The sequence below is a fragment of the Lytechinus variegatus genome, chromosome 1, assembly GCF_018143015.1.
Source record: "Lytechinus variegatus isolate NC3 chromosome 1, Lvar_3.0, whole genome shotgun sequence".
NCBI classification, from domain to species: domain Eukaryota; kingdom Metazoa; phylum Echinodermata; class Echinoidea; order Temnopleuroida; family Toxopneustidae; genus Lytechinus; species Lytechinus variegatus.
In genome coordinates this window covers 87,289,860-87,350,807 of record NC_054740.1, presented here as the reverse complement: position 1 = coordinate 87,350,807, position 60,948 = coordinate 87,289,860, and the positions used below count along the sequence as shown (strand labels likewise).

At 35.6% G+C, this 60,948-nt stretch overlaps 2 protein-coding genes across 3 annotated transcripts; one reads left to right on the top strand and one right to left on the bottom strand.

The window, feature by feature from the left end:
- Positions 1–236: 236 nt before the first annotated feature.
- LOC121426684 (vacuolar protein 8-like) lies at positions 237–28,217 on the top strand. Its single transcript, XM_041623061.1, has 14 exons — positions 237–325; positions 9,463–9,703; positions 11,587–11,709; positions 12,359–12,478; positions 13,256–13,378; positions 14,406–14,528; positions 16,865–17,073; positions 17,979–18,024; positions 20,278–20,411; positions 20,866–20,991; positions 21,455–21,569; positions 22,132–22,266; positions 22,725–22,850; positions 23,509–28,217. The coding sequence occupies exons 2-14, from the start codon at positions 9,553–9,555 to the stop codon at positions 23,631–23,633; spliced, it is 1,656 nt and encodes a 551-aa protein (XP_041478995.1). The 5' UTR covers positions 237–325; positions 9,463–9,552; the 3' UTR covers positions 23,634–28,217.
- A 10,452-nt stretch (positions 28,218–38,669) lies between these two features.
- On the bottom strand, positions 38,670–50,363 carry LOC121426671 (zinc finger protein 800-like). Of its 2 annotated transcripts, none has more exons than XM_041623045.1 (2): positions 49,940–50,363; positions 38,670–41,600 (listed from the first exon to the last, which is right to left on the bottom strand). In XM_041623045.1, the coding sequence occupies exon 2, from the start codon at positions 41,597–41,599 to the stop codon at positions 38,849–38,851; it is 2,751 nt and encodes a 916-aa protein (XP_041478979.1). In that variant the 5' UTR covers position 41,600; positions 49,940–50,363; the 3' UTR covers positions 38,670–38,848. The 2 variants fall into 2 exon arrangements, with proteins under 2 accessions (XP_041478979.1, XP_041478986.1); XM_041623052.1 differs by lacking the exon at positions 49,940–50,363 and adding an exon at positions 49,382–49,890.
- Positions 50,364–60,948: the final 10,585 nt, after the last annotated feature.

The following is a 60,948-nucleotide window of genomic DNA, read 5'->3' as shown; positions in this document are numbered from 1 at the left end:
AGATGGTGCTCTGAAGCCCGTGAAATCTTCAAAAAAGCATTAAGATGGTCAACTCTGATGACAATGGACTGAATATCATGAAATGGTCACTTCCTTGCTCTAACAGAGCAGTCTGGATGGTGTGAACTAAACTATCCTCTGGATAGTAGCCTGCCTACCTTGCTCTTCATCAGAAGTTGGTGTCTGGAGTTTTCACCTTCCTGGTTTGTGCAGAAAACTGGGTTGCCACATTTGCTTCAGGATACAGTTCAACCTGACTTTAAAGCAGAAAGACCTTTTCTTCCCAGCTCGGTACCGTCTGCCAGCTGGGGATCAGGGAAAGATAGTGAGTACTTTTATATTACTTTGAAAATGTATTACATGCACATTGCACATGGACATTGATTTAACAGAATGATATATTTTCAAAAAATAAATCAAAGCAGGTTCTCTGGAAAAAGATGGGATTTATATGTAATTGAAATTCTTGAAATTCCTGTCATTCTCAGCTTTTTCACAGTAAAATGTGCTTTGTTATGTCAGTCTATTTTTCAAAAATAGATTTAATAATCTGTTAATAGTATTTTCAATACCTGTAAATATATAATTTGACTTGTTTTATTGCTACCGACTGATCAACATATACTTTTTTTCGTCTTTCTTAAAGGTCAAGTCCACCCCAGAAAATTGTTGATTTGAATCGATAAAGAAAAATCAAACAAACATTCAAACAAACGCTGCAAATTTCATTGAAATTGGATTTAAAATAAGAAAGTTATGACATTTTAAAGTTTTGCTTATTTTTCTAAAAACAGTGATATGCACAACTCAGTGATATGCAAATGGGAGAGTCGATGATGTCCATCAATCACTATTTCTTTTGCTTTTTATTGTTTGAATAATACAATATTTCAATTTTTACAAATTTGACAATATTGACCAACTTAACTCAACCTTAAACTGTTAAAGTAATGATAATTCCACATGTTCATGGAGAAATCAAACTTTGTTTCACTTGACAAGGAGGAAAACATTAGAATATTTCATATGATAAAATACAAAAGAAATAGTGAGTGGGTGACGTCATCAGTCTGCCAATTTGCATACCGACCATGATGTGCTTTGTGAAATTAAGCAAAACTTTAAAATGTCATAACTTATTTTACATCTGATTTTGATGAAATTTTCAGTGTTTTGCTTGTTGGATTTTTCTCCTTTTTTTCAAATCAACTTTTTGTTGGGGTGGACTTGTCCTTTAAATTACTCTATCCCTCAGAATGATTTGAAAACCTGTCATGCACGTAAGATTCATGTAGTCTGTGCAGTATTTTCACAGTAATTATTAACCCTTCACTCATTGACCCTTCTGCACCCAATATGCGGTAAAAAATGACATATTTACAAAGATGTTTGCATAACCATGTACATGTAGGCCTATGTGTCGTATGTAATTATAAAGAAATGTGAGCATTTGCTTAATACTTATGAGTGCTGAACATGTATCACATCACTTTGGTCACAAATATCTATTCTGTCATTTCCATTCACCACACTGAATGCAGACCGTGCATATCTTAGGGAGCATGTTGGAGTGTGCTCCCCCTTGGCGGGCCCCTTGGATGTCAGAATTTGGAAAGAAATTGCAATTTAGGAATATATTTGAAATGAAATCAGTGAATGTACGCATGAGTATATCGTAAACTGGTGCTACATTTTTGAAAGATTAAACTGATATTCTGATATTGATATTTGAAAATCATTCTCTTTATTGACCCTTAAAAGCTTTACACATTCTTGAACTATTCAGCCAACGTGAAATTTCCATGCACAGTGATCGCAACTTCTTTTTTTTTACATTTTTTATAATTTGTTTAACTTTCACCAATGTATTTTCTTTTAGAAACAAAATGCCATTTTGGTTAAATCCCTTTTATGTGGTTCTCACATTTCCATTAGCAGATGCAATTAATCTCACATTTTCCATCTTTATCTAACACCAAAAATCAATATCTTTCCAGATCTGGTTTCAAAGAGAGAGAAATCTATTACACTCATCTTTGCCTTTTTGTGCAACATTTGGCTTTTGTTTTCAAATGATAACAGATGGACAGATTCAATTTAACATGTGCTGAGTTTTGTAATCGTGGTTTTGTAATCAATGTATTTTGTAAGCTCTAAATACATGTTTGTTGTTGTCGCTTTTGCTCACATTTCATAACTTGAAATTACATATATTCTACCCATAAATTCAACCTTGAAGTATCGGGTGTAATAGGGAAAACATGTCAGAGTTTCATAATATAGTTTGTTAGATTATATTGTTAAATTACTAGAGTTATGGGAAAGAAAAAAAAAATTGTTTTAAATGGCCAAGTCATCTCCAAAAATTGATTAAAACATATATGAATTAATAGAAAAAATAGCATAAATGTAGCTCTCTAATATTCAGTTTAATTTTAATTAAATTTTCAGTAGTATTAGGCCTTTTTTTATTTGTGTCTTTTCAAGTAAACATTTGTTGGTGTTGATTTGCACTTTAATTTTTAAAAAATATAAATTTTCATAGGTTTATCTCACATAATCTGCCAAGATATTATTTGGCCAACAGTATTGCCATGCCAGAAAATGACTTATTAACTTGAAAAACTATTCCCACATCAACTGCCATGAACAGCTTTGAAAAACATGTTAATTTGAAAGGTTTCCCATAAATTATGCTGATTTTCTATCTCGCCTACTGTTGATGTACTTGAGGCTAATGAAATATGTCTCATGCACTCTACATGTACATGTATTTACCAAAAGATCAAAAGATTTAATGGTGAAAGGGAAATAAGCTGCTTTGGCTGGGTTCAATCGACCTATTTTTTAAACCCCAGGATATCTTAGTTTTCACTCAAAGTTATTTCATTTTTATAAATGTACATGGAGCTGTATAGTCATTCCATGGTTCAAGCACTTCATTGTTGTCTGAAAAATATATGCCTTTCAGTCACATAGAAATGCTGGAAAGAGTGGGTTTTGATCCTGGAAATTATTGAACATGTCTCATTTATACCCTGTTTTGATAGCTCTGTGCCTCTCTAGGGTCTCACTAGACAAACGTCTGGAAACAACGAACATGGCATGAAATTCTTTTTCAAAATACAAGGTACACTTGCGAGGGCCATTTAGGATGTTTTTCGAGACCCCATGGTCGCGCATGGTATCCACTTGTCAATGGAAGAGGCCATGTACATTAGAACATACGTCTGCGGTAATCACAAGATGCGCTGCGATCGTACCCATTCCAATGAGGGAAAACGCGCTCAATCAAGTCTGAAACATTTCGATACTTTCATCTTTTCCAACAGATGTAAGGTGGTTTCAGACCGCCTCGAAGTTCGTCAGTTCCAGGTATTCTCTGATCGGGAAATTTACCCCGTTCAGAAAATACCAGGTATTTTGGTAATGTGAAAGCAAACTACGCGTAATCTCCCCGAAAGAAAATACCGGCTAAATAGTAGGTACTTGGCGAAATTACGAGAACTTTCGCAGGGATTTTTCCAAGGTCGCAGGTATTTTGGCGATGTGAAAGCAAATTACGGGAACTTTTAGCCCAGCGTGTCGTTGGGCGCGGGAGCTGTGGGTGGCTGCTGGGCTAGTGATTTTGAATCTCGCACCTTGCCTGCTCATCAGACCATACTATGCGCATGCTCGTAACTTCAGGAACTTATCCCGAAGGGTATGTTTCGGGGCGGTGTGAATGCAGGAATAATTAATGGGTATTTTTTAGCCGAAAACAGTTCCCGTAATTTAACAGGGATTCTTGTGATCGAGGCGGTTTGAAACCACCTGTATTTTCATTTTTATCTTCTTTTTTTTCTTTAAATATTTATGTATCTCCTTGTTTTAATATTTTCATCTAACTTAATTCTTGTACTATTTTGTCCTCTCCTTCCATTTTCTTAATTATGATTTCTTACATATTTCTATATTATGTTTTGATTCTTCTTCTTTCGTTCTCTTTTCCTATCAAATCTTATGTATATTTATTTTTCAATTCTCTTCTCTTTTCTTCGATCAATCATGTACTTCATTTTCAGGGGTTTTCTATCATATTTCGTTCTTTCAATTCTTATGTATTTCTTTTTTAATATTTTTATTTCATATTTTCTTCTATCAATTCTATACGTATCTCTATGTTTCAATTTTCTTGCATCTTTTTCTATCAATTCTTGACTTAGATATTATTATGTTATGTTATTATGCATTTCTTTTGGGGGGTTTCTTTCATATTTTCTTCTATCAATTTTAATTTTTTTCTATGTTTTAATTTTCTTGCATCTTTTTCTATCAATTCTTAGATATTACTGTGTTTAAACTCTTCTTTCATCTTTTCTTCTATCAATTATTATTCTTTGGGTTTTTTCCTTCATATTTTCTTTTATGATCAATTTTTATATATTTATTTCTTTGTTTTATTTTTCTTTCATCTTTTCTTTTATCGATTCTTATGTGTTGCTTTGTTTTAATTTTTCTTTCATATTTTCTTCTATCAATTCTTCTTGTTTTAATTCTTTCATCATCTATCAATTCTCATGTACCATATTTTGTTCTCTCCTTCCATTTTTATTTTGATTTCTCATGTAATTCTGTGTTTTAATTTTTTCATTCTCTTTTCTTAAATCTTATGTATTACTTTGTTTATTTTTTTTCTTCAGTCAGTTCTGTTTGTTTTAATGTAAACTCTTCTTTTATCTTTTGTTCTATTAATTCTTCTTTGTTTTATGATTTTTTTTTCTGTTTGAATTTTTCTTCCTTTTTTGTACAAAATGTATTTCTTTTTTTTTTCTCTTCCTGTTTCAGGCATGTCGACCATTTTTTGTGTGTATTTGTTACTCTTTTTTACTATGAATACGCCAATATGGTTTTCATATGATTTGTTATGTTTTTTTTTTATTTCCAATCATGAAGAATCATATTATACATGAATAATTATAGAAGAGAAAAACAGTATTTTCTCTGAACTATAATTTATCATGTATTGATTTGTTTTATTTCTCTCAGCTCTTTAATCAATTTTCTTCTGTATTTCTTTGTTTATAATTACATTACGTCTTGATTCATCTGTCATTTTTCTTCTCTTCTTTCTTTTTTTTCCTTTGGTCAGTGTCAGTCAAGGGAGAAAGCGCGTGTTGCATAACGATCAAGACCATGTGCTCAGATAAAAGACTTTCGTTTTCTATGCCACGTTTATGCCGCAACCATTTAGATCTACAGTCCAACAGTGGATCACACTACATGTAGGTGGTTTCACACCGCCTCGAAGTTCGCCAGTTCCAGGTATTCTCTGATCGGGAAATATACCCCGGTCAGAAAAGACCAGGTATTTTGGTAATGTGAAAGCAAACTACGCGTAATTTCCCCGGAAAAAAATACCCGCTAAATAGTAGGTACTTGGCAAAACTTTCGTGTGGATTTTTCCAAGGTCGCAGGTATTTTGGCAATGTGAAAGCAAATTGCGGGAACTTTTATCCCAGCGTGTCGTTGGGCGCGGCGGCGTGGGTGACTGCTGGGCTAGTGATTTTGAAACTCGCGCCTTGCCTGCTTATCAGACCATACTGCGCATGCTCGTAACTTCGGGATCTTATCCCGAAGGATGTGTTTCAGGGCGGTGTGAATGCAGTAATAATTAACGGGTATTTTTTAGCCTTAAAAAGTTCTCGTAATTTAACGGGGATTCTTGTGATCGAGGCGGTTTGAAACCACCTACTGTGTAATCTCATGATTCTGCTAGACTGTCTATAGAGTGTATTTCCCCTCACAATTCACTTTAGATTTTTTGTAGATCTAATAAACAGGGTATTAGTCTGACCCTTGTTGTCATGATGTCACTTTAGTGACCTGCTTTTAGGCTTGTCAACAGTACTGGATGCAATGTAGGCCTGGATCAAACTGCACAGACTATTATATAGTATTTACAGTAATATAATTGGTTTTTTTAAATCATTGTTATCTTGTCATTTTGTTGCTATGATGTACATGTAGATCTACTTGAAGTTGAGTATTCAAGTTATCCCAATTGTCCATTGGGGTCGGCAGCAAGCCATTCGATCAATCGATTTTACTCCCAGGCCTGGTGGTGGCTAAGCTTGAAATAAGACAAAATTGCAGAATAAGGCTTGATGAAAATTTATTGAAATTTGAATGCTTTCCCCTCGTGTAGAGGTTTTACATTTTAGATATGTAATTCACACTATGATGTAGGAAATTCTCACTTGAAGAAAACTGCTTGAATGCTGTCTCACTGTACCTTTGTTTTGTGTTTTTGATACATGTATGTGATTCATATTTGAGCCCTGCCTTTGAAGCTTGATACATTTACACGTAAGTGTAGGTGCCAAGTTTTGACAAATTTGTGCCAATAACACTCTAACAGTATTTGATTCTAGACTTCCAAGCCTGTTCAAGACATTCCACATCATTATCAGTCATTTATATTGAAAGAGGCAGAAACTGAACTGATGAAAAAAAGCAATACTCAAAATGTTGACAGGTTTTGACATTATTTCAAATATTGCAAGCTTATCATCCTCAGATACATGTACGTGCGTACATGTACGCTGCCCATTTCAGAATAAACCTGCAAATATTCTATTCAATTTTATATTGAACCAAAATAATATCGCAACAAGAGAAATAATGATAAGAAATTCTACAAATTTACATGTAGTTTGTATCTTTAACAAGTAGGATGTTCATGTATTGACATGGGCATCAATGCAAAGGCATTTGGAGTGTTGACGTACTGTACAATGTACCAAAATATTAAAGATCACTCATTCCCTGTACAGCACTCGGCAGCTGAAGAAAAAAAAAAGACAGAGCGTACATGTAGTACTGTGATACTGTGTATGATAATGTAGGTTGCTGTGTGCACATCACCAAGCTTTGCGCAAGTGTTTTTTATTGAATTATGAATTGAGATGAGCTGCGTGTGACAAAGAAAGGCTCTTCACGAAGGAAAGGAGGAAGTTAGGAGGAAGTAAAGGGGGAGATACATAAAAGCTGCTTGGAGGAGTGAGGTTCTCATTTCATGTATATGTACACATACTTGGATGCATCTTGTAAGACTTCAAGATAGTATGTATCTTCACCAATAATGCAGATATTCTGTTCATTGCAGTAGTAGGCCTTAATACCATCAAGTTAATTCTTGAATTGCATTATTTGGATTTTAACTGTCATCTTTAAAGGTCAAATCCACCCCAGGATAAAGTTGATTTGAATTCTTAGAGAAAAATCAAACTTGCATAATGCTGAAAATTTCATCAAAATTGGATGTTTTTAGTAAAATAAGAAAGTTGGTAATGACATTTTAAAGTTTCGCTTTATGTTTTTTTTACAAAACAGTGATATGCACAACTCGGTGATGTGCAACTGAGACAGCCAATAATGTCTATCACTCACTATTTCTTCTTTCTTATTTTACATGTACATCTGATTATGATGAAATTTTCAGTGTCATGTTTGTCGGATTTTTCTCTTTTTATTCAAATAAACTTTTTGTTAGAGTGGACTTGTCCTTTGAATGCCTTGATCACTACAGGTTGGTGTAGAACATCATTGGTAATAACATGTGGGCTTTAATGATCTACATGTATGTACTCGCATTGACAAAAACTAATGGAGCTTGAGGTAGTAATTATGTTGCTTTGTGTGTATGATTGATATTGATCGGATCATTTCATCCGGGAATAATGTCTCTTGTTTTTGCATGCAGATTGAGTCTGAACAACATACATGTATGCCTTGATAAAAGTGAAGCATATCATTGTGCGATATGTTCCCTTTTCTATAGATCCGCTCCGTACATTCCAGTTCATTAACTGCAAATATCGCAGATGCATATAACTCTAAAGTACATGTACATGAAAGAGAGAGAGAGAGATAGTGGGTGGGGAAGGGTACATTTTCCTTATAATTAAAACTGTTTTTGGAGCAATTTTACTTATTTTAGTGATATCAAGTTATTGATCATTGAACAAAAAAACTTCAACTGTAGATAACATATTTGTTCTTGTACCTGCTTGGCAGAATTTATTCCCTTCATGAGATGGATGTACATGTATAAAGTACTGTTCTGCATGTCTTCATGTACTTATAATTATGCTTTCACAGACCGGTTGCTCTGTTTGAGAATAATGTATTTTTGTCTCCTTGACTTTCCTTGAACTACATTGTACTTTGTACATGTACTCGTGCAAATAACATACACTCTGTTTGTTGTAATGTATGGGGGGTAATAAAATTGTCTTTTTTTGTTCTTGTTTTGACTTTCAATGCACAAGACAAAAGGTTTTATATATAATGCTCACTATGCTATTCAAAACCTGCTTTTGTGAATTCAATTATTGTGGTTTGTTTATAATACAGAGAAATGAAAAACAGTACATCAACTTTGCTTGTAACAATTGCATTATTTCTTCCAATTACAATATCATTGTTGAAACTCATTGTAAACGAGAGAACAAGCTTTTATTGATCTGCTTCTGGTATGGAATAATTGAAGCATTTTTCTTTGTCATTTTTGTAAAAGCACATGCGTGGAACCACATCCATGTGACAGAAACTACAAAATGTAGTAATTGATCAAAAATTTGAAAGTTAAATATCCACTTTCTTCTCTGTTCTTTTGATTTTATCTTCTCCTCTCCCTTTCTACATTGTGTTCTTCTTCTTCTATTCTTTGTTATCATTATCTTTGTCATTTTTCCCCCTATTTTTTTATTTTATTTATTTTTTCTTCTTTGTTTCTTTTTTATTTGTCTTTTTTCCCTCCTTCATTCCCACCCTTCATTCTTTTCTTCGTTTTATATTGCCTTGCACGGTTGCACCATTTCCCACTCCTTTTCCTCTTTTACCAGACTCTCAATTTTCCCTTCATAAACCATTTGCTCATTCCTGAACCCTGGCCATAATCCAAGCCATGTAAAATCTGATGATTATTAATTAGCTTGCCAGTGGTTCACTTTGTTGTGTGTTTTTGCCTTACATCACAGTCTATTCTTGATTGTGAGCTGGAGATGTGATCTACTTCTGTATAAAGCATCAGGTTGGAAGTAGTTTATTGATTCAATTAAAATGCATTAGTGGGATGAAATTGCAAGTAGGCTGTAGGCTGTAGCCCGAGAGCTGCATAGACCACACAGCACTACACTGCTGTGTGTCAAGATGTTCTTGATAGTCTCACCATAGTAGTCCATGGTCTCACAAATGTCAATCTAAGAATTACCCCCATGGTTCATTAGTTTTCTATCATTTTTTGTTGTTGCAATTTTATGCCTCAAATGAGAACTTTCATAATGTTCAAAATGGTATTAAAGTAAATATAGACATTCTTTATCTTTTATTTTCCAAACATATTTCTTACCTTTGATATTCATTTTTCGAAAATAATCATACCTATTTTTCAATTTTCTCTATTAATCTCATCTGCAGGCTTCCTCAACATCATTTCCTACTCTCTCTTTCTCTCTCTCTCTCTTTCTTTGACTCATCGGGGCTGAGAAGCATCCCTCTGTAAACGAGATGGATTCTTGCTTGGATTACCTCTTCTCCCTCTGTTGCTGCTGTGGATGTTACAGTAGATACCGTCACTATGACGATGACCTCTATGAACCCTTGCTGCTGGATACTGAGAGGGAGGCAGTCAAAGATCTGTTACATTATCTCAATAGAGGTAAGTTTTGTTCTTCTATTGTTTCAGACTGTGCTAATTGGATGTGAAAAAAAAAGTTTGATGGCATAGGCTGTGATTTTGGTCCCATTAAAGAAATGTTACATTTATGAGGAATTTGCCATCTAGTGCTAACTTTCATGAAATACTTAATAATTCATTTTGATTGTTCCCATAGTAGTTATCATCGGATTGCAAAGTTATTGTAATCTTATTTATTTATGCAATGAGGCCTTGATGTTAGATATTGTATAACGGGTAAAATGATCAAGACTAGTTGTTTGCTTTTGAAAATTGTTACATGACTTGTTGATATTATTAGGATAACAATCGCTGGCCAGACTTAATTGATCTCGTAAATGCAGTTCGCAAAATCCTGTCCCATGAAACAGCCTCTAGCGTGCTCATTTTTTCATTTTTCCATGGCATTCACCAATACTTTTATGCACTTTTGGTATTTGTTCATGGTCTTTTTAGTGCCTAGTAATCTTTATATGAATAATTCAAGGTATAAAAAAGCCAATAAATCTCTTTGACAAGCTGTATAGACCTATATAATATCTTTTTTGATGAACAAGTTGTTCTATTCTCAATGAAGGGACTTGTACACCATTCAGTTGAACCAGAACTACATGTACATGTAGTCTCCTGGATCAGACCTTATGTTGACTCCATACATACAGAAGATTTTATACATGGATTGTATGGATTATGCATTATGTGGATTACATTTATTATGTAGCTGAACAATACATGAAATAGGTGGCCTCATGTAGCTTGCTGATAAAATTATCAAGTTGACTTGTGATTTCAATCTTGATATTGAATGGAAAAATATTCTTATCTTCATTACAAAGCAAATTGAGATTGTTTTAATAGTTTGTTGGATCACAAATAGAGGATAATCATAAAACTAAGGCTAATACCCTTTTCATAAACATATCCTCCAATTAGCCGCCTAAGAGTAATGCGGATAATTCAATAAAAATTGTGTTCACAAACTCCGAAAATAAGCCGCATTATTTTTACGAGCGCTCGTCCTGAAAAAGGCGGATAATCGTCATGACAACTGGACACGCCCCCTCCGATGCGGTTGTGTTGGGAAAGGGTGACCTTGTGACCGCACCATGGCAATTATCCGCATTATTTGGAAATGCGTTCATAAACTCAAAATCTTGTCCCGATGCTGCTATTATGCGGATAATAGCAGCATCAAAATAGTGCGGATTACTCTTGTCCTCCTCCAATTTTACAACCAAATTATGCTGCTATTAGCCGCATAATTGGGTTTATGAAAGGGGTATAAGTGCAGATGAATTTACACATGTACATGTAGGTCAGGTGACTGACTTCTGTTTGTTTGCAGAAATTTGAATTGGGTGAGGATGGTATCTGTGAGTATGATATTTTCTGGTCATTATCTGTCAATTTAATTTGTACATGTATATGTCCCGATGCAATGTGTCATTTAACTATAATCAAATAAAGGTACTTTGCATGCATGATTTCATAAATTACCAGGCATGGTTCCAATTGTAAATTCTGACAAGAATACTGTCTGGTAATTTGCTTTTTCCAAATAATATGTAAAATAAGCAACCGTTAACAAACAACAAATAAATTCACTCTAGAAGCTTTACCTTGCCAATATACATGTAGGTTGTATCTAATTCAAAATAAAGATACTGATTATTATTCTAACTTGTATTATCGTTACTACTATTACATTATATACCGTGCCTTTCCCATTAGGCCTGAAGTTTTTACTAAAAGTATAGAAATGAAATTGTGTGCAAAATCTTAAAACTGCGAATGGGCTTTTAATGCTTTTGAGATTTGGTATCTATTACTTGTACTCTCAGTATGTATCTTCTTTTTTTTTCTAGAATATGAAGAGAAGCCAACTATTTCTGAGGAGCGTTTGGAAGCGCTGTGTACATTGACTTATTCAGAGAATGCAGATTTACAGAGGTCAGCTGCATTATGCCTAGCAGAAATCAGCGAGAGATGTAAGATTCAGACCTTTATTTTCAAGTCTACAAATTGCTCCCTTTGGCAGCAATTTGAGCAGTAAACCTATTGTTTGGGGTAATGACCTGTTGTGACCCCTCCCCCTTGGAATAGAGTGATGTAATGTGTCCCTGCCTGTGATTACACCTGTGTGACCTGACACCCCTAAACCAACAATAAGTCAAAGAAACTATTGTATCATGTCTTTTATTCAATATTACAACTTCAAATTTTAACACAATAAAGAATAAGAATGACTTTTTTAAGCAAAAGTTTTCATTATTACTATTTGAAAATCAAATTGTTATTTTGGCTATTTACAGAAAACCTTCCCTGGTGACTTGTTCATTTTGGGTAGGCTGGTCACATTATTGTATTCAGTACTTGTACAGGTCACATTTAATTCAACTTATTATCACTGTTGTATGTCTTGAGGCCAGTTTGAAAGTCCTTGGCCTCAGAAGTAACACTGGTCGATATTTGTATCTTTTTTTTAATTAGAATTATCAAAATACATTTTTGTTGTCAGTCTCATTAGTAGTGCCTTGGATCGGGCAACTAGATAATGCTGTACATATTAATGGATAGGACTATTGTTGTCACCTATGTCATCATCATCATTCTAATCGTCATCCTTCTTTTTTTCAGTAATGCAGCCGATATCATCCAAGGTAATGGAGCCTATTCTTGTGTTGATGGAATCCCATGATGTTGAGACTCAGAAAGCAGCATCTCTTGCACTCAGTAACTTCGCGCTTTGTGGGCACGGTAAGGTCGTCATAGCCCATTTCATTGATGTGTCATGTCATTAAATAGCACAATCAGTATACTTACCAATTTTAATATATTTGAATAAGTTAATTTTTGTTCCCAATGCACGTGTCTTTAGAATTATATGTCACTTAATGATACATCGATATTTTCAGTACATTGTCAGTAAAATTATCCTTGGAAATTAATCTTTAAAAGGAATGCATGATCTTTTGTTTCTGTTTGTAAATTTTAAAGAAGAGGAAGTATCAAAAGTTCAACAAAATGATCTTTATGGTTAAGTTTATTCGCCTTTCATTTTCCAATTTCATTATGTGCTATCTTTTTGTGTTTTTCCATTGTTCAATTGTTGATTGCTTAATCTTCTTAAATATAATATGTATTTCTGGTTATGAATTTGAAAGATAGAGATAACCATATCAAGTGACTGTGAAAGGCTGTTTATAATGCACCTAATTTGATTGCTGAACTGGAATCAATGTATGATAACAAATTAGTTTCCCCAAAGGCAACATGCACTGCATGCAGATAAGCATTTACATGTATGGGATTATAGCTTGGTTGTCATCCCCACATTGTCAAATATTATTTGTTATGTATTAATGTGAGATTGGAAGAACAATTCTGTGCATTGGAGCATTGTTGTTATGATACTTTTCCTGAATATCATGAAATGAATTTTACATCTAACAATGGTTTATTTCTGTCTTTACCCGCAATGTTTATTTACCTTGATGTCTGTCTATCTTTTGTTTGCATTTCATTTTGAAACAGAGAGCAACAAGAGTGTGATTGTGAAGTGTGGTGCTCTGCCCGTGCTGATCAAGCTACTGTCTTCAAACAATGTAGAGATCCAGTGCAATGCTTGTGGTTGCATCACTACGCTTGCTACCTCAAGTAAGTTTGTTTTATCCAACTATTTGTTGGGTTCATGTGATTCCTTGTAGAAAATGAAACATCGTTGATTCAATTAATTATGATTTAGTGAAAATCAATAGATTCATGAAGGTGAAATATGTTATATAGAACAAGAAATAGAGAGTGATACGTAATACTCATTTGTATACTGACCTGTAAGTTGGTTTTTACATAAATCTGTGTCTGCATTTTAACTTAAGCCGATCCTTTATAATGATCAAATTTATAAAACATCCCATCCTGTCTACCATATGGTGTTTAAGCTTTTCTGACCACAATGTATACATCCGTTTATATGAAACAAACCAGAGACTGTGTGTGTAATAGCATTGCTCTGATTTTGTTTATTCACTTTGATAGAAGTCAATGTACTACCATTCCCTTAAGCTCACTCAGCCATGTCTGGGCTTCATTACATGCCGCTATGATTACGACCCTTTGCATGATTGATTGTGTTACTTTACAGTAGCACTATATTGGGTTTTGTTTCGTCAAAGTGCTATAGGGTGTGATATAAATTACTTTGTAAATTGGTGTAAATTTGAAATTATTTTTAGAATTCATTATTATTATTTATATTATTATTTATCATTATTATAATTATTGTTATTATTATTATTATTATTATTATTATCGTCAATTTTGTTAGTATTATTGATATTGTTTTGATATTTTTACTATAGTTAAAAATGGCCTTGATGATCATTGTAATTTTGATTATTATCCTCGTCACCATCATAGTCCCTCTCATCACTGTGGTAGGGAAAGCCTGTGGGCCATGGCCTATTCCCCTCCCAGGCTACCTGATCATATGAGCAAGGGTCTAAAAAAATATTTGTATTTTTGTACTATTTTTATTATTGCATTGTACATGCTGTCTTTCTGAAAGCATAATGATGATAATGATAATAATGATAATAATCATTTGTGATAAAGCTATATAATTCTTAACTTAAATTGTGTCTCTGTAATACATTTCTCTCTCTTCATCTCATTGTCTGACCAGATACCAACAAAATGGCCATAGTTTCATGTAATGGAGTTCCTCCTCTGATTGCTTTGACTACATCACCTGATATCAGAGTTCAGCGCAATGCTGCTGGAGCATTACTTAATCTCACTCACATAGGTAATTACTCTCAACTCTCATCTATAGGCTATATAAAATCATCTAGACTACTTTGCTTGTAAATAGCATGGATGGTTAATTCACCATTGTTCTACACATTTTATAGCCACATTGTCTGATAGCCGATCGTCTAAACCCTTACTACTTTGCTTTTTGCATGGGGCTCCAGAGTTCCATGATATTGGTCTAATCACTTATGTTTGCGACAAAAATTGGCATGTCCTTCACTCTACGATCCACAAAACTGTGGTCAATAACCCCCCCCCCCCCAAAAAAAAAAAGTCACAGTGACTGTATGACATTAGTAGGAGAGGAGGTTTTAGAGCTCAGTTGGTAAAGCAGGGGTTTTGTATTCCAACAATCCAGATTTAATTCCTGCTTGGTGCGTTAGTGCCTTCAGTAAGGCATTTAAATCCTCATTACCAGGTCCCTCAGAGAGGATGGTCCAGGCTGGAAAAATTTATATATCAATGAAAAAAGAGTGAAATTCACAGAGCAAAATGCTGAAAATTTGATCAAAATCTTGTAAGAAAGTTATTGAATTTTAAAAAATTATCAGCATTTTGCTCTTAGAATTTTACTCTATTTATTTAGATATAAATATTTTCAGCACGGACCATCCCTTAATAACCCATAGGTCCTCTGGCTGCTTGCTTACATGTACAAGCATTCATGCTTTCTTAACAATACTAAAGAAGATTGTCCAGATATTTTTTATTACCTGCTGTTTATATTTATGGAATGATAGGGAGTGTCCTTGAAGATCTAAAACCATAGACTCTTCTTTTTATTCATTATAGTGAATGCTCCTAACATGTCCCATATTTTCTGTTAGACTTCGAAGTATTGTAGAATGAAGGGATGATACATATTCAAAAGTTTTATTAACTCTCAGCTAGATGCAGTCATCAGTTCATAATAGTAAGAAACGATATTAGTTTCAACCCTTTGTGCCATGGACAATAAACATAGGCTGCATGCTTGAATAGATCCACTCTTAAGGGTCTCATTTTCCCATTCTAAATCTAAAGCCCTGTTTAGACGAGCAAAGTTTTTCATAGTGTTTCATAATAGCATGTGATATGACAAAGCCAGGTACAAAGTTGCATGATAAAATATCATTTAGACTATGATGGTATGGCTTGTGGCATATGAGTTTATAATGATTTAATTATATGTTTGTCAGTTAGTGGTGTTAATTTTTTTTCTGTGAAATGCTTAGCACAAAATTTACCTACATTGTGCTGCACTCAACCCAGGTGAGATAAGTGGGTACTGGCAGGAAGTAATTCCTCAAAAAGCTGTGCGCACAGGAATCAGTAGACTAGCTTAGCCGGGGTAAAATAGGAGCCCCTTGAGCACCTCAGAAGGTGTATACGTGCATTATACAAATCTTATATTATTTTATTATTAACACACTTTTTTCATACCAGTTATTTTTGCATTTGTTCTTAATTTAACTATTTGCAATAAAGAATGAGATTCGACTAGTTAGCTCATCCGGTCCAAAGGGCAAGATGATTCCTCAACAAGCACAGAAAATGCCTCTTCTTTATTTGTTGACAGATTTTGATATTTTTTCTTCCATCCGGTAGAACTTCATGAGGCCCACCAAACTTCTACACAGAATTTTGAAAATTTTCAGTAGAAATTTATTTATGCTAATTTATGCAAAATGTATTCATAAATCACAGAAAATTCCTCTTTTTCTTAATTTGTTGACAGATTTTGATTTTTTTTTCTTCCATCTGGTAGAGCTGCATGAGGTTCACCAAACTTGTACACAAAATTTTGAAATTTTGTCTGGAAAATTATTTATTTTAATTTATGCAAAATTTATTCATAAATCACAAAAAAAAAATTCTTCTTCATTTGTTGATCAATTTCAGTTTTGTTTGCTTTATATGATAGCTTGAGGTGGTGATACAAAATTTAAACATAGAATTTTGAAACTCATTGAATCTGCTATTCATATATTTTCAAAACTCACAAAAATTGCTTACTTATTTGTTGATTTATTTTGGTTATTTTTGTTCCATCTGAGAGCTACATTAGGTTCACCAAGGTCACACAGAGTTAAGAAACTTTGACTAGATAATAATTAATACTTAGTTCATATGAAATTTATTCATAGATCACAAAAAATGCTTCTATGTCATTTCTTCATCAATTTCAATTCTATATCCTCAATTTATGTCACCAATATAATTCACTACAGTGTCAACTGGGCTGAAATTAAAATTGTGTTAAATGTATTGCGAGATGCCAGATGAGCTCCACATCATTGATGTGCTAGTTTTTGCTTTGTTTACCATATTTCTTCTCTGTTCCCTTAGATTCTAACAGGACGGTGTTAGTAAACCTGGGTGCAGTCACAACTTTCCTGACATTGCTGCAGTCACAAGACACTGACATCCAATACTACTGTGCAGCGGCACTAAGTAACCTTGCTGTGGATGAGAAGCACCGTGTTTCGGTGGTGAAGGAAGGTAATCATCAAGTCATCAAGATGCTCATCAGTCTCTTAGACTCCCCGGCTGATAAGGTAGGTAACCAAGAATATATATGGATGGGTTGTTTGTCCAATGAAGTTTGCAATTTCAAGAACTTTTAGCAATCAATTTTTTTTTTAATTATCCTAGTGGAAGCATTGTGGTGTAGCGGTTCTTTACTCTCGCCTTGCAATCAGAGGGTCATGTATTTGAATCCCACCACGTAATCCACACTTTACCACTCTCCACCTAGGTGTTAAATGGGTACCTGGTTGGATGCGAAAGCCTGTGTAGTATGCCTAGCAATTGAGTCTTGGAACATTTTTTTGCAATGCTCCTCGGGGAGTGGAGAAAGTGCATACATCGTGTGCGGGTATGCAAGGATCCGATGACCAGGATAATAATAATTGCAATGTAAAGTGCTTAGAAACAAAGTGTAATAAGCGCTATATAGATGTAACTATTATTATTATTATCTTGTCACAAACTTTCACAATTGTTTGTGCCAATTGATGCATGCATTTTTAGGAAACCGAGAGCAAAAGATGTTTTTATCTGCTTTGGACATCAAACCTATCCTTTGTGACCAAGTTTATGACCAAATAGCTGTTATGTAAGTGATCTCCTCTGGCATTGTATATGATGTATATGGGGATAGACTGGGATACAGGCGTAAGAAGGATATTTTGGGGTATGAGCAAGATACCCAAAGGTGACAGTCTCACGCCTGAAGCGTGAGACTTGGTATGTTTTACATTGGTAGATTTGGCAGGGACCAATGATTTTGCTTCTGTTTGTATCATTCCAGATTCTATTGGTAAATACATGTACATCATTTGGGAAAAGGCTGAATAAGACCCATCTATGTTAGACTAAATTTTTAATTTAGTCTAATTTAGACTAGACTTTTAATTATGATTATAACTCACACTATGTTATCTATAACTTGCCTTTACAGGTGAAATGTCAAGCTTGCTTTGCTCTCAGAAACCTAGCCTCCGATGGTAAGTATCAAAGCTCATTTATGAATTTGGTAGAAGAAAATTATAATGAAAATGTTTGAATATAACTTTGTTACCCACCATGCACTTTAAAAATCTACTGGGATGAAACCATTATGTGCTATTCTATTTAGGTTTCAACTTTTGAGAAAAATATCATAGAAGCATTTCTGTCCTGGTTATTAGCTGAAAGGAAGAAAATATGAAAAATGTTTATTGTTTTGAGCTTAAGAAACATTTCCTCCTACCTGGTATTTGCTATCTCCAAAACTCGTGAACTTTAACCAAAATAAAGAAGAAGAAGTTGTCTTAACAAATTTGCCCTTATCGTATCCTGTAATACATAGCTTATGTTATTGTAACATTCATGTCATAAAATGATTGTCATGAATTTATTCAAGGGCCAGGGAGATACTTCACAATAGTTCATGTGTGATTTATTTGAATGCTACTAAGTGATAGGTATTGTATCTTTTATTGCGAATGAACTATAGAAAGTAGCCTTGGACATCATACAATGGTAATTATGAAATGATTGTCCCGGCATTCAACCTATCAAGTAGAAATTGTCTGATATTTGATTTTTATTCAGTTTTAAATCTGCTTTATTAAATATGCAATACCTTTGCCCTTGACAATAAAGTAGTCATTATCACACTAAGCTCTGGATTCCTAAAAGCTAAGCTTTATTAATTTTTTTAATCACAGTCTTCACAGATGGTATATGTATTGTGATATCAGGAGACTAAATGTTAGATTTCAGTGAATGACCAAGGGTATGATATTTAAATGACAGGTTCAATTCAATTCAATTCAATTGAAATGTTTTTCCACAAATTGAGTAAAATACAGACATCAGTATAGTAAAAATACACATTTTAAATACATACAAAATGCATATGAACAGTTACAATATTTTATACATGAATACAGAAGAAATTCAAAATGTGAAACGTGATAATAAGTTTTCCACAAGTAAGGTCACTTGATTCCCTTGATTAAGAATAGTTCAGAAACTAATGAATTAATGATTATGAAGTCACCAATTTTTCTGTTGAATTTTTCTTCTTACAATTCATATTCATGATATGATAGGACAAACTAATAATACAGAGGCAATTTACACATATATGTTGCTATCTTTCTATAGTGAAGCCAAAGAGAGATATTATACAGATATGCTAGGCTTTGGGTAAGTATAGCAGGAATTATTTGTAACAACCTCAGACGAATAATTCGCTCTATACTTACAAAAGGCCTGGGCCCTGTTGCATAAAAGTTACCATTATGAAACCTTTGCCATCCAATTGTAATTTGCATGGAATCCTTGATTCTGATTGGCTGTTGATCATCATTCCAACGGTAGTTAACATTGGATGGCAAAGTTATCATAATTGTAACTTTTCTGCAACGGGGCCCTGGTATATTTGTTTCATATCCTACATGTAGTAAGTAAAAACAATAGATCTTGATTATCTAGTTCTTACTTGTAGTTTATCCTTAACGCACTGAGCTGGCTGACCTACTTTTCCTAAAGCCACACGCTCGGTGGAACACAGATTTGCACCCTCCACCCAGTAGATACATCTCGCTGACTGATGAGTCCGAGAGATTGCATGATCTGTGATGTCAATGATGGAATAGTTCACTATTCCATCATTGACGTCATGTGATGGTAAATTTTCTTCGGTGGGCGTTTCATTTTCATTATCATCAAAAATTAGTGAGAATATGTTTTTCACATGACGAAATTTGAATTAATCTGCAGACCAGATTTGATTTATGTAGGATATAATGATGCATACATATCACTTCATATTTATTTTAGTGTGCTCATGGGTATGACTCTGCAAATAGTAACAAATTAATATTTAACTTATTCCAGAGTGCAGTCCACTTTTTCTGAAGGATCATATCCCGATAGTATACAATGCTACACACTTTTATGGTATGCATACTCATGCATATGGATATTGAATGATGAATATCTATAGATCAAAACTGTCAACAGATCATCAAAATGCAGAATTTAACCTTATTCATGTGTATATCTGTAATTTATCATGTCATTTATTTTTCACCAATTAGACAAATTTTCTCAGTATCCATATCTTGCTCTCAAGGAGTCCTAGTAATCCAGAATATTAGTGCTGTCAATGACAGTGGTGTCAAAATGATAATCTTTGTGAGGATATGCATTGTATCATTAACTGGATCTCCTGTATCATCCCCTTATCTTTCCATTTTGTTTATCAGATGAGAATCAGGTTGCCATAGTAACATTGGGAGGACTTCCTCATCTTCATGCCATTATGAAGGATAGTTCAAAAGAGACATTGTCAGCCGCCATCGCTGCGCTGCGTAATCTCTCAATCCATAGACTGAATGAGGTAAGTATCAAAGCTATTGGTTAATGTATTATTGATTTGAAGAAATTTCACTTTCATACTTGAAAATATCTATGCATATCTTTAAATTCGTAGTTAGAAAATGCCAGTCTGAAATTCTCAAATATTTATATACTAAGGGAGTGAAAACCAGAGCTACTGTTTGAAAATTATTTTCATCCTATATTTTCTTCCAGTTCTTGTAATGGTCGTTTATGTTTCCTGTTAATATTTTCTAAAACTCCAAAATGTTTTGATCATACAAGTTGTAGTTTACAGAGGCCTAAACATTCAAATTAAAATATTTGTCCTGGAGAATATTAGTAAATAATGAAATCTGAACTAAAGATTAAAAAAAAAACATCTTATTGATATCCAATGATCACTTTTCCTAATTGCTTGATGCAAGCAATGTCACTCAATTGAATAACATTTGAACCAACTCTTTTTCTTCTAGATCCCAATAGTTGAAGAGGGATTCTTAGAAGAGATCACAAGCGTTCTAAGACAGCCCATGATGTGGGATGCACAATGCCATGCTGCAGGAACATTACGTAATCTAGCTGCTGGGAGTAAGACTAAGGTAAGATGGCTTGGAACAAGACTAAAAACGGCTGTGGAAAAAATGTTAGAAATGTCAGAAATATCATTGATTTGATTGATGCTGCCAACTCATGTAGTTATGATAAATACCCAAAAAAATTGACAACAGACTCAATCTCTCTTGAAAGTGGCAATATTTTGATGTATTGCATTATATTTTTGTCCCATTTTTCTTTGAATTTCAGAATTTTAATATGATGGTTGGACCCCCCAAAATAAAAACAAAGTCATGTTCTTTTGTTAATTTATGATTTATTCAAGAAATATCAATTAATCCTCATGATTATTTGGAGTCATTAAAAGGTTGAGACTTTTTATGGATTCCCCACACTGTAAAATATTGAAGTTAGATATATATTAGTTATGTTGTATATTTAATTTGGAAATTGAATAAAGAAATACTTTGTTTAATTCTGGCATACATGTATGTAATCACCATTTAGATGATCCTGAGTTCTGGTGCCCTTGATGGATTGATATCAGTGTTCTTAGAGTCCACCTCACCTGTTGCCGTCCAGACGGAAGTGACCGCTGCTTTGGCCATCATAGCTGGCAATGGCAAGTCTTGTTGCATGTACTATGGGTGTTTTCATTGGATTATGACAAAAGGAAATTATGAAGAAAGCAAAATATAGGGATTGAAGTCTTAGATAATAATATTTGACTCTTTGTGGATTTAATGAATTCTGAAGAGATAATAATGACCATTGCTCTTTATGTATTTTCTTTGAATCTTGTTTTTTCTGATTGTACCATTGATACTGGTACTTATGCTATACATAGTTCCTAATATGCATTATAGCCACATGTTAGCTTCTCTTGTACAAAACTGACAGAGAAAACTGTTTTGAAAATAGAGATGGTTTTGAATTTAATTGTATGAATGTGTATTATTGCAACATGCAAAGAGTTAAATAAAGTATTATATTGTTTTGTGAATCAACCACTATTATGCTTTTGATACCCAGACTTTTCATGTTCATATAAGTATCTTAGATGCTAATAGATCAGTGTTCAACAGTGTAAAGATTGTCTTTGATTTTACTGTCCATGTTCAATTATAACTTCAATACTAACTGAAAATTCCATGTTTGTGTGTGTGTATGTTTTTTTTTTGTAGATGAAGCCAAGCAGATATTACTCCATGTTGGTGAGGGGCGTGTTTTCAGCCGATTGGTATCTCTAGCAGCATGCTCACCAAGCAGGGAGGTCCAGTATAACAGTGCAGGCACCATTGGACAACTTGCTTTATTCAGTAAGCAAACCTCCCCCCCACCCCTTTGTGATGATAGTGGAGATGATGATGATAATGATGACGATAATGATGGTGATGGTGGTGGCGGCCGCCGCCGCGGTGGTGACGACGACGATGATGTTTATAATAACGGTGGTGATTATGATGGTTATAAGGAGGATCATGTTGATGTAGATGATAATGATGATGACAATGATACAGATGATGATGATCATCATCATAGTGACAGTGAGGACAACGATGATGCAGATGATGATGATGATGGTAGTGATAAGCATTTTGGTTGTGATGGAGATGACAATTATTTACAATGAAAGTAGCAATGATGGATGCTTTGGAATGGAACTCTGTTGTGTGATATGATATATAGATCTGTGTGATATGATATATAGGTGATGGTAATTGTAGTAAATGTCACTCCTCCTAAAACCAGTTTGTCTTCTTTTTTATCCTTGTAGGTCTGCAGTCTGAACTGATTACTCTCAATATTTCCAACACTCATAAATACCTAACCCGTTTCCTCAGGAGTTCAGATTCAAACTTTATCCACATTGCTCTGTGGACCATCGTTCATCTCCTCAAAGGTTTGTATATGCTTGCCTTGTGTCATTTCGTCCCTCTAATGTTTGTGCTTGGGGAGTTTTGAAGATGAGTATCAATCAGATAAGATCATTTACGTCTGGCTATCGACCTTTATTGACCATTGATTAGCCAAAAGAAGTGGCCTAAAGGATGATTGTAGGATCAGGGATCTATTAATCAGTTTATAATTTCCTCATGTAGACAGGTTACAGGGATGTGCCATGTACAACTCCTAGTTCCATCCTTTTATCCCATGCTCATTTAGCTCATTTCTCAGAAAGTACAAATTTTCTGCCAGAATCATTTAGCACTTATATTGATACATATACGTACAAACATTAAGGTGATCATTTCATTGGATTCTGTTCTGTTCATTTTAGATTGTTACCTTAACTGGCATTTATGTTTACTGTTAATGATCATAAATTGACATGCTTTCACAATGGTCCATTTCATGGGACTCTGTTCTGTTCATTTTTAGATTGTTACCTTAACTGGCATTTATGCTAATGTTAATGATCATAAATTGACATGCTTTCACGATGGTCCATTTCATGGGACTCTGTTCTGTTCATTTTTAGATTGTTACCATAACTGGCATTTATGCTAATGTTAATGATAAATTGTCATCTTTTCACGATGGTTCTATATCACTTGCAGCGGAAGCCTTCAGGACAGCATTTGGTGAATCATCATTACCCAGACTGGTAGACACCATTCTGACCTCATCTCATCCTGAACAACTCAAACAGCTTGCACAGACTGTCCTGGACAACATGGGCTAACAGTCTCTCTCTGAGCATGATGCCCAACCCCATCTTCAGCATGATGGGTTGCCATGAGGAGCAATATGAACTCATCTTTGAGTGCGAGGTACCGGTCTTTTTTGTGAAGAGCGTGTTTGTGCCTGGTGCATGAACAGGTCTTAATTAACTCTGTCGAGGGGCAGTTTTCAATGGGAAATATGATACTTAAAGGGTGTTTACCTATCAGAGGTTCTCACAAAAGTGGGTGTTAACAATTCTAATCTACTTTCCTGAAAGCTTGAGATAAACTGACTTAACGTGAAGTTTCTCTATGAAGAGTAGGGTTGATGATAATATATAAGTCCGTAAATGATGTGCAATTCACTGTATGGAAATGTGAGAGGAGGATGTTGTAGGGATAAGCAAGCCTTGATTAACTAGCACCTGGATGGCAATATTTATGAATCTTACAGCTCATTGAGCTGCTTTATGAAGTTAGTTTTTCTTACCTGCATTCAACAAGTAATGCTGGAAAACCAAGGCTCAACAGCTGATATTCATAGAGGGAAATGCTGCAAATTTTTACTTGCCGGAGATGGAACTTGTATTGGACAAAAACAGAGCTAGAAAATCAAGGCCCAGCAGTTGATATCCAAAGAGCCAGAATGATAAAACAATAATCACTTACCAGTGATGTAATCATTGCTGCACAATGAATATTCATAATGAAACAGTGGTGTTAATGGATTAATTTATTCTTCAAAATTTTGAAGCACTAATTGTGTTTAGCATACCATCATCATTCCAATAATGAGTTTGTAATCATGTTGATATATGACTTGCATTATTTTGGATGATCGTTACCTTTTAATTTATTGAAAATTTTTGGATGTGGATGCATATCGTCAAAATTAGAGTTGTGGTTTTCAAGCTGTCTCTGGACCAACTAAAATCATAAGTTATGTAGAGATCTTCTTGAAAGGTCCAAATAGTGATCTACCATATTGTGAAATATGTCTAGCTCACTTTTGACTTATTTTGTTATAAGTGCTATTTTTGTTATTTTTCTTTTCATTTTGGAGTGCTCACAGATTGAATTTTTGCAAGCTTGTGAAATAAGTAGTGAGAAGTCTTGGTCTGTGACGCTCCATATAAGGAAAAAAAGTTTTTAGTTTTGCTGTGTTTCATTGTTTGTGTTTGATCTATGTTCATAGTATGAATTAATTATATGATTTCTAGGTGAATTACTTTATATTTGTGTTAGAGTGTCTTTTATGTTTGAATGCACCATTGTTGAGGATAAATGGTGTGGAAATTCTATGTTTTGTTCTTTTTTTATAATTTGCATTTGTTTCCTTTAATTTCCCAAAGAATCCTGTATGTCACTAAGATAATGCACTTGGTTGTAATCAACTATTTCCTTGAAATATTGCTAGAATTCACAAAATTCTTTTACATTCCATATGCACACTGCATTTCTAAATGAGACCAAGTGGACCAAGATATGATGTATCCCCCCTCCAAAAAAAAAGACATCAACAACATCGTCGTTGATGTCAAGTAAGTAGAGTAAAGTAGAGTAAAAATATTAAACACATAAATAATCATATTTCATGACCAGTCAGGGTAAATAGATCTGTTTATAGATTTACTAGGGATGTTGTTGAGGACAGCCTTGAGGCCACATTTTTCCAGCCTTGGTCCAAGTCACATATACAAAGTCTGTTAGAGACTCTGGACTCGGAACTACCAGCATTGACTGCATCCCTGCTATTTACAATGCATGACTTGAATGCATACCTTTTCTTGAAAGGAGAGAATATTTTCCAAACTACAAAAATCAAAATAACCCAAGACATACGTGGTATTTCAGAAGATCACATATTCAATTGGGACCAAGAAACTTGTGTTAAAAGTTTGATTCACTTTCAGATCAGACCATGAATATTTTCCCACTTACAATCACAAATAAAATGTACATATAAGATTGTCTCATGCCAAAAAAAAGACAAATTTTCCAATATTTACCTTTCAAATTATTGTAAAATTGTGATAAAAAATGTTTTGTTTCTTCAGGAATACACTGTAAAAGCTTATACATTTACAAATGTTCAGTCTATGTATTAATGCAGCAATATGTTTTTATTCAGAAAATTGCTAAATACAGTGAAGAGTGTTACATACACAGAAAGAACTTGATGTGTCATAAACTGGATATTTTCCATTTGTGTGATGTAATGATATTATGTCTTTATAAATACAGTATACAGATATTGTACAGCTATGATTTAGTGCTTCGTCATCACATCACAAAACCCTATTCTCCATTGAGTCCATTCATTCCTAAATAATGCATTTTCACTTTGAATTCATGATGCATATAGATCACAAAATATCACAATTTATATTTGGTTTTGACTTGTTTGTATATAATAGCAGCCATTTTTTAGTGATCATCAATCTTCAATGTACAGTGTTCATTTTTGATGTACAGTGTGCAGGCAAGGTATACAGTTGAAATCTGTATATTTATGCAAGATATTAGGTAATGAACTGATGTCACAAGGTATATGCTACACATATTTTATAATGTATAAACCGGGGCAATATATATATATGTTGATACGGCCAAGTAGATACTGTGGATGAGAGAGTTAATATATTGTTAGGTATTTGGGATTTCATATCAATGTTCCTTGCCATGGACTCTGAAAGAATCATACTTTGTCTTGGTGTAACGTATGCTCTAATCATTGAGCAAACTTGCTGACAGTTATAAGTTTATTTTTCACTTCGACTCCAATTCACTTGTCAAGAACTTTATATTTCATGATATGTGTCATAAGATTCAGTAGGTAGAAACTATCTTGTCTTGGTATTTTTGGTGTGCAATTTGGCATACACACTTTTTGTCAGGTATGAGTTATTTTAATATTTTGAGCACTGATTATGTCATTTAGAACCAAACCTCTAGTTTAGTTTTGTTAGACATTTGTTTCACTGCCAATATAGTTTTGAGATCCCCGCTTCTAATCCATGATCAAAAGAAACCACTCCATTTTCTAATAGATGAATGTTTGAAAAAGCTAGTTAGCATGATTGTTACACAGTTATTTGTAACTGAAATAGCACTTGTTAATTATCTACTTAAATAGTCTCTCCACAGAGATGTCAACCAGGAATGTACTTAATAATACCTTGCATTATGTTTAGCCTGACATAGCACAAGTCCCAGGTCACATGCCATAATTCTAGTATGTATTTGCAGACTGTTCAATAGTTTTCTCTAGCTGCCATAACTTGATAAGGATATTATTTTTTTTTACAAATGATTGCATCATGTAATGATAGTTCTATGACTTGTTTCATAGTACACGAGTCCCTTGTCTCTTACATTTTGCATAGTCACTCCTACATGTTCATGTATTGTTTTTCGTGGCTGTGTCCTGGAGGGGTAGATCGCTTTTAAAGACAATATCAGATTTTTTTCCCCCATGTTTAAGCTTTCCTACTTACAATTTTTAAATAAATTGCTTGTGTGAACTTGTTTATTGATAACAACAGACCAGATTGCAGTTAGTTAATCCCTTCAATGAACCTTAATATCCACATAATGTTAACAGGTAAAGTAAATTTGTGCACTTTGAGAAGTAACTAAAAACGTAACTGAGGTGTCCTTTGAAAACTTTAAATCCCAGGAAAAACTGATACCTTCGCCTAAATGCCATTCAATGCTTTACAAGTGATCGGTAGATTGTTCTGGTGAATAATCTGAATTTGTACACATTTTGGCTATGGGCACCCAGAAAGAGCTATATTATTCAATTTGCAGGCATCCAGTATTGCTCTGTAATAGCCACTGTTGGAAGTTTCATGTAAGTGGATTCAGGTTATTGGCACATGCTCAGAATGTACCTACAGATTGGTGTATCCATAGCATATGCAGAGTATATATGACCAAATATTTGGTTGCAAGAGAAAGGACTCCAGTGGATATGATCCTATAGAGGGTTTTTATTTTGTGGGTGTTAGTAGGGAAAATATTTTGAAGCAAGGAATAGCTTTAATAGTTTACTGCAACAATTAATTTCCATCCATGTGTTATGTGTGCAATGATGTGTTGAAGTGTTTTAATTTGTTTATTCAGGGTGTATTGGTTTTTGTGTTACTTTTGTTGTTTTAAGGTACAATGTACATTGCCAGATGGTGATTGAATTGCATCATGGGATGTCTCAATGGTAGCTGACTCGTCTCTTTTGTTTTTTTCTTCAAATATTTTTGTGCTGATTTGTAGACTCTGAAGCGGTTCCATGACATATGCTCCGGCGACAATTGCTCTGCTGTAAATTCCACATACTAATGGAATGACCAACTTCAACCCTTCATTTAAAACTGTACCCTATGCTAATACTCCAGTCATATTTGTGTTACGATGTCCGTACGACAAGACGAAAACGGCCGATTTAATATTTTTTGTACCAGCTTCAAAATTAATAAGACGGCTGTCTTCTACTCGCCATATGGCTGTCGTAGAGCAAATGTGATTGAGGTATAAACCTAACATAGAACCCTATTGCAACCCTAATCCTATACCTCAGACAAAATAAAGCCCAGAGAAATTGTCGCTAGAGCAAAAGTTGTGTCACTTATGAAGCACCCCTTAGCATTCACATCCTGTGTTACATGCACCTCGTTAGTAAAGAACGATTAAGTACATTTTTGATTATATACATCAATACAAAAAAAGTATTGTCCAGGGGGCCGTTTCATAAAGCTGTTCGTAAGTTAAGAGCGACTTTAAGAATGACTGGTGAACCTTTCTCATGTGCTAAATAATTACCAATGAACATTAATGGTGAATATAATTTACCATGAGAAAGGATCACCAGTCGTTCTTAAAGTCGCTCTTAACTTACGAACAGCTTTATGAAACACCCACCTGGTAGAATAGTGGATGCTTTCTCGACTCTTGTCCTGTATCCCAAGTTCACAGGCTGCTTTGGCACCAATGCCCTTAGATAAGGCACATTTTTGTCCTTATTTCCCCGGTTTATGAAATATCTTGGAGCTAAAAAGGCTCCATGCAAAATATGGTGCAATTAGGAGTACCTCATAGAATAACTAGTAAATACCTGGGTATTTGAGAAATGTCTGAACCATTGCTCAATTCAACGTGCTAGTGATCTGAAAATTGCCTGAAATATATATTTTTTTCTAACATCATTAATTGTATCTCATTTTGGTTGTGCCGGTGTTAGTAAATTATGTAATCATGAGTAAAAAGTAATAGTTTGCAATCAATATGAATATTTTTGCGAAAAATTAATGCATATAGTAAGTTCAAGAAACACGTACATGTAATCCTATGCATATAATTTTATACTAAAACCTATTACCATGGGGTATCAGACAACTGGTAAAGTAATCTATTTTCCACTAACTATTGCATGTTTAAAGGCATTGATTTTTCTATTCCTTTTGTATCTTTTTCATATTTACTTTGTATTTGTTTTCTATATGTATGTTTTGTAGTCTTTTCTTTTGTATTACAATTTGTATTCTAAATCGTTGTATTCATATACATGTATAATGTTAATTTATGATCAAATTAATATATATCTAGTCTGTAATAAATGGGGATGGTTTTTGCAACTTTATACATGAAAAAGAAATTTTAATTCTTACTCATCTTTAGTAGCAATGCATGCATACCATGATTGACTGAACAGACATTTATTTCACCGTGCGACTACAAGTCAAGGCAGTAGTGAAGAAAGAAATTGCATTTCTTAAGCTCTATGAACTTGATATAAATGTACATTGAACACTTGGAAAACTAATTTGTGTTTTCAGTCTTCTGACCATACTCCTCACAATTTTATTTGAATTTAATTCCAAAAGATTGTAATAGCCAATTTGATATTATCAGGGAAGTGGGAGTTCTATAGTGGCACACATATTGATTAAGAATGTGTATTCATTCAATTATATACCTTTGAAGAAATTTATTTATGAGTATTCAACATAACTGCTTTATTCTTGGCAATGTTGTGTGGGTACTTAAATCATGTAATACATGTTTTTATAAATTCCAACCCAACTGGTATATTGTATTCATTTGTAGTATTGTCTTTCACCAAACTTCCTAGTTTTCCATATGTATTGTTTATATGTAGTTAATTTCCTATCATGATGCAGTTATTTATTTGGAGGTATCGTAAATGTAGGCCATTGTTTTATGAACCTTTTGAAATGTCGTGTTTGAATTAAAGTGAAAAGAAAAAATTGGAAAAATGCACATTTGTATGTATTCCTTTTACTGTGATTCTGATATTCAAGATGCAGTATTAAAATAGTCCATTGTTACCAGGATAATAGCTTCTTTTTTTTCTGTCACATTGTGTCAAGACTTTTGTCTATTGTTTAGCAAATATAGGGTGTATGTATGATATCTTTTTTTATTGAAAAACAGAAAAAGAAATATTAAAGGAAAATAGGAATTAATAATAAACAAATGAAAGTATACAATATGATGATGATGACGACAACGATGGAATAAATAAAATTGAAATAAGGATGATATGAGGATATTCAAATGGAATCTTTCATAACATTTTAAGGTCATTCTAAAAATATTTTACAATTCATGAAACTCAACACCTGTCTCACATCCTTGCATGAATGAACACCAGTCCCAACTCCTACTCAAAATGTAAAAGATGAGAAATGACTGTTTGAATGTTAATGTTATGAATGGTCATATTGTCACATATATATTTAAGCAAAAGCATCGCTTGCTGCCAAGCACAGATGCGGTGTGATGGCCCGTCTTCCATGTTATTTTCATGACAAAATGTCACATGAGTTGTAACAGCCGAGAAACATCCTTTGTACCATTCCTCTTTGACAGAAAATCTGTAGGTTTTCTGTATCATGGTCTGAACAATCTTTATATCATTTGGATTATATTACAGGTGCCCGTAGCAAAAGGAATTACAATCAAAATGCAACTAAAAAAAATCAGACATATAAAAAAAGATTAAATGGGACCTACTGTAACAGAAGCTTTCAAATTCAAAGCAAAAATAAAATTTGTAAAATTTGCATAGTCATTCAGAAATTTACTTTTAATTTGCATGTGTGAACCGAAAGAAGTTGTAAGAGCTGTAGCAATTAATGATCTAAGAACTTTGAATATTATATCAATAAACAGGAATCAATTCAAGCACCAACTCTCCCACCACTAAACATTATAAGTGGAATAAAACTCTTTCTGAGACAGGTCCCAGATGGAACAATAAATTGAAAGCAGAAAAAGAATAAAAGGCCTGAATAACCTATAAAATACGTATGAGTATGTGAAGAATGTGCAAACTTTTTAGTGAAAAGATCAAATTTCTTAACTTTATTCAATCACAATATTTATTAATCTTACTTAAGAGTACAATCTGGAATTCACTCCCTACATGTATAACCTCAATTTCATTTTATAACAGATTTAAGCACAATCTAAAGCTATATTTGATCAAACGTGACTCGTTGAATTCTAAAGGATTTTTTTTTTGTCTTACTTTCAACCCCCCCCCCCCCTCTGCTTTCCATTCTCTCCTTCCCTTTTCATGTATGTTTGTTTTGGTACAAGACGCAATTCATTTTTATTTACTGAGTATTCACTGAATTTGTTCTCCGCTTTTATTAATTGATCAAATCTTATGCTATTAAGGGAACTGTCTTGACAAGACCTCTATGGTCTTTTACAGCTATACCTAAATTTCAATACTTTTTTTCTATTCAATATGCATGTACATACCATTGAATTACTTTATATCTTATCTTAAATTGCATTTTTTATTATGTGTTGTTAAATGTTTTTAATATTGGAATTGCATAAAGTTGAATTGAATTGAATACAGCTAAAAAAATAATCTAAAACTAGAATTAAAAACACTTTTTTTGGAAACAAAAAAGTCAGATAATGTTAATTATTTAGTGAAATATTTTAATGTCATACACTCAGCTGAAACATTTGAATGTGGTACACTCTGCTCAACATATAATATCAATGAAAATCAAACATCCAGGAATAACTTCCAAACTTTTTAAACTTTCCAAATAACATGCATAACATTAATACTGTGAGGACTCGACTATGAACATTATATTTTTGTCTCTATATAAAACATGATGCATCATGTATCAATAAACCAAATGGAATAAGAATGAATCTGGATAAATGGGATGAAATCAAAACGTTAATGCAACATTCTGGGAGCTATTACACAAGTGAAGTCCTACATTCCAGCTCAAAATAAATATGAATAAACTGTTCTTTCTGCACAAACTTGCAATCTTAATTTCAGAGCCTCATTGCACAACAACACATTACATATTTTGCCTTGTGTAACTCATATCCACATTTCAATGAGCATGTTTGAGAATAGGGAAGGGGTCTGATATTGAGGAATGTGATCTGTAAATTGAGCCTATGTTTCTAGCTCCTTGTACATGTATGTGGACTTGTCATATGAATTTGGAGCATCTGTAATTACATTCTATTCCTATACTAATTCAGTATTTTTACATGCAGTTCTCTGGCATTGCAACCAATACAACACCCCCTTCCCATAAACTTTGGTTTCAAAGGACTCAGAAAGAACTTATTTAAATAAGTATGGCAATACTCTTTAAAATTGTTTTTCAAAAATATTCATTATATTGACTTAGTTTGCTCTGAATTTGCACTCGCAATAATTCAACTAATTTTCCTGATATGAAAAGAAAAATCAATGAACAGGCCAGTACCTAAACTTGGTAACCAACATTGTATAATCATATGACTTTGTATAAATTTTCAATCAAGTAACAAGTTTCAGAAAAGAATATCACTTTCTACATCTTTTACATTAGTTGGCCTTCCAATTCATATAAAAAAAATTCTCTCTGAAGAATAACATGTATCCAATATTCCAATTGCTTAAATTTCTTGTAAAATGAAAAAAAGAGCAGAATTCAACTTCATTAGAATGTCTTCACATTCACAATTCCTGTTTATCAAATGTATGTGTGCACCTAGATATATGCCGAAGGGCATAATAACATTTAATGACTGTATATTAATTGATGGATGAATTTACAATAGATCTCTTGGTTATACAAATTTTGATTTCTGAATACTTTAAAATTCATTCTAATCAATTAAGTACAACTGAACTTGTCATACATATAATTTTCTTGAGTAATAAAGCAAATACACCTCGCAACTAATGACAATGTTGAGGACCGAAGCGGGTAATGCACATTTTGTAGCATAAGTAAAGACTATTTGTCTGGCAATGCCTGAACACTATACAAGAATTGCTGAGCTTTAATAAACAAGTGGGCCTTTAGAGAAGACTAACACAATTCCAAACTTGCTATATGCAGTCCAATTCAGCCCTGTAGTCTGAAAAATTAAAACCACTTTTTGACAAACCTAGTCTTATGGTTGTCATTAGAACTAAAATTGAATGATTTTAAAACACGAACCAAACAACAAGCAATCACACTTGTGTGCATTAATTCAACACAATTTCAACTCTAACGCCAACAGATTATGTGAATAAAGCATTTTTACTTTAAAATTTCATTAAACATAATGATAGCCCATTGAGGGTTTGCTATGACTTCAAATTTTGGTTCGCCATGTGAAGAGAACTAACATCTTCCGCACACAAGTAAATACCTCAGTAACTGAATTTTTATTCATCAACATCCATTCATATTGATCAATGATATTTTCAGTTAAACAATTATCTCTTCTCTCAACTACAAAAAGTTATCAAACAAAACAGACGGTTTATCAATATGTTCTTGAGATCAATCCTACCAGTAGTTTTGTACATGATATGCAGATTTAGATTGAAAAGGGAAAAGCAACAAAATCAAGATACTAGTAGTCCATTGTCTTATGTACATCATACTACTAGTATGACTGCTTTGAGAAAAATGATCTTGAAACTTGTCAACACATTTGATTTTCTGTACAGTTTGCCATTTCCCCAACACTTTTGAAATTTGCCATAAACTAACATTTTTCTAATCTACTGAATAAAAGCATCTGGCAACAAATGGCAAAAAAGAGCCAGCCTGGTTGGTGTTTCCTTTTTTTTCCTAAAATCTTTATCAAAAGTTGACAAATCATCAATGTTCATTCAGATATTTGTTAGCAATCTCCACAGATAAGGGAGTGGTTCATGAAAGGACTTGTCGGAAGTTTTTTTTTTTTGTGCCTCTATAGCCAATCAAAATCAAGGAAAGATGTCAGATCTGACAACTTGTTGGGCAAAAATGGTGATGAAACGCTCCACATTTTTCGCCCAACAAGTTGGGAGCTTTTCATCAACATTTTTGCTCGACAAGTTGTCAGAACTGACAACTTTCCTTGATTTTGATTGGCTATGAACCACCATCACTACGGATAAAACATCTGACAAGTCCTTTCTCAAAATGCTCCCCTGTTTTATCCGTTTACATCCGACAGTTGCCATAGTAACAGTCTTCTCAGCCAATCTGAATCAAGGAAAGGTGTCAGTTCTGACTACTTGTCGGGAGTCAAAATGATTGTGAATCTGATTCAGCATCCATGAACAGAGGCTTACTTCAGAAAACTTTAATACAATCAAGCTACTGAAACCATTCAATATGAATGGCTGATAGTGAACTTGTTATAGAAATTGTGCAATTGGTGTTTTATAACAAGTCTGTATAAAATGGGACCAAGGTCACAAGTCCTTCATGTATCTTACAACATCTTTAGTTATACCATCCAGTGCTCTCAAATACAACTCCAATATATTGTAAATACTACTTTCCAACAATATGAACAAAAAGCTTCCAGATATCATGATTACAGAATTATAATGTGATTCAGATACATTGCAATATTTAACAAGCTGCATTAAACTTAACCTACGTAAGTGATCAGAGTTGTCAAAAATAAACCTAGTGATGTCCTATTTCAAACTTTTCTTTACCTAACAAGTAGCATAATCATCACAATAATGAACATGTACAAACAAGTATACTTTGATAATCATATTTTCACACTGTAAAGGAAAGTGTAAAAAAAAAAACAGATTGCACTTTAATATGTAAGGAAAAATATACAACATATACAAAAACACATGTGCTGTATTTAATCATATAATCCAACATAATACATGCATGATTTCAATATCTTTTGAGCTTTGCTTCTCCACAGTTCAGTTTGTATATGTACATGCTGAAAAATATATATTGAGACATTCTACCATATACATGTAGTCACAAACGGTTTGATGCCATGCACAGAAACCACCATATGAGATTTTTTCCTTTCAGACAAAGTTTTTTTTGTATTCAAGTCACGTGATTTCCTACCTACTTTATATCTGATTAGTATGAATTATGAAAAGCCAACGGAGTCTAGCAGTCCCCAAAATATACTACACTGATTTTCTAAAGGGGGGGGGGGCACATTTTCCCATAAAAAAATCATTTAAGTACATTTCATCCAAGAAAACATTTAACAAGCAAAAAACAGGCTTCACTTTCGAAAGGGGGGCACACTTCAGATTTAACAGCATTTTTTAATTGTGCCTTTCAAAGGGGGCACAGGCCAGCTTTGCCCCCCCCCCCCCTGATCTGCCAGTATATCAGTTTATTATATCTTCTGTCTGTAGGATTATCTTGTGCATTTTTCTATCAGACCTGTCTGGACTAGAGTTGATGTTTCCATTTGTCCCTTTAACTTCCAGCCTCTTTTTAAGTACCAGGTTTTAAGCCAAGGTTCACATGTTCAAACTGGAAAGTATAGATTTGTCAAAATGTAATATTCATACAATTACATTCAAATTTTGTATATTTAAGCCTTGTTGCAAACAAATATTTTGCTGCAAAGTGCTGCATTGTGCTGTGTGTTACTGTATCATGCTAAAGTTATAATATACAGCTACATGTAATAACGTAATATATTCAAACTGAGGGCCATTACTGAAATAAAAAAAGAAACATCTCTAGGTGCTATTACCCAGAATGGCCTTTTTATAAGCAAACAACTAATATTCTGTATGCAAAACAGAAACATATGTAGAATGTCATGAATCATGATGAGCGAATGATGCAAGACATATAAAAAAAATGTGTATAAAAAATATAACTTTGTATCAGGGTTTTACCCTCTTTTATAACTAATGAGGTCAAAACATAACCAATATCAGGGGTGCCAACCTCATAGAGCGAATTGCTTTATTTTGAAGGATGAAGAACAAGGCAAAAGCAATTTTGTGTCTCGCCCACTTATGAAAATAACCAGAAATCGTGATTTGCGAGGGCACGCAAGAGAATTATATCGAAACTTCATTGTAAAATGACTGGGATGGAATAACACTTGTCATAAGAGCCTTGCACGTAAACTTTAACGTTGACCTCAAAATTACCTTTGACCTAACCATGTGACCTCCAACTGCAGCATAACATGCAGGTCCCCCAAGTCCATCTACCATCCAAGTTTGGTTGAAAAGTGACTTACGGTTGCGGAGTTGGGTGTCATAAGAGAGTCTTGCATGTAAACTTTAATATTGACCTGAAATGACCTTTGACTTTACCATGTGACCTCTGACTGCAGCATAACATGCACGTCCCCCAAGTCTATCTAACATCCAAGTTTGGTTGAAAAGTGACTTACACTTGCGGAGTTAGGTGTCATAAGAGAGTCTTGCATGTAAACTTTAACGTTGACCTCAAAATGACCTTTGACCTTACCATATGACCTCCAACTCCAGCATAACATGCAGGTCCCCCAAGTCCATCTACCATCCAAGTTTGGTTGAAAAGCGACTTACGGTTGCGGAGTTAGGTGTCATAAGAGAGTCTTGCATGTAAACTTTAACATTGATCTGAAAATGACCTTTGACCTTACCATATGACCTCAGACTGCAGCATAACATGCAGGTCCCCCAAGCCATCTACCATCCAAGTTTGCTTGAAAAGCGACTTACGGTTGTGGAGTTAGGTGTCAAAAGACAGTCTTGCATGTAAACTTTAACGTTGACCTGAAAATGACCTTTAACCTTACCATGTGACCTCATACTGCAGCATAACATGCAGGTCCCCCAAGTCCATCTACCATCAAAGTTTGGTTGAAAAGCGACTTACGGTTGTGGAGTTATATGTCATTACAGGTTTGTGACGGACGGACGACTGACAGACGGACGACGGACAACATTTGGATCCCTACACGTAAGTCTCGCCTTCACCTCTGGTGGGCGAGACAAAAAAGGAAAAGCAGAGAAAAGGGTATTTTTAATGAAAAACACATTAAAGAAATGTGGAAAATAGGATCAGTTGGCAGACCTGCAGCATTGACCTCAAAATATTGCAATATGTGTTGGTGCATTCGCATAGAATCAACACGCTCAATAACACACAACCTTTTGAAAGGAAGACAACAAGGTTTGTCTGTGGCGTATACTGACTACAGAGGTGAACTGAGTCTTAATGACCGCCATGCGATTTTAAATGGGTTATATCTATTCTTGGCAAGAACAACATATATTAAGAGGCAGAAAATTGCAAAATTATGTACAAAATATGGCCTATAAGATTAAACATGATCTAATATCTTGTGTTTAAGGGCAAACATGTACATGTAGTATCAAAGCAATTATAATCTTGTTCTTTCGTAGAGTTATACTTATATCATCTTGAAATGTATGTATTTCAAAAACAAGAAGTTTTTATCATATATTTGATAAAAATCCTCCTCCTCCATGCTGTTGTCAAGTGACTTCTCATAAACAGTTCAAATTACCTACAAGTGACAAGGTCAATGCCAATTTGTTATAACTAGCTATTAGAAAGATTTGTATGCATCAGATATATATGTACAGGCAAGTGTTTATTTGTGCAGTGCCTCCCAAACAATAAAACAAGATGAACCAAGACAAAACTACAGATACACAGCAAAACATATGGCTGTCGTCCCTTCAGCTGTAACTGTTATCTTTATGGAGTTTCATTCTTCATTTGTCACAAAAAATATATAAAGTTTTGGGATGTGACAACGGACATCGTTCAACTTGTAAATATTTTTCTTTGTGAAGATTTCACGATTATGCTGCATCACATTTATCTGAACTGGTTCATACTTGTTTAGAATTCAGACGAAAATCACAACACACATAAGCATATTTAATAAAGGTACATAAATTTCTGTCATGAGCTATCAAGTTTTGAACAGGATAGTGATAGGTCATACGTTAGCTCAGCAGCTTCGTATATTGCATTGGGTAACAACTTCTGTACTTCATCAGAAAATCATTTCCATAATTCTTTTGGCTAATTACTTTGATAGGAAATGTAAATCATTTCATGAAATTAAAGCTTTTATAGGTTTGGTAGAGCACTACACAGAACCAATATGTTAAAAAAAACACACCACAATATATCGGTTCCAATAATATGAAACTTGAGCCTATCACTGATCTTGTTCTTTGGATATCAAAACAAAAATCCATCCTTTCATGGACACATACTCTGATACTACTCTTATGTCCCTCACAACAAAATGATATCCCAATCATACCAGCTATCATGAATGTCCATGTTAGCCATTATACAAATAGTGAATATGCATGAGTGCGATGGTGCGAGATTTCGCATGAGGTGAAAAAAAGATGCTCTATTTAACGAGGTGTTAGCCGAATTGAATGGAGCGTTTCTTTCTTTCACCGAATGAGAAATCTCGCACCATTGCATGAATAAAAATATTCGCTATTTGTGTTGTACGCCTCGGAATCTAGCGAAAATATGAAAAAAACAAGAGTTTTCCCCTCCAGTAATCTATGAAAAGGAAGTAAAAATATTGAAAGCAAAAAGCAAAATCCCACAAGCCGGGCCCACAAGCGCACATGATCTTGGACAGCATTGCGCATTTAGACAGCGGAATGTGCGCGCACTTTATTCAATGAAATTGCATTGTGACGTCACCTCCTAAAGCCATGCAATGGTACATTTTGGATGGTACTTCTTGTGTGTAATGGTTCGAATGTGTGACATTCAGCCTCCCATTTGATCGCGTACAACAAGCTAAGTAGGCGTTGTACAATACTATTAAGCTAACTTTGTCATTATGGGAACTACATGACCCTTGATAATCTGAATTTTTATAAGCCACTAAGCCCAACTGTAGTTGAAAAGTTATAGGTTCCTTATAGAAAAGCCCAGATTCATTACATTCATTTTTTGGTCTTCATACTACCTATGAGACTACCCATCTGAGTCATATCAGTGATTCGATCAGCATGCTTCATTTTAAGATGCTGCTTGAACCAGGTGTAGTTACGTGACAGATATCCACAGAATTTGCACTTGAAGCTACTGTAGCCCAAGTGCCTTGCAACATGGCGCTTCAAGGAACTCATGCTTTCAAAGCGCTTACGACACTTCAAGCACTTCAAGAGATTGGTGTTGATGAGTGACTCGATGGCATTGTGTTTCTTGGAGGTGTCTGCAGGGTTCTTTGTTGCAGTAGACTGTGGTATGCCTGTCTCGTTGCGAAGGAGATGAATGCGGACATGTCTCTGCAATGAGCTGAGGTACTGATAACGCTTGTTGCAATTGAGGCATCGCACTAACCGCTTGTCCATCAATAGCTCCAGAGCGTTCTTATCCTCCTCATCCATCTCGCTTTTGCTTCCTTTTGTCTTTTCCCCGGATGTTTTGGTCAAGTCCCGTTTGACCTGCTGGGTCTTTTCAGCAATCGGCTTCTCTCCTTGGGTCTTCTCTGCTTGATTGCGGGGAGACACACTTTGGTGGTTCAACCTTGCTTGTCTGATAGGCATATCTCTACTTGGAGTAGGTTCAGGACTTTTTCTGGCTCCATTGCTACTTGGAGGAGTCCACAGGATATCCTTGGCAGTGGTACTGTTAACTGCAGACTGCTTTGAAGGTGTTTTGGGAACAACTTTGTTCTCTTTGTTTGACTGAGATTTTCCAGATCGTCCTTCATTTTTAGCTGACTCTTTATTACTTGCTGCCTTTCTTTTCTCAGTATCAACCTCCTTCTCCTCTTCCTCCTCCTCCTCATCCTCCTCCACTTCTTCTTCTTCCTCGTCTTCATCCTCATCCTCTTCTTCATCATCTTCCTCCTCATCTTCATCTGCTTCATCTTCCTCATTTTCTTCATCATCTTTATCAGCTCCAGGTTCCTGTTGGCCTTTTATTTCCAAAGTATTATCTTCCATTTCCACATCATTTCCGTTGAGATCTGATGTGTCGTCTATCTCCAATTTCTTTGGTGTGATAACATTAGCACATTTGCCTTTTAGTTTTACAGCAGTCATTTTAGAGTCAATCAAGTCTTTAGATTTCCTGGGATTGGGGCTTACGACTTCATCATTACTGGAGCCATTTCCATTCTGAACAAGGTTTACCCAAATTCCAACCTTCATATTCCGAATTGCTTCAGAGATCTGATGGATAGTACGGAATTGCCTTCCGTGTTTTCCCATCATGTGCCTCCTCATCTGTGTATAGTCATTATTTTCATATGGACAGAGCATACATCTATAGCGATTGAATCCAAAGTGATTGCAGCAATGCTGTTGCAGCCTCCTCATGGTTGATAGCTGCTTGTGGCACCGTCTGCACTTCAGTTTCTTTTCATCCATAATCTGCAACACCTTATTACGAGCAATCTCTTCTCTTGAGTGTGTCTGTGGAACACTTCCACGATTCAGATCAGAGCTGAGCTGCTCACGACGGTGGATCTCCTTGTGTCGTAGCACATTCCGTCGATTGGCAAAGGTCTTGAAGCAAATATCGCAAGTTGGCAAAGAGCTACCCTCGCCTGGCTTCATTGCCTCCTTCTCACGGCCCTCATGTGCAATTTTCTGCTGTCCCACATTCAAACTGAGGAGTTCATCAACCCTAGCTGTAGGCAGATGATGCATTGTTTGCATATGCCTGCGTAAGTTGTAGACTGACACAGAACTGTAACGACAAAGAGAACACTTGAATATTGGTCTTTTATGGATCCTCATATGCCAAGCCAATGCTGTCCAGTTCTTGCACTTCTTCTTACAAATTGTACACTCAGTTGGTTGGCAAGCTACAGTACCTGGCAGATTCTTTTCTTTTGGCTCTTGCAGAGGGTTGCTCTGCTTGACAGGCAGGGAAATAACTTTCTTTGGAGCTCCACTCTTCCTTCCTTCATCAATCACCTTCTCAACATGAGCCTGTGCCTCTTGAGAACTCTCCACTCCTTCAAACAATTCTCTCCTTGCAGAATTTTTGCCGCGGAAACCCTTCACAATGCTATGGAGAGTTTCTCGTTTCTCAATGGTTGTTTTGGCATTCTTTGTTGCCTGACGAATGGCTATCTCACCAACTATCTTTGATGTGTCCCCTCCCTCCGGCTTTGGGGCAAATACACTCATTTTGTCCAGTTCATCATGGTGGATAATGTGATCAGACCTTACCACCTGCTGTTCAATGGCTTCAGTTGTATTTGGTATAGGTCGAAGTACCAAGTAAGCATTGGTGTTGCCTACCTCAGAAGACTGATCATTTATAATTGGTGCCACCACGTTCCTCTTGGCCACTCCTCTCTCATTTACAGGTGAGCAAGTCGGTGGTTGGGGTTCAACCTGAGGAGCAGCAGCATCTTCATTGGGAAAGAGGTCCCTCATATTCAGACCCAAGGTCTTTGTAGCACAGTGCTGGTCTATTCCAGAGAGAAGCTTGCAGTAGGATCTCTTATGCTCGATAAAGTTGACAAGACCACGGAAAAGGCCTTTGCACACCCTGCACTCATAGATGATATCTGCCTCCTGAAGTAAGAGCTCTTTGAGATTGGGTGTGGCATTACGGAAGAGGTCCAGGACTTGTTGAAGGCCCCTCCTGGAAGTATGCATTGGAGGAAGAAGCTGGCTACTGTCCAGGCCATTTCCTTTGGATCGTGGTGGCTCTGCCATTTTGGTAGCCATCCTGCAGAAGAAAAAAATAAATAAATGAGTGCATGGTCTTCAGATATACAAGCTATTTCAAATAATGATTCTAAAAGTTGAGCAAGGGAGTTCTAAAAATGTCATTTGAAAATTTTACTTAAATACAGCACAAATGGCCATTCACATAACTAATGTTACTTTATAATAATCATTAAGGTTTCATGGAATAGGGTCTAGAATTTCAAAATTTTCTTTTTTGCTTTTTTTATGTCTTATGTTTTAAGCTTTTTTTAATAATTCCATGACAAGGTAAAGCTTCACTGGCATCAAACGGCCTTTGACCTTGATTTATGACCTGACATACATGTCTAATAATCAGTGACCTCAACCTCAGACAGTGTCCAAGTTTCATCAAATACATGTAGAACCTCAGACTGTACATTATAAAAGTCACAACTTTTTTATGCCATCGCATTCAGAAATGAAGTGCCTGTATCTCACATCTACTAGCTCTATGCAGACAAAATAACATTGAGTCCACAAATCCCAAAACATAAATCAAAATTTTGAAATCTGCATAATTTTCGTTGAGTATATATAATTTGGCACTTCATTTGAAATCATGTCTAAATTTTCATCAAATGTTTCAAAGCTGCGGACAAAGGTACATGAATACTAAGAGAGGTAGAAATGTTGAACAACTGGAGCACCTTTGGCAGTCTTGCCTGCATTATGAGATTCAATATGGCAGCAATGCTGACTCTGAAAACTACTATAAAATAATCATTCACAAAAATTATAATGATACAATACTACATTCATTGACCGTAAATGATATTTGACCTTGATCATGTGACCTTAGACTTGTCAGTGATACTTGATTACCTCTATGTCTACATTGCATAAAAAATATCTATAAACTTTGAAAGTTAAGACAGCAATTTAATAATTAACTCATATATGGCCAAAGTTCATTGACCTTAAATGACCTTTGACTTAGTCATGTGACCTGAAACTTGCATGAGATATTTAGTGATACATGATTACTCATATTTCCCTGTTTTATGAACTAGATCCATACAATTTCAGAGTTATGATGGTTATTCAAAACAATGCCCCCACATGGCCAAGGTTCATTGACCTTAAATGACCTTTAATCTTGGTCAAGTGACCTGAAACCTGCACAGGACATTCAGTGATACTTGATTACTCTTATGTCCAAGTTTTATGAACTAGACCAATAAACTTTCAAAGTTATGATGGTAATTCAACAAATACCCCCTACATGGTCACTGACCTTTGACCTTGGTCATGTGACCTGGAACTCGCACAGGATGTTCAGTGATACTTGATTACTCTGTGACCTTGGTCATGTGAACTGAAACTCACGCAGGATTTCAGTAATACATGATTAATCTAAATAATGTTTCATGAACTAGATCCATATACTTTAAAGGGGAATGAAACCTTTGGAATGAGTAGGCTTGTGTTGAAACAGAAAAATCAACGAATAACAATAAAGAAAGTTTGAGAAAAATTGGACAAACAATGAGAAAGTTATGAGCATTTGAATATTGCAATCACTAATGCTATGGAGATCCTCTAATTGGCAATGCGACAAGGATGTGTGATGTCACATGTGAACAACTTTCTCTATGATGGACTATAAAATACCCCCAAAATGTCTCTTTTTGCTTTTTCTTATGGTGATACAAACTTTTATCCGTGATGTATTCTTTAAAAATCTGTATTACATGCCCTCCTATAGAAAGAATACATTATCTACTGATAAAAGAGGCAATTTAAGTGAAATATATACTAGTGTAATGGGGAGAGTTGTTCATCAGTGACATCACACATCTTTGCCGCATTGCCAATGTGAGGATCTCCATAGCATTCTTGATTGCAATATTCAAATGCTCATAACCTTCTCATTATTTGTCCGATTTTTCTCAAACTTTCGTTGATCTATTTCTTTGATTTTTCTGCTTTCACACAAGCTATCTTGTTCTAAAGGTTTCATTCTCACTTTAAGTTATGCTGTCATTTCAAAGACTTAACCTCTGGTTAAGATTTGATGTTGACGCTGCCAACACCATCAGAAAAGCGGCGCCTATAGTCTCAATCTGCTATGCAGGTGGGACAAAAATGAATTCAAACAGTAAGAAATATTTTTGGAAAATGATAAATACAGAATGTTGTCTTTAATACATCTTTACATTAACCATTTTAAACATAAAACATAAAATTCTAATATGAGGCATAAAATTGCAACAACAAAATGATTGAAAACTAATGAACCATGGAGGTAATTCTTGAATTGACATTCTGTGAGACTATCAAGAACATCTTGGCCAAGTTTCATGAACTAGGTCCATAACTTTCAAAGTTATGAGTATGACGAAATCAAAAAAATTAACCTTAGGTTAAGATTTTGATGTTGATTCCCCTAACATGGTCTAAGTTCATTGACCATAAGTGACCTTTGACCTTGGTCATGTGACCTGAAACTCAGGCAAAATGTTCAGTAATACTTGATTAACCTTATGTCCAGGTTTCATGAACTAGGTCCACTTTTTTTAAGTTATGCTGTCATTTAAAAAATGTAACCTTCTGTTAGGATTTGATTTTGACGCCACCATCGCCGTCAGAAAAGCAGCGCCTTATACCCTTTTCATAAACCTATCCTCCAATTAGCCGCCTAAGAGTAATGCGGATAATTCAATAAAAATTGCGTTCATAAACTCTGAAAATAAGCCGCATTATTTTTACGAGCGCCCGTCCTGAAAAAGGCGGATAATCGTCATGACAACTGGACACGCCCCCTCCGATGCGGTTGTGTTGGAAAAGGGTGACCTTGTGACCGCACCATGGCAATTATCCGCATTATTTGGAAATGCGTTCATAAACTCAAAATCTTGTCCCGATGCTGCTATTATGCGGATAATAGCAGCATCAAAATAATGCGGATAACTCTGGTCCTCCTCTTATTTTACGACCAAATTATGCTGCTATTAGCCGCATAATTGGGTTTATGAAAGGGATATAAATAGCCTCACTCTGCTATGCAGCCGAGACGAAAAGGGGAAATCCGTATGTACTCAGGAAAAACTTGTGCCTCCAAATTTTCTGTGGTGGATGAGCAGCTTGGCATATTGAATTCCAAAGCAAAATTATGCATGATACCTCCACTCAACCTTGGCAGGTATTTCCACTCCTGAACTCATCAGCAAGTGAAAATTGGATACAAACAGGAATCCCATCCAAGTAATACCATGGTTGCTGCAAGAGTCACATTACATAAACAAATGTAGACCACTCTACAACAACGTAAAAGTCTGCGTTCACTTTCAAAGTTTGAATAAAACATTCATTGCTTAAAAAGGATAAGGATGTACACATATAAGTAGGTAGGCCTTTGACAGAAACTAAAGGAACTAGCAATTGCTTTAAGGACTGAATAGCTACATGTGAGTTCTGGTCTGGACTTTTTAATTTTATCTTGACTAAGCTGTCCAAGCATCAAACAGGACAAGGAGAAAATGCCTTAGGTGTAATTGAGCATTAATGATAATGACAGTAATAGATAACAATATTCCACTTTTACATAAATATAGTTCTTAATACAATAGAATGATGTATCTAAGAGGCTGTTCTCATTACGCTTTCTAAAACTAGTTTACTGGAAACCGATTCAGGAAACCAGTTTGGAAGATCGCTTTGCTAGTGTTCCCACTTGATAACACGAAAGTGGTTTTCAAAATTACTTCACATAAAGCGCTCTTGTTGCTATGGAAACGCTCTCAGTGGGGTGACACGTTTCGCGTGAAATTCGAAACCGCAGCATAGGCATTCTACACCTGTCGTGTGGAGTAGCGCGCTCAAAATGTGCGAAGATCGCTTCCCGAAGAACGGTTGTGTCCTCACTTACGCTAAAACCAGTTTAACAAGACAAAGCGATCTTGAAAACTACATCGCGAGGTGGTTTTCCAAACTGGTTTGGAAGATCACTTCCAAGACCGCTTTGACCGTTCTCACTACACTAAACTAGTTTCCAGTAAACTAGTTTAAGGAACGTAGTGAGAACAGCCTCTAAGTGATCTGTATCTACGATATCAGATTTTGCTCACCGCACACAATGTACTTTCTCCACTCCATGTGAAGCATCCCAACAAGAGTTTACAAACTCCATTGCTAGGCTAGAATACAATGCGATGGACGAGGATTAAACCCAGACTTACACCCCTACTGAATTCTAATATGAAAGGGGCATTTCCGAGAAAATACAATTCTAGCATTGATAAGAGAAGATATATTATAACAAATTAATGCGGGCTGGTAATTATCCATTGTAATCAATTCATGATAAACATCCGCTGAACATCTGAATGTACACAGTCACAATTCAGTTGATGCATAGTTTCATTTTCATAGTGCTCCCTTTGTCAGTTCATTGAACATGAGCAGATGTTACAGCATGCAAATTTGTATCAATGTAATATCTGTCAAAAAAGTTTCATATAACCAACTGTCTTATTCTTTTAAGGATTCATGTGATGCCCTCACTGATCAAAAGAAAAAACGACAAATCATCCTGCAGTGAAAGGATTGGAGGTATGAATTCTTACATTAGTGCAAACTCTGCCCTAAGTCATTCATTGTTTTATTGTTCCTTTAATATGAACGGGTAGGGGTGTACTGCATACATGTATAAGGTCACCATTTAATTGTTTTAGCATTTTACACACAAAAAATGAAATATATCATTAAGAAAGATAATAATTGGTGCATGACTAGCTTTTCTATTGGCATTTCAAGGAATTATGATGTCTATGGCAATCATTGAAGTTACGCCCCCCCCCCCATTCCAAGTTTCGGACTACACTGATTATCGAATTAGCAAGGGAGAATGTACTCTAAAATTGAACGATAGAGATGATCAACCGTTTTCCAATTTCTACATGTAAGTTCGAAAGATAAAATAAACAAATTCCTTTACAAAATACTACTGAAAGTCTAATTTCATGGTACAAACAAACATTTTTTAAAAAGTTGTAAATCTTTTTCAGATCCTGACAAGCAAAGTATTTATGAGAGGGATAAATCCGACCAAGCTCCAGAAAAAGTGAGATACTTCAATCCCTCAAAAGCTTCATTTGGGGTATCTTGTATTATAGCAATTCTGACTTTTCTCCTTTTTTTTCTCCCTAACTCTCTTGCATTTTCTTCCTTCCCTCAAATAGCTGCCCTCTGAGATTATACTTCTTTGCAAATGCTGCAAACTCTGAACTACATTCCTGCCTATAAAAAGTACTTTCAGAGCTTTTACAGGGCACAAAATTATGAACCTACTATTTTGATGCATTCACCTATACATGGAAAAGATGGAACAAAATCCTCTAAATATTTTATTCTTTATTGTCCTCCTTTCTACTTTTTACCCCCCTCAAAAGTGTCACACTGAGCACATACCCCCCCCCCCTAGTTACATGATTTATGGTTTTGTGTCAAAAGATATGGAATGATAATTTGGATAGAATTGTTCATTCAATTATGAATTATTCATACCTGTAGTGGAACCCCAAAACAGTTCTTTAGATTGAAGACAATCTCTTAAGATATTCTTCAGGCCCTACTTTATCATGAGAACAGGACATTTCACATTTAATAATGAGCTCTGTGACCTTTGACCTTCCACCTCATAATCCCCAAATCCAATCAGGCCAAAATTCCAAAATTTGAAGTTTAACCTTCAACAGTTAATAGTCTCCTTGAGAAAGAGATATTTCAGGTGTAATGACCACTATGACCTTTGACTTGCAACCCCTAATTTCTAATCAGACCATTGGTTCTCTAATGTGCATGTACACAGACCAAGTTTGAAGTTTATCCCTTATCAGGTTCTCCTGTTATCACAGGAATAAGATATCTGAATGTATATAATGACCTCTGTGGCCTTAATTGACCTTATAAAAAATCCAAAATTTGACATGATCAAAAGGTATTTTAACATAGATTGACGTTGGTCCACCGAATGATTCTTTTTTATGCGAGAATGAAAACTGGATGGACAGATAAAACCTGAAAATTATGCCTCTGGCAGTCATCTATGTGGGTTGGAGGCTTCAAATCATGCAGACATAAAAGTACAATGTACATGTATATCCAGTTCAGACTATAACAAATCTGACAACAAAAGTACACATTTGGCTGCCACATTGACCAATTCATTTTTTTTTTTGAAGTATGAAACCACTTCCTGCATTTCCCCCAAAGCTTATGAAAGATGACATGTCAGAACAAATGAATTTTAAATTCTATTAATTAAACATACTGTTAATAAATCAAAATAATTGAAAGAATTGAAAGTAGTCTTTTTTGTACACCCAAAGACAGATAACCATCCCAAATTAAATGCAGAAAATGGGTCAAGTTTTCTTGAAAAAAACTTAAACACAACCTTCGTTTCATGCAGATTCTGTAATTCATTCCATTTATAAATATAAACTCCTTAAAGTTGATAAAAAATTACAGAAAATTCAAAACAATTTGATAAGACCACTAATTAAATTACAGAGGCTTTTTGCAAAATTGTACTTAAGTAAAAAAATTGCAGGTCTGCATAAAACTAATGCTTCCAAAAAGAACAATAGTTTCACCATAACCTATCACTAGTTTGTTGTTTCGTGTTATATTTTTTTTCTCAAGAAGTGTCCACTTTCTATGAAAAATTGAAAATAGTTAGTCTACATTTCATACCTTTGAATTGGCACATTATGAATGCCACATCAACCCAAAACAAGAAGTTGATTTCTTTGAATATCTTAGAGCAATATTGAGCAACAAAATGATAAAATTACTATCAAAATCAGATGTAAAATAACAAATGACATCACATCTTGATTTTGATGAATTTTATGATAGTATTAATTCATTCTAGTTTAACTTTCCTCTACATGTATTGATGGGGTAAACTTAACTTTGGACATTTAAAAAATTAGACTCCCCCCCCCTACAACTTTGTGGTAAAGTAATGCTATGAGCAGAGATGGTGGGGGTATTTGAATAATCGCTCACACCACTTACATCTGGTCAGAACTGTCATTTTTCTTTTTAACATTAACCATTAAGAAAATGAAACTTCAACTATGCATCACATGTTATATAATACTACATCACACAAGGACCCCTCCCCCTAAACTCACCATATATTAAGAAAATTTGTGAAAATAAGATATCAAAGGGAAAAAAGTACCGTATTAAATAAGTGTGGAAAATTTACAATGGTCATATGCTAACATTATGATACTTTCAAAATGAATTGAAGTAGGGTCTAATTAGGAGGAAGACCCCTCCAGGTCCAGCCCAGAATTAAAACTCAATATTAGGCGTTATTTCTTGATTTCTTTTCATTTTCAACTAAAAAATTTCTGATTTACAAGCATGAGTTAAAATAAAACTTAAAAAATGAAATGTTTAATAATAGATCAGAAAATTAGGAACGTAATACTTTTGAAAATTAAAGTTGTAAAGTTCTGGATGATATTCTTCAAGCTCAACTCAGGATTAAGAAAGAAACTAATTTTAATATTTCACAGTCACCTTTTTTTTTATTAAAAAAATAGAAATTAGAATTCAATCTACAAAATAAAATGTTTATTATTTTGAAAGAGGGAATAATAGAATGCTGCTCTGTCATTATGAGCTGACAACACAAGCAGCAAACTGTTTAGAACAGCATTCAGAACAAGAAGCAGGGCCAAGGTTGCAACAGACTGAACGCTTGAATAATAAGGTTAGGGGACAAAATTACCAACTAACCAAGTTTGCCAGACATCAACCTTTAAAGTTCAACTACTAAGCATGTTATAAACAATAAGAAAACAAATATCAGACATCACATATCCTTTATTAATATGAGAAAGGGTTGCAGAATAAGACAGGAGTCTGGATATGGCTTGTAACACACGCCCATGCAACACAGCCGATTTATGACTTGAGGCACACACGCAAAATGGACGCTATGCTCTCTCATTAATTCTGCACGCATTGTTTGCCCGTGTGGAAAAAGTCGGCGGAAGCACTCGGTAGACGAAAGAAAAATGGCTTAATATCACTAGAGGCGAGCACCAGTGGTAATAGAAGACCGACCAAAGTCGAGACTAACATCCCTCAGAAATCATAACGGTGTTGATGAATTAACAATCGTCGAGCTCGTATGCAAATTTAGCTGCAACATCTGTCATGTTGGCCATCGTTTTGACAACATTCGACACACAAATTTGTACGTGCCATGACGCAGTGCGTCTACAGCCAGCCGCCTCGAAACGAGTCGACAACACGACAGAAAAACGTTTAAAAAATCAAATCTCAACTCACCTCCAAAACACAAGAATCCCTCCAATGCAGGCTATCGGAAATTCTGCTTCTTCTCATGCGAAAATTTCTGGGTTATTTTGGCAATAAACTGATTTACAGAGTGAAAATCTGGTATCGAGACACGCCGGTTTGACGATAGTAAGCAAAGTATGGCGCTCGGCCTCTTTCTGATCTTCTACACACGGAGTTGCCGTTTGTACGAACGGCTTTGTTAGCAAGGTGCGGGGATGTGAGCGCGTGCCACAACGCACTCCGCCAGTATAAGTTCGGCGCTCAACTGGCTCGGCCATTGTGGATAAAGCGCTGCGGCTTGTCGAGTTTCAAAAATTCTCACTCTAAGTCCAGCGGAGGTCGAGCCCGGCTTTTTATTCCCCCTTTTTCAGGAAAGGGGTACTCATGAAACAGTATGGTCCTGTCTGGGACGCATTTGTTTAGAATGTTGACGAAAGCGCTCACTGTTCGCCGTGCCGAATTAGCTCCGGCGTCGCAAAGTTGGCTTATCGTACGATGACGAAGTTTGACCGAGAGACAGAAAAAAAAATGAACTACACCCATGACGAATAAATATTTGCCTTTGAACACCATTATTCTCCTTAAGCATGATGACTTCAATGATGTTTAAATGTTAACCGTTGGTGATGTTTGGTCCCTAAGGAGCGAGAACTATCATTTTTAGGTTATCAAAAAAATGATGATGTTGACCTCCAAAGTTGTGCCATCGTCGATTTCATTATATTATGTAAATTCTTTTAGTTTCATGTACTTTAACAAATGTTTTATTAGTCACATAATGTTTCTCCAAAACTGAGGACTGTGAATAAGATCGAGCTATTTTGTTTCAACTGTTGGCAATTCTATGCCTGGTGGGTTTCAATTTCGTTATTAATTCACGTTCAATCACGCCAAGTAAAAAATAAATAACGTCGAAGAAAGCTCTCTGTTTGACCAGGAAGTCAAAAGATCATACAAGAAACCTGATGCACAAGCTACGAGTCTTGCGACAGCACCAATAGATATAAAGTTATTATTGTGACGGATAGCCATCCAGTCATCATCTTTCATGCCCATTTTTTTTAATAGAAGTATCCCTGGTAAACAAAACTCCTTATTCTTAAATGAAGAGGCCAGTGTTGCCTCCTATCCCAACTGTTTGGAAAGTTGTTTCGGGAGTTTTCCACCTAAATGATTGATACTTTGATAGATTGAACGTTTCATCCTACTTCATTTGGTTGTATTTCCATCCTAAATTTTTAAAAAAGTCTCCATGCCCCATAATACATTGTCAACTCAATTTGCCACACATTAAACCCAAATTGTATTTCTTGAACCAGTACTGGGTACTGCTTAGGCCTATTGTAAAACTCTTTTAATTTCCTTAGAATTCAGCGCCGTTACCTCATACACGTCACTTCCGCTGTCGAAATTTGCTTGATCTTTCCGTAGTTCCTCTATCAAGAAACGGTTCAATTCCGGGCGGCCGTCAATTGCCTATAACATTTTACATCCGGTGCCAAATTAATAAGCACTGGGTCGACTCCTGGAGCAGTCCCACTCCTTCCAAGTTTGCATGGTGAAGGAAAATAATCAATATCATTATATCGGTACTTCCTGAACTAGAACCATGTGCACAGTCAGCAAAGTTTCTTTGATGGAAGTTTTTTTTAATAGTTCTTTCTTTTCAAAACGGTATTGCTTACTACGCGTTTCTTTCTCATAATTCTTGAAAGAAGAAAAACTCTATTGAATTCTGTTGGCATAATAAAAAAAATCATTTCATGGGGCATACATTATTCTTCAAAAATATAATTTTCAGTCCAGTGCTTCAATAGAACGTATGGTGTCCATCGTGGCTTTCTTAAACCCATTTCGAAAAAAAAAATCTTATGAATATATTACGGTACAAGCTTGCCGGAAACCTTAATTGTGATTTTAACCATGTTAAACTGATAGCATAACATGATATCAAAGTTACATTTTAGTTAGTTTTTCTATGAAGATAACCCTGATGTCTTGAAACACTTAGAATTAGATAAGCCATAATTTTCTTCACAAAGTAATACTTGATCCAAAATAAAATCAACCATTTAAGTCAGTTGTCAAATATATAACCAAATTAAAATAAAGAAAACTTCAATTTTTCTTTAGTATCCTTTTATCTAACATTAAATAAAAGTAAGGTATACCTAAAACTAAATGGATTGGAATAAACACCCAATCCGATTTGACATTCCCTACACTCCCCCTCCCCCCCCCCTCCCGCTAGTATGGCGAACTCATAAGGAAGCCCTGCTTGATGTTGAATTTTGACAGAATGATACACCAATTAGAAAGGAGGTAGAAAGTAAGAAACAGTGACGTGGTGGTGGCCATTTCACAAAGCTGCTCGTAAGTTAAGAGCGACTGGTGATCCTTTTTTGTGGTATATGATATTCACAATTAAATGTTCATTGGGGATTAATTAGCGCATAAGAAAGGGTCACCAGTCGTTCTTAAAGTCGCTCTTAACTTACAAACAGCTTTATTAAACACCTATCTGGGATCGGAAAATAGAAACGGGCAGGGATAACAGATACATTAATCACATCCTCTCCTCCCCCCCCCCCCCCCGAATCAGCTCGATATTGGCGAAATCTAGGTTTATCATGAAAGAGCTCAATTAAGAAGGAGTAAACTATAAAATGTTATCTCACTTTCAATGGAGCGCTTTGCCAACATTATTTTGTCGTCTGATGAGTAGTCATATCTGACATCTTTCCTTGGTTTTGATTGGCTGAGAGGCACAGGTTTCTGACTGCTTGGTGGAAGCAGTCGGATAACAGAGACGAAAAAAATCCTTTCATGTAACGCTCAAGAGATGTTGACTTTTCACGTTATAGACTAATGTGCATGCCATCGGTCTTAAAATGTAATGCATGTAGCTCACCGATATTGGTATGATTAGCGACGTGGACGTGAAAATGCCTTAAGGTTTCTTTTTACTTTTATGATGATGATCGGAATAAGATTGTTAAAGAAACAGGCATAACACCAAAACTTTTCAAAGAATTTATTTATAATTAAGAAAAAAAACATAACAGATCGTACCGTTTGGAGGTACATGCTTAGTAGACGAATGGATATGAGAAAGACAGATGGAGTTCTTGTTATATTTCATGACGATTGGAATTAAGATTTATGACGATTTGATAAATATTCATGACGAGTGGATTAGGATTAATGAAGATTGTATTACGATTAATGTCAGTTCAGATGATAACATCGACATGATCCGTTTCACTGAAACTCATTTCAAATAGGTACAGAGAACTTATTCGAGATTGTAGAGTATAGTTGGGAGATAATTTGTAGCCATTTGTTGCCGATATAATGACGGTGATTGACTTTTCTTTATTTTGTTTAGGGACACTGTCTTGTAGAGGTGGTGAATATATACTTTAACGTGCCTTGATATCAGAGGCTCTTAGCTCGATGCCGACCAAACCCTTTAAAATGCACGTGTGCGTCGCCTTGGCTTTCACTATGGATGTACTACGGCGACATTCACGGCCTTACCGACAGCGCAGCGTGTGGCGTCTACGCACATTGTCTTGATGCTGATTTCCAGGCGGCTTGATATGTCTACGGCAGCGCTGTTTCGTGATGTTTCACTTGGATTTGGAGCGAAACAACAAAGTGAACCGTCAGTATTTTCCATTTGTGATGGGTCTGGTTTTCTTTGAGTCAACACCTAGGTTGTAAATGATATCGACATTCACTCACAGTACATCTAGGCCCCATCTAGGCAAATGCTAGGCACTTCGTCAATTTGCAACTGCGACGATTCCACTTCTCTCTCTCTCTCTTATCTCTTCAGTCTTTATAGTTGTTTCTATTTCACTATTTCGCGTCTTTCAATGTAATTCATCATACCAATCATCCTTCCTTCCCCTCGTATACTCATTTTCTTATGTTTATCTGACTTCTTTACCACTCTCGAGCTCTCCCATTTGTCCCATCCTGTGTCGCATCCTACCCCCATCCCCATCCAACTTCCTCGCTCAGCTCGATATCTCTACACTCTTCTTTTTTCCCCACTGGCAGCCAACACTTTGTCGCATTTCTTCCCTTGATAAACATCCGTGTATACCTCATTTTCAACTCCCAAATCTGCCATCCTACCCCCCCGCACTTCTCTATTCCGTTTACCATACCCCCACTAGCCGACATCCCCTCTTGCAAATCGCAAATGATCCCCTCTCCCTCGCTCCGTCTCCCCTCTCTTCCCTCAATAGTTGGCTGTCTGCCCCCGTGCAAGGTAAAAGACTATTTAACCAAATTTCGTCTATTCTTGGGAGGTTGGAGAACAAAAAGGCAGTGGCGCGTCCCAAATGGCAACCCTTATCCACCAACGGGTGCTGGGCGATCGGCTGACGAATCAGACGTTAGCGAGCTTGTCACATGTCATCATAAGATATGCTAATTTCCAGTTTTATTCTAATGAGCTCACTTACTTCCAAAGATACATTGCATTTTATTTGAGAATTGCATTCCGAAGGGTGCTGTTGACGAGAGTCGCAGATATATGTTTAGTTATGACCGTTAAAAACGTAGTCGATTAAGGCACATCATTGTGTATGATTCTATTTTTATTCTTTGTCACTTCTTTGTTACTTTATTAACTTTAATGAAAAACAATTGAAAATCGGTGCGACGATTTTGAGGAAGAAGTTTACTAAAAAAAAAAAACTACGAGCATGTATATTGTTTTAAAATCGTATCAGATTTGGTTGTTGGTTTTTCATATCGTCTTTCGACATCGCTGTAGTTCGTTAATGATCCAATACCCGATATTTTCAATGAAAAGGCCCCGACGAAGAATAAACTACATAACTTATTATGACATTAGAGTATGTTGTGATATCTGGCACTCCCTGGTCCAAGCGTGCCAATTCAATCGCACTTAAGATATTACTACTAGCATAGATCAGCTGAACTTCTTATAGCAAAGTTATTTGTTTTACTGGAAGCCAGCGAATAGCTGTCAAACTTCGTTCTGAGAATTCGTGACTCCCATCGAAATGACATCGCCTAGATGTAGATTAGCTGGCTGTCGACGATATATTATTGGCTTAATGACCCCCAAATCATTGATTTCGTCAAAACTGGGAATAAAAGAAGGCACCCCGTCAGCTGTCATCTTGTTTGACTTTGAGTTTGTTTACCTTTTCAATGAAGTCCCTTGATAATCGTTTGACTACAATGGGTGGAGGTCGATTTGACGAGTGAAGTGTATCTTCGTCCACAATGGCACGGACACCTCGATGACCGCGGGTTTGCCCTTGAGCGCCCTTGGTCACCCGCATGGACAAACGACAAATACAGATGACGTCACACTATTTTGGACATGATCGCTCACGCTATTGGTGTCATACTCGTCACACCTTCACCGACCAAGAATGAGATGGCATGTATGATAAAGTGTGTGTTTAATTCAGAAAATATCACGGCCCATTGTTTTAGATATCGGATGATTTTGTGATTGAATTGGATTTATTGGAACGTCATCTGTCAGTATTCTTTTCAAACACAATCATATTCGTCAACATTAATGTATAATATGATGACTCGAAAAATGCAAATGGGACAGAGTCATGTGACCCTCAGAACTTTTGAAAGAGGTAGTACCATCACTGAAATACCTGTGGCGTCAGATAACTATGACGAACCAATTAAATGGGATGATATATAGGAATCATGTCATAACTGTTATCAGTGTCGGTTTTCTTGTCATTGCATTTAATCTGTTTTTGGTTCGCAATTCCATCGAATCATTCTTTTACTATCCTTTTAAAAATAAGTATGGGGATAATTGACCCCTTGAAAATCATTAGGTACACGTTACCGCGATTCTAGATGGAGCGAAATGAAATCATTTAAACGACAACCTATACGTTTTGCATCTTGCACTCATTAGTAATGTGATATGACTCGCATCGACATGAAATTATAGGGAGCTTTTCATGAAGAGTTTTTTTCTACAAATGTTCGTATTTTCCTATCAGCCAATCAGAATCTATGATTACAGTCGCTTTTAACAATTGTCAGCGAAATCCATTACTATGAACATGATAAAGTATTCATGAAACGCTTTCCAGATGGCATGGCGTCGCGCTCCACCATTGTTCATTTCTGACATGATCGCATTTGCCCACGGAGTGTTAGTATCGCGCGTCCTAATAATTTTATGTCCTGGAAGTTTTCCCGCTATTTCTATTCATTTGTTTCGCCTCACTCAAACGTCGCATTTCTTTACCTGTCTTTACTTTATTACGAAAATCTACAGGTAAAATCCTTGTCAAGATATTAACGTTATGATTGAGAATCTAAAGCGTTTTTGAAGAGCTAAATGGTGAATATTCTCTGCTCTGGTGACGATGTTTATTATTTATGGGAAGTTCATGCTTTACCATATTTACCTTCTCTATTTTCAATCTTTGTTTAAGTTTTTAATGAAAGTTCGTAATTCTTGTGAAGTTGGTTGGTTGGATTCTGATAGAAAACATTGCCTGTTGACGATGGGCGTTACCAACCTTTTTAAGGCATTTTATCAGCATTTGGTTTCTCGAGAGCCAACTTAGTAGTAGTACAGGCATGAACATTGTGAAGCGTTGAGTGGGATCATTCCAGTACGGAGTCTTTGATGGAGTTTTGACGGGTCTGTAAAGTGAAGGGTGACATGAGACTACCAAGCAGCTGCCCAAAATAACGGAAAATCTGTTTGTACAACGCACCTATTTGGAGGAGAAAATCAAAAAGAGTTTATGTTGTTTGAATACGGACGACCAAGACAGCTGTCAGCCAACGGCCTTTCAAGAGATAGGTGTCGGGCTGCTGCCGGGACGGGCGACCGGTTGCTCGACCTCCTCTGCCCGCATTTCGTCTTCTGTTCATCTTTCTTTGTTGAGGATTATTGTTGTAGTGTGCCCACGAAGGCCGATATTCTCGATTTTTTTGCCAGGGTGGAGCTGACGAAGAATGGATGTTGTCCCAACACAGATAGGCCTATTTGGGGCATTTCGGTGTAGCAGCCCGTAGGCCTAAAATTCAGACAAACTAGACCATCAAACTTCAGAAACAAAGAACCAATTTATTGTTTTCATCTTACATGTCTTAAACACATTAAGTCCACTTCGGATGTTTTCTCCATCCATCATTTTCGCAACTTCGAAAGAGTTTTATTGTTTCAAGTCGTTGAAATCACAGCGTCTTTATCCTATGCATGCTGTAAGCGTATGGCTGATTCCATAAAGGAATGATAATTCTCCTTATTTCTTTGTCGACCAATCGAATAAACGTGAATATTAGCCATTCTCAAACCACAATAACATACAGCCAATACGTTTACCAATTTTTTTATAAATCCGAAAATTGCGTCGAATTGATTTGACCCCCAATTTTATCACATACTCCCGAAATCTCTGGTATAAAGCTTGTTACCATAATTCACCTCAAAATCGTCTAGCAGACTGGCGAATCAATTTTGAGGTTGTTTCTCCTTTTTGCTTTGCCTTATTTTGAGTTGTACCTCGACTGTATAATCGAATCATGTTCTATAGGATGCAATGTAAAATTGTATGACGAAGTTGAATGAAATCTATCCAAGAATTTTATTCAGACAAGCTGCAATCAGATTGGACGCCGAAAAATATAAAGGTCACAGTGTGACCTACATTTTTTTCTATTCCGCTTTTTCTTTTCACACAAATATATAATTAAGTATCTTAACGCGATAGGTCAAATGCGTGTCAGACTTTTGTTTGTCAATGGATATCTCACTGCACATTTTATTATGTTGAACTATTCTGACAATATACACTGACACATATTGAGCCACATCGTCACCTTTGCGACCCTTATATATCCATATTAAATTATAGAAACTATAATCTTTACATCGCTATAAAAGTGATGTCAGTCGAGAAGAGTACTCGTTTAAAAGGTATGTTTGTAGAGAAAATGGATCAATGATGATACAATGATTCAGTAGACTTGATAAGTCAAACGTCTGGTTGCCCACCCCTTCCTCTCCCCTCTATTGTGGTGATGGTGTTGGCAGATAAATGGACGTTGAAAATAGCAACCAAACTTTATGATCGAGCAAACTTCATGTGGTGTCTTCTCGATTAGCCATTCTGCCCCAAATTATTGTTTTGTTGAACTTGACTCATGTCATATGTACCTTAAGGCATTAGACCGGCACCAGGTTATTGGCGAAAGATCGGCATTAGTCCGGCAAGACTGAGTTTGACCATGCACTCTGAAACTTTGAATGCGAAAATAAGTTAGTTTGGAGTTGGTCTGAGTGTTTGCTAAGCGATGTCACTCAGGTACCATTGAAAATATCAACTTCCTTTTTTTCTATTTTTGATTCTATATTTTCTTTTTCAACAAGATATGCATGTCATTTTGTCCATGGATGAAGAAGTTTTGCCGTCGACTCAATGATGCAAATATCGGGCCAATTGCTGACCAACTCCTTCGCTTCGTGGTCAATTCATGCACCGTATTAATAGTTCACTAACCTTGATCTATAAATTTTATCATTATTTCAGATGGTGTTCTACTCCTTACATATTCGGTGCTAGAATTTGACAGGTTGGCGGGGGCAGGAGGGGGGACAAGTCTGCTAAAGGGTGACGTCATATTTTTTTCCCAATTGTATTCCGATTGTAATAGAGTTACACGCCGACCAGGGCCTCTTTTTTATTCTATCTTCAATTTCATGTCCTATTATTCATCCTATCGATTTCTCTTCCTTTTTTGTCACTACGTGAAAACCATAAAGGGGCAGTCGACACTCTGCCCCTTGTCATGTCTGTAGCACCCATCTGACTTTCGAATGGCAAGAACAAACGTTTCCCATCGAAATATACACAATTAACGTTAAAACGAAAATAAGCAAAACAAGAAAAAATGTATTTACGAGTATGTGTCAAAGTGGTCCCCTTTTCAAATTGAAAACAATTATATAATAGTGACAAATATTCAACTTAAAAAAAAAGAACTATATATTTCCCTTGGTTCTGACTATGCGTCAGATGTAATGATGCACGATAAACTACTATAAAGGCAACTTACAGTTAATGACATTATTTTGTTTGGCTGATGATCCATGCTGCATTGATAGTTGCACCAAGTCTAAATAAATAGGCAATGGTATGATATTTTATGATAAGTTCTCATCCATTGGGAATTAGTTTTTCCTTGAGTGGTCATCACGTTCATGGACCATGGGAGCAATATGCTACTTGAATATTTGAATAAAATCAAGGTTATTCTTTTAAATGTTGACAATTCAGTGTTTTTACTTATAGTCATTGCAATCATCCTAAAAGAGAATATGAATGGCTCGATTTGGTAACAAATTATATGTCGCGATGTTGTTTCTCAGTGGGAGCGAATATTTATTTATATATATTACGATGTTGAGATAAAATTGGCGACCGGAAAAAGGGGTGGGGGATCTGTGGCGTAACCACCCCCCCCCCCCCGACATAAGGTCATCCTATGGTCATTGTTACACAAAGCTCGCTATTCATAATGGAAAAGACAAACGCTAGTCTTCAGTGTCATAAGGCAAAAGATGAGGGGCCAGATATGGCGTATCGGTAAACAAAAAAAATTGAGCGAGCAAAAATGTTGACATTTTCAATACAAAAATCAAATTAAAGATTTCACCCTCCTCTCTTCTATTTCTTTCCTTTTCTCTTTCTCTTTTTTTTTCTTGGTCGTTATTTTTGGGGGAGGGTGGGGGGCAAGCGCCCCAAGGCCCCCAATTTGTTTGTCACCGCCAGTGTTAATGCATGGAGAAGGACTTGTTAATCATATGGCTTTGGAGAAAAATGTCATTGTTCATATCAATCAGGGTTGCTAATTATAATTGACAATGGGGCCACTATTTATAATTGAATAAAAAGTCCTCTCAAATATGGTCGTATTAAAGGGTCATCGTTTCATTAAACAGATCGACGAACGACACTATTCTAAAATTAGGACTAGCTACACATTTCTCACAATATTAATATAGACAATTTTCTCCATTTATGACTATCAAGCCTAGTTCCGCATTATAAATATTGCCCCTTATGATTCGCGATCATCGATGTATTATCAAAATAAGTCTCTCTTCTTCGGTGCCATGAATTACGACCCCGATTTCGGCTCATGAAAAGTGGTCCTTGGGATCAATGACACTCATGGTGAATTGTGAATAGCAGGACAGCTCAGTTGATAAAGTGGTTAGAACACAACCCGACAGCCGGGGTTCAATACTCAGTTGGTACGCTTTGGTGTTGATTATGCCATATGTAAGCCCATGCACTATGATCCTGTTTATCATGATAATTTTCTTCAGGTTAAACTGTGTTGATACCCTCGTCCAATAGGTCGTGGGGTGTCGTGCGATGATCGTATGATTTTTCGTGTGGATTTACGACCATCGTAGGGTTTACGATTTTGCATAGCGTGGAGTTATACAAAGTTTTAAAAAATCGTAAGATACATCGTAGGGACATCGTAGTATCGGCGCAGTAGCATCGTGCAAAGTAAAACCATCGTACAATCAGCACAGTGGCATGTTACGATATCATGTAAGATATCCATACGGCCTCGATGATTTTGTCATTGGCCTTCTACACGATGCCCGAAATATGAAATCGTCCGATGACACTACAAAATGTAAACATAGAAAAACGTAGTATCCATCTACGATGTGCCCTAAAAATCGTGGAATAGTCCGACGTATACGATGATTGTAGCGAATGTAGATTATCGGTAGGCCTACATTAATTACAAGCATTCATGTTTTCTCAGCACTCATGTAACCAAGAGCGAGACTGTTTTTCTATTTACCCGAACACCTGAACACCCGAACGCATTGACAAACTATCTACAGAATCGAAACATTATTCGCCCCTGGAATAGAAAATATGACATCGAGCATTAAATCTCCATCATAACTTTCTTTGGTG

What these genes read in the sequence shown, in the direction of transcription:
- LOC121426684 (XM_041623061.1), top strand. Translation starts at nt 9,553, where the DNA reads ATGGATTCTTGCTTGGATTACCTCTTCTCCCTCTGTTGCTGCTGTGGA. An exon ending in GTTACATTATCTCAATAGAG is followed by an intron (nt 9,704 to 11,586) that starts GTAAGTTTTGTT and finishes TTTTTTTTCTAG; the next exon opens with AATATGAAGAGAAGCCAACT. An exon ending in CAATCCATAGACTGAATGAG is followed by an intron (nt 20,412 to 20,865) that starts GTAAGTATCAAA and finishes TTTTTCTTCTAG; the next exon opens with ATCCCAATAGTTGAAGAGGG.
- LOC121426671 (XM_041623045.1), bottom strand. Translation starts at nt 41,599, where the DNA reads ATGGCTACCAAAATGGCAGAGCCACCACGATCCAAAGGAAATGGCCTG.